The 72,089-nt window shown below is 40.2% G+C and overlaps 1 protein-coding gene and 1 long non-coding RNA gene across 2 annotated transcripts; one reads left to right on the top strand and one right to left on the bottom strand.

Moving 5' to 3' along the window:
- The first annotated feature begins 35,285 nt into the window (after nt 1-35,285).
- Nucleotides 35,286-37,644, top strand: LOC107781642 (xyloglucan endotransglucosylase protein 7). The gene is made up of 4 exons (XM_016602378.2): nt 35,286-35,333; nt 36,355-36,642; nt 36,738-36,931; nt 37,052-37,644. Exons 1-4 carry the CDS (start codon nt 35,286-35,288, stop codon nt 37,467-37,469), a joined length of 948 nt encoding a protein of 315 aa, XP_016457864.2. The 3' UTR covers nt 37,470-37,644.
- Nucleotides 37,645-41,148: 3,504 nt separating this feature from the next.
- LOC107781646 (uncharacterized) lies at nt 41,149-42,831 on the bottom strand. The gene is made up of 2 exons (XR_001647046.2): nt 42,693-42,831; nt 41,149-41,404 (listed from the first exon to the last, which is right to left on the bottom strand). It is a non-coding gene; the product is annotated as an uncharacterized LOC107781646 (long non-coding RNA).
- Between the last annotated feature and the right edge of the window lie 29,258 nt (nt 42,832-72,089).

Here is a 72,089-nt window from a genome sequence, read left to right as displayed (position 1 = left end):
AAGGGCTTCATTCGGCCCAGTGTGTCACCTTAGGGTGCCCCTATCTTATTTGTAAAGAAGAATGATGGTTCTATGCGGATGTGTATTGATTACCGCCAGTTGAACAAAGTTACAGTGAAGAACATGTATCCATTGCCTCGTATTGATGATTTATTTGATCAGCTACAGGGTGCTAGGGTTTTTTCTAAGATTTATTTATATTCCGGCTATCATCAGTTGAAGATCTGGAAACCAGATAACCCAAAGATTGCTTTCAGGACTCGGTATGGTCACTACGAGTTCCTTGTGATGTCATTTGGGCTGACCAATGCCCCAACAGCTTTTATACACTTGATGCACAGTGTGTTCCGGTCCTATCTTGACTCATTCGTCGTTGTGTTTATTGATGACATTCTGGTGTACTCCCGGACTCGGGAGGATCTTGAGCAGCACCTGATGACTGTGCTTCAGACCTTGAGAGAAAAGAAGTTATATGCAAAATTTTCAAAGTGTGAGTTTTGGCTAGACTGAGTGGCATTCTTAGGTCATGTAGTATCGAGTGATGGGATCCAGGTGGATCCGAAGAAGGTGGAAACGGTGCAGAGTTGGCCTAGACCGTCATTAGCTACAGAGGTTCGGAATTTTCTTGGTTTGGCGGGGTATTACCGTCCTTTTGTAGAGGGATTCTCATCTATTGCAGCACCTATGACCGGGCTGACCCAGAAGGGTGCTCCGTTCAGGTGGACAGAGGAGTGTAAGGAGAGCTTTCAGAAACTCAAGACAGCTTTGACTACAGCCCCAGTATTGGTATAGCCTACAGGTTCGGGGTCTTATACTATATATTATGATGCATCACGGATTGGTCTCGGTGCGGTGTTGATACATGATGGTAGGGTGATTGCCTACGCGTCCAGACAGCTGAAGATGCATGAAAAGAACTATCCTGTCCACGACCTTGAGTTAGCAACTATTGTTCATGCCTTGAAGATTTGGTGGAACTATTTGTACGGTGTCCTTTGTGAGGTTTACACCGATCACCGGAGTTTGCAGCATCTGTTCAACCAAAACGATCTTAATTTGCGTTAGAGGAGGTGGTTAGAGCTGCTTAAAGATTATGATATCACCAGTTTGTACCATCCGGGTAAGGCCAATATGGTGGCCGATGCTTTGAGTCATCAGGCAGAGAGTTTGGAGAGTTTAGCATATCTACTAGCAGCAGAGAGGCCATTGGCATTGGATGTTCAGGCCTTAGCCAGCCAGTTTGTAAAATTGGATATTTCTGAGCCGAGTCGAGTATTGTCTTGTGTGATCTCTTGGTCTTCTCTTTATGATCGTATCAGGGAGCGTCAGTATGATGACCCCCATCTATTTGTCCTTAAGGACACTGTTTAGCACGGTGATGCTAAGGAGGTCACTATTGGAGATGATGGCGCATTGAGGATGCAGGGCAGGCTATGTGTGCCCAATGTAGATGGGTTGCGAGAGTTGATTCTCCAAGAGGCTCACAGCTCACGGGACTCCATTCATCCTGGTTCTGCGAAGATGTATCAGGACTTGAGGCAGCATTACTGGTGGAGGAGAATGAAGAAGGACATAGTGGAGTATGTAGCTCGGTGCCTAAATTGCCAGCAGGTGAAGTATGAGCATCAGCGACCGGGTGGGTTGCTTCAGAAGTTAGAGATTCCGGAGTGGAAATGGGAGTGGATCAATATGGATTTCGTTGTTGGACTCCCACGGACTCAGCGGAGGTTTGATGCGGTTTGGGTGATTGTGGATAGGCTGACTAAGTCAACTCATTTCATTCCTATGATAACTACCCAATCTTCCGAGCAGTTGGCTCGAATTTATATCCGTGAGATCGTCAGGCTTCATGGCATACCGGTATCTATTATCTCTGACTAGGGTACGCAGTTTACATCATGGTTCTGGAGAGTCGTACAGCATGAGCTGGGTACTAGAGTGGAGCTGAGCATAACATTTCACCCTCAGACGGACGGACAGTCCGAGCGCACTATTCAGATATTAGAGGATATGCTTTGTGCGTGCGTGATGGAGTTTGGAGGTTCATGGGACCAGTTCTTGCCACTTGCAGAATTTGCCTACAACAACAGCTATCAGTCGAGCATCCAGATGGCACCGTATGAGGCTTTTTATGGTAGGCGGTGTCAGTCCCCATGGGTTGGTTTGAACCGGGGGAGGCCAGATTATTGGGTACAGACTTGGTCTAGGATGCCCTGGATAAGGTGAAGGTGATTCAGGATCGACTTCGCACAGCCCGGTCCAGACAAATAAGTTATGCGGACCAGAAGGTTCACGATGTAGCATTCATGGTTTGAGAGCGGGTCTTGCTCCGGGTATCGCCTATGAAGGGTGTTATGAGGTTTGGAAAGAAGGGCAAGCTGAGCCCAAGGTTCATTCGTCCTTTTGAGGTGTTGCGGCGTGTTGGGGAGGTTGCTTATAAGGTTTCCTTACCTCCCAGCCTTAGAGGGGTTCATCCGGTATTCCATGTTTCTATGCTCCGGAAGTATCACGGTGTTCCGGCTCAGGTATTGGATTTCAGCTCAGTCCAGTTAGACAAGAATCTATCTTATGTTGAGGAGACAGTGGCTATTTTTGACAGGCAGGTCAGAAAGCTAAGGTCAAAGAGCATTTCTTCAGTAAAGGTTCAGTGGAGGGGTCAGCCGGTCGAGGAATCAACTTGGGAGACCTAGCAGGATATGGCAGTCGTTATCCTCATCTTTTCACAGATTCAAGTATATCTCTACACTCCTTCGAGGACGAACGATTGTTTTAAGAGGAACAGGATGGGATCGAATTCTGATTCTGGAAGTTGGAATAGGTCTGTAGGGTTGAATACGACTTGTGTGCAAAATTTGGGATCAATCAGACGTGGTTTGGTTGGTTTCGGCATCGGTTGTCGAATTTAGAAGTTTCAAGTTCTTTAAGTTTGAATCGAAAGATGATTTGTGATTTTAGCATTGTTTGATGTGGTTTGAGGGCTCGACTAAGTTCGTATGGTGTTTTAGGATTGGTTGGTATATTTGGTTGGGGTCCCGGGGGCCTCGGGTGTGTTTCAGATGATTAACGAAAGAAATATTGGACTTAGGAAATTGTTGAAGCCTTCAGGCATCTGGTGTCTTCGCACCTGCGGTGGGGAGAACGCAGGTGCGGGGCTGCACGTACAGATGATTAAGAATAAAAGCGGTTTTGGAAGGAATGGTCAGGGGTCGTAGGTGCGAGGTGAGTTCCGTATCTGGATGCCCGCAAATGCGCTGGAGAGATCCTAGGAGCGGTGGGGGACCACAGAAGCGGACATAGGTCCGCAGGTGCGACCTTTTGACAGTAGAAGAGGGTGATGAGTTTTAAGTGAAATCCGCACTTGCAATGGAAATTCCGCAGGTGTGGGACCGCAAATGCGGTTGAAGGCTCACAGAAGCGAGATCTCTAGCCGAAAAAGGGCTAAGTTCGAGGGTTTGATTTCATTCTTCATTTTTGGACTTGAGAGCTCGGAATTGGGCAATTTTTCGAGGCATTTTGGAAGCTTTGGGGTAATGATTTCTAACTCATTTTTGGTTGTATTCCCTTAATCTATAGTTGTTTTCTCTATTTAATTTCGGATTTGGGGTTGAAAATTTGGGGGAAAGTTGAGAAAGGTTCTTAGGCCGAATTTTGGAATTTTGAACGAGATTTTGGTATTGGATTTGAGTAATTTTGGTATAAGTAAACTCGTGAGTCAATGGGTGTTCATATTTTGTGACTTTTACCCGATTCTGAGATGTGGACCCGGGGAGGCCTTTTAGGGTGATTTTTCAATTTCTTGCTTTAGCTTTGATTTCATTGCTAGATTAGTTCCTTGTAGTTATATTTATCTTATGTAATTGAATTTGGCTAGATTTAGGCCATTCGGAGTCGGATATTCGTGGAAAAGGCATTGTCACCGATTGATTGAGCTTGGTTCGAGGTAAGTGGCTTGCCTAACCTTGTGTGAGAGAAATCCCCTTAGGATTTGGTACTGTCATGATATGTGAGCGCCATGTACGTGAGGTGACGAGTACGTACACAGGCTATTTGTTGAAAAACCTGATTTAGTTTACTAAGTAGTAACATGTTTTTCCTTTAATTTGTGTTATACCGTCTAAATGAGTATTAATCTGTTTTCATTCTTAATTGAGTTATTCCAACATGTGTAGTTATCCTGATTAGCCTGATATCACATGTCTACGTGCTTTAACTTCTTATTTGAACCTTGTGAAGCATGCCTAGTTGATTTTTCTATTTTTTCTTGTTCTTTATTAGTCTTAACTGTAGAATTCTTGTTGTTAACTATGGTATTTATCAGTTGAGCTGTGTGTTTACTTTTGAGACTACGAGGCGGTTCATCGGGAGTTCTCCCTGCATATTTACTTTTGAGACTACAAGGCAGTTCTTCAGGAGTTCTCCCTGCATATTTACCTTTGAGACTACGAGGCGGTTCCTCAAGAGTTCTCCCTGCATATTTACTTTTGAGACTACGAGGCGGTTCCTCGGGAGATATCCCTGCACATTTACTTTTGAGGCTACAAGGCGGTTCCTCGGGAGTTCTCCCTGTATATTTACTTTTGGGACTATGAGGCGGTACCTCGATAGTTCTCCCTGCATATTTATTTTGGGACTACGAGACGGTGTCTTGGGAGATCCCCCTGTTGTTTATCCCTGTGTGTTGAATTGTTATATCGATGTGTTTTCTTTTTGTTAAATTCCTGTCTCTTATTATACTGTTATATTTTCCTGCTTTATTTATTATATACCAGTGGGCCTGACCTAACTTTGTCACTACTCTACCGAGGTTAGACTTGGCACTTACTGGGTACCATTGTGGTGTACTCATACTACTCTTCTGCACATGGTTTTGTGTGCAGATCCAGGTGCTTGTTATGAGCCCCGCTACGAGCTGAGAGTGCTTGCTGTTGTACGGAAACTTCAAGGTACATCTATCGCGTCCGCAGACCTCAAAGTCCCCCTCTATTCTCTCTTATGTCATTTACCTTCCATACTTCTTTTGTTAGACTCTAGTGTATAGAGATACTAGCTTCCTTCTGTAGCCTGTGACTTATGACATTCCGGGTTTTGGGAATACTGCGTATTATAGAGTATTGGTTATTTCACATGCCGAGCGACATTGTTATTAGTTATTTAATTATTCACTGTTGTTAGTTGCCAAGTTTTACTTTCGTTTTTGTTATATTCCGCAATTTGTTAGGCTTACCTAGTCGTAGAGACTAGGTGCCGTCACGACGTTACACGGAGGAAGTTTGGGTCGTGACAGTCATTCATAATTGTTTATATGACTTTATGACTTGTAAAAAAAATTATTATGTAAATTAATTTGATTATTTATGATAGTTTTTACTATGTCGAATTGATCAAAAAATAAATTTATGGCTACACAGAATTATGTTACATTCCTTAAAATGAATGAAATAACTTGCGGTATATATTATATGAGGGTAAGACGGTGGGTTTAAGTCCCAGCACTCCATGGGGGTAAGACACTAGGTTCAAGTCCTGGTGCACCATGATAATAAGACATTTGGTTTAAATCCCAATATATGATATTGATGGCATAATTATGTTTGAGGCAAAATAATATCTTATTAATGAAAAATCATAAAGCCCGTCCCACAGGATCAGCTCCATTCCCGAAGCGAAGGTGGTAGAGATAGATCAAAAGTCTAAAAGAAGACAAAATAATAATTATTGTGGCCGTATGAATATATGTGGACGTGGCAACGGACGAAATAATAATCGCCATGGTGATGGTCGTTATAAGCAAGAGAATAATAAGGGTTCTCAGAATAATCCTTCAAAAGGCAAAGGCAATATTTGCCACCAATGTAGTATGAAAAATCATTGGGCATGAATTTGTTGTATGCCTGAACATTTTGTCAAGCTTTATTAAGTCTCTATAAGAGGGAAACAAAATAATGTTGAGACTCACTTGACCTTTCAAAATGATGTTGAGGCGGGCCTTATGAATAATAATGATAAAGTTGAAGCAAACCTTGCCGATAAAGATGATATTTTTGAAGGCCTTACAGATATTACTCATTTAGAAGTTGGGGACTTCTTTGAACATCATAACTAAAAACTTATTATTGGGAAAAATTATAAGAATAAATAATTTTTTTAATGCAGTTCATATTTTGAATAAAACTTCTTATGTTGTCAGTATTTATTTTACTAAATATAGTTTGTTTTGTTCTTAAATTTTTTAGTATTACTTATGATGTATTTTTTTTTTCTTCATGAAGAATATGAGATTTTCACTGTCTTCAGTAGACCGTATGAATAATAAAGAAGAAATATGCCTTCTTGATAGTGCTACGATGCACACCATATAAAAAGATAAGAGATATTTCTCTTATTTACTTATGAAAGAAGCCAATATCAAAACAATATCCGTTAGAACAAAATTAATTGAGAGCTTTGGAAGAGCGACTGTATTACTACTAAGAGGAACTATATTGGTTGTTAATGATGCATTATATTGTAGTTGGTCTCAAAGAAACTTTTTGAGTTTCAAAAATATTCGCCAAAATGACTATCATATTGAGACCACTAACGAGCGCAAAACACACACTTAAATTGTGCTCGCTATCCAAAGATAGTATAGTATAATATCGTATCCACATGGATTGGAGTAAAATAGTATTTTCGTAGTTTGTACCTAGATTGCTATCAAATATGATCAACAATTTAGATTTATGTGGTTAATACTAAAATTAATTAAGAATCTAGAGCTAATTGACTAATGACAATCGAAGCAAAGGAAGATATCAATGGGAGAAAATAGGGTTTTGATAGGATAGGTGCAACATAATTATCTGGGATTTAACTCTAGATAATTCACTTCTAATGTTCAAGTGAGTCTCTCGAATTCACTTAATTATGAGTACAATTATTTAGTAGAAACTCCTCTCTCGATTAAGTCTCAACCTCTCAATATGAACCAATTTAAGTACTGTGAAGATATGCAAGAATTCATAGTGGACTCAGTCTTTAGGAAAACCTCTTTCGATTATTCTCCTAACTAGGTTTTATCAATGATTCAACTAGCCTCTTTCAATTACTTAGAAGAATCTATGAACTCAATCAACAATATAATGCAAAGATATCACAAGTTATGCCTCTTTCGATTATAAGAACAAGTGAATATAGATGCAACTATTAAATCTTCTAAAAACAATTCAACTACATAAAAATAGAGTTATAATCCACAAACAATCATCAATACACAAAATCCATCAAACCCCAAAAGGATCTACTCCATAGACATGGAGAAGTTCTTCACAAATGTAATTAAAGTATCTAAAACAGATTCAATCCAAATCCGGATCTTGAGTGAGGAAGGAATGATGAAATCCTTGTGCTTGTATTCTTCCAACTCCTCCTTAGCCTCCTTAGGACGGAAATCTATCAAAAGTCCCGAAAATAGTGTTTTCCTGTATATTTAAGCCATCCCCCAATAATCCCCGGATGAAATTACCTTTTTTAGTGGAATTGGGAAGTCACTCTAATATTTTTGGGGTACCGCGCCGCATGCCGCGCCGACCTATGCGGCGCGCATGTAGGAAATTCTAGAACGTGCCAAAATATGATTTCTGGCCACTTTTTACACTAGCGCCCCGCGGGGCAGTAGTGCAAATTGTGGCCAGAAATGAGTTTTTCAAATTTTTGACATCCAGACTTTGTTTTCGACCCCGAACGTGATCCCGGCTTAATTTATTGGGCTTTTACTCAGACTTCAAAGCTTCAAATAGCTCGAATTAGCTCCACAACATCTACATAACTCGGAATCACTCCTATAAGGCATAAAGCACACAATAAGTGCAAAAACACTACCAATTAAAGCTCAACACAAGTAAAGTGCAGTGAATTAGAGTGTAATAAGTGATTAAAATACGGGATTATAGTCTACCATCAACACCCCACACTTAAACCATTGCTCGTACTCGAGCAATTAAACTACACTTCACATAGACACGACTTTTTTAAGCAACTTTCCTAACTCATCACACCAAGAATAATCGAAACAGATTAAGCACAATACCGTAACATCCTCGCCTCAAGATTTGACTCAAAAGCACCACGTATTTTTCACAACCTGCTCACTTACTCTAACACAGAGGTCAACGACATTACCTTTCTTTCGTAAATCAAGTGCCCTCACACAACAATAGTGAATAGTTCCAAAAATAATAAGGTTTAAGAACAATTAAGAACTCAAGATAGAAAGAATTCACTCACTCTCAGAAGTAATACTCATGGGCTACAAAAGACATAGCATAAGCTTGCCTGTAATGTATTACTCTACTAATTGATCTCATTTAGTCAAGTATCAAGTAGGACTTTATTTGGTTGTAATGTAGGCTGCAGGACGGGTAGGATACATTTGGATATATTGACTACACCTCCCTAAGAACTTTAATACATATAAGTGACCGTTCAAAATCCCACACTTTTGTCAACTCCCTACTTTTTTAAGCACAAATACATTAAGAATTACCACAAAATTTTGAATGGCTCTTGCTTTTTCAAAACAATGTACATTTCTCCTTAATTCGATAGCTCCACTCAAAAGCCAAACCAACACCCCCACACTTTAACTTTTACAAAGTTCATAACAATTTCAAGTGCTCGTGAGAGGTAAGAAGGTTCAAATTGATGGTCAATTCAAACAATTGGGTAAGGCTTGTAATGTGGTTGCCAAAGAAAAAGGATTACGGGCTCAAAGGGGTCAACTAAGATACATAACAATTAGGTGAGTACAATATATAACTGTCTCAACAAAGAAATGCCTATACCACTTCCAATATTGAATAAAACTACTATTTCGCTTTGCAAAAATGCGGGGCAAGTTCTAGACATCAAATGCAATGCACAAAATACACAAATCCCCCCACACACATGACACATAACTCACTTAGGATTGGACTCGTCGAGACACTCTAGTCAAAGCAGTTAAGCAAAGTTAAGATCGTACCATTTAAGGTGCTCATACAAAAGTCAAAAAAAATTGAGCCTAAGCATCACAACTAAGGCACTTACTATTGTCAAGGCATAATACACTCAAGAGATATTGCTTTCATTTCAAATCACAGCACAAGGTTTCCTACTCCTAAAAAAAATATAAAAAACTAACTACAACCGGTTCAAACAAAACCCTTAGAAAAGAACCGCGGCAGAAAGAAAGATCAAGGGGGAATTATAATACTACCTTAAGAAAATAATTTTTATTTTTTCGACTTTAAAAAATTCAATCAAAAGAAACGAAAACACACACAAGAAACGAAAACAAACAGTTATTTACATATATACATTTCCCCACCCCAAACTTTAAGTTGTGGCATGTCCCCATGACACACAAATAAAAAGCAAGAGGTAAAGAAAATGTCCCTGATCGTTTTCCGTTTTCGAGAACTGGTGAACTCCACCCTAATTCTGAATGCATTTTTCACTTTCGCTCCTCGGGATTTTTTATGGAGCTCATCAGGACAAAGCCCTTTAAGGATATTTGCAAGACCCGCTCTTTTCTTTCTTTCTTGGCCTCATTTTGAGCAGTGGATTATTCTTGTAGGATCATCCTCAACTTGTTTCTGCATTCTTTCACAAGATTAATCCATGTATATTCCTATAAATCCCCTAAAATAAAATCCACATGATCAAGGTTAGAATAAGAAAATGAAGAAGAAAGGTCAGGTGAGTACTCCTCTGGTAAGTCCAAGACCATTTGTTCCTCATTCTCTTCTACTAAAAATTGCAATTGTGGATAGGTGGATGGGGGTTTGAACTGTTCTTCTATTGCTTTATAATCAACCAAAGCCTCATTTTCAATTATTTCAGTTGAAACAGAGTCCTCTTGCAGAGTGGAAAACTCTCTTTTTAGATGTTCATCATCTCGGGTAGGCTCATTTTCATAAGGTATCTCTTCCATATATTCACCATCACAATGCAACGAGCTAAGTGTATTTACTAATTGATTCACTTGCATTGTTAGGTTGTTAGTGGCTTCATCGTCTTGTACAAATTTCTCTTCCACCTTATTTATGAACTTATACATAAGCTCTTCTAAACTACCATTCTCCTCTTGAGGTGGTTGTCTCACTTCATTTTCACTCCAGTCAAAATAAGGGTATTCATCCCAACCAGAGTCAGAATTGTACCCATATGATCCTCATACCTGTACGGATTAGAGACAAAGTGAGAGTGTTCAAAAGATGAGCCATAGGAAGAATACCTACCTGCTTGACAATCAACCCATAGATGATTTCCACCGTATTTAAAACACGTAGCACACCACTGATCATATTCAGTTACTAACTCTTCAACCGTTTTCTCAGGTTGGTTGTACTCCATCTTCACATCTTTTAGAGTTCAATATCAAGAATATGCTCTTCAAGATTTCTTCAACAAAAGAAATCTTGAAGAGAAGTTCAGCAAACAAAGCTAAAAATAAAGGAAAAAATTAGAAGCTAATTCCTGAATTAGCACTACAAACTATTTCAAACACTAATGATTGCCAATCTCCGGCAATGACGCCAAAATTTGACGAGCGCAAAACACACACTTAAATTGTGCTAGCTAGCCAAAGATAGTATAGTATCATATCTGTAAGGACCCAACTGGTCGTTTTGAGCTCTAGCGCATCGTTCGGCGGTTGGAGGCCATGAGCAGCTTCACTTTAGGTATTACTACTTGTATGCGTGCTCGGGATTGATTTTTGGGAAGTTCAGAGTTGAATTAGAAAGAAATATTCTCATTTCGAAAGCTTTTAAGTTGGAAGAATTGACTAATATTGGATTTTAGAGTAAACGACCTCAAAATCGGGATTTGAAGGTTCCAGCAGGTTCGTATGATGATTTCGGACTTGGGCGTATGTTCGGATCGGGTTTTGGATACCCTGGGAGCGTTTCGGCACCTATTATGGAAGTTAGCATTTTGGAAGAATTTCCATAAATTTGGGTTGAAGTGCATTTCAATGTTATCAATGTCCGTTTGGAATTCAGAGTTTGAGAATAGCTCCGTATGGTGATTCCGGTAATAGCAGCGCGTCTGGAAGTGGATTTGGAGGTCCGTAGGTCATTTTGGAGTCGTTTGGCGAAAGTTAGAAATTTGAAGGTTTTTGAGAAGTTTGACTGGAAGTGGAATTTTTGATATCGGGGTTGGATTCCGATTCTGAAAGTTGGAGTAGGTCCGTAATGTCAAATGTGACTTGTGTGCAAAATTCGAGGTTAATCGGCCATGATTTGATAGGTTTCGGCATCGAATGTAGAAGTTTAAAATTCTAAAGTTCACTAAGCTTGGAATGGGGTGCGATTCAGGAATTCGACGTTGTTTGATGTGATTTAAAGGCTCGACTAAGTTTGTAATGCGTTTTGTGACGTGTTGGTATAATTGGTTGAGGTCCCGAGGGCCTCGGGTGGATTCCGGATGGTTAACGGATCGAGTTTGGACTTGGAAGAAAAGATAAGGCAGCTGATATCTGGTGTGATCGCACCAGTGCAATAAGGGTCACAAGTGTGAGCCAGTGGTCGCAGGTACGGTTTTGGCGAAGCTAGGCAGTGGCGCAGGTGAGAAGGTGCGTCGCAGGTGCGAGAGTGAGATAAGCATCTGGGAGCACAGGTGCGAGGATATGTCCGCACCTGCGAAGGCGCAGATGCGGAAGGAAAGGCACATGTACGGAGTCGAGCTAGGCAGATGGAATGCGCAGGTGTGAGGTTTTGGCCGCACCTGCAAGACCGCAGGTGCAACGAAGAGGCCGCAGGTGAGGAAGTCGGGGCTGGGCAGTATCTCCTTTAAAGCGAGGGTTTGGCTCTATCTCATTTCATTTTCGCCAATGGGAGCCGATTTTGGAGCACATTGGAGTGCCATCTTCATCAATCATAATGGGGTAAGTGCTTTCTTCACAATTTTGAGTTAAATACATGAGCTTATATGGATTTGAACATGAAAATTAGTATAAATTGTGGGAGTTTTGGTATAAATCCGGGCACGTGGGCCCGAGGGTGATTTTTATCGACTTTTCGATCGGGGTTAGAAATTGCTATAACTTGGATTATAATGAGTATTAGAGTATATATTTATGGATTTGCTTACTTATTGACTAGTTTTGGAGCGTTGGGCATCGATTTAAGTTGATTGAAGGGCTTGGGAGCCGGTTATGGAATTTCAAAGCGAGGTAAGTCTCTTTTCTAACCTAGTAACAGGGAATTAACCCCATAGGTGAGTTAAATAAATGTTTGTACCTAATTGTGGGAGTTATGTACATACAAGGTGACGAGAGTCCGTACGTAGCTACTATTATGCTATTGTCCGGGTAGTTTAGGACCTATATCATGCTATACTTGGGATGTTTGTGCCCTTACTTGCTAATATAATCACTTAGTCATGATAGAAATGGATATAAGAATTTTGTGAGATTAAATTCACTTACTTGAAGGTTTGTATGAGATACTTGACTGTAAATGAGAAACTTGTATTTTCTTGAAAAAAATTATTATTTGTGGATCGGGCCGAGCGCCTCGGTAGTAAATAGATGGATCTATGGTTCGCGCCATTCGGCCCTCTGGCAGTGCACAATTTACATAATTGTTGGATCGGGACGTACGACCTCGGCATGATTTGCGCATGATTTAATTGATTGATTTGGAAATTGTAATAATTTATATTGCCTTCTCGGCCTGAGATAAATTGGTAAATAATGGGAAATCAATTTGAAGAGTTCTTAATTATAAAAGAACTGTTTACTTACTTCAGAATAATGGGCTTGCAATCGTATTAATTATTCCATATCTAATTTAATGATATTATTCTATTTAGTTATAGCCCATAGTAAGTGTCGAAGTCGACCCCTCGTCACTACTTCTTCGAGGTTAGGCAGGATACTTACTGGGTACACGTTGATTTATGTATTTGTACTACACTTGCTGCACGTTTTGTGCAAGTACATATATGATTAATGGCCTTGTGGGCGTAGAGGCACGATTATTACGGGGATTTAGGTGAGCTGCATCGTATATACGATCCGCAGCCAGCAGAGTCTCCTTCATAGTATTGTATTTTCTTTCCTGTCCAAATTTGTATTTCGGATAGTTATTGTATTTTATTTGAAATTTTTAGAAAATGCTCATGCACTTGTGACACCGGGTTCTGGGATGATTATGGGATATTCAGTATTGAAATTGGAAAACATTGTACCTATTCTGCAAATTCATCTTTTACTAGTTGAATTTAATTAAATTTACGATTTCAAAAATATTAAAATGAGAATTTAATCAACTATTTAGTGTTGGCTTGCCATCACGACCTTTAACGGATTTTGGGTCGTGATAACATGATATCAGAGCACTAGGTTCACTTAGGTCTCACGAATCATGAGCGAGTCTAGTAGAGTCTTGCGGATCGGTACGCAGATGTCTGTACTTATCTTCGAGAGGATACATGGCTGTTAGGAGAACTTCCCTTCTTGATTCTCATCGTGCGATTTGATTCTTTTGAGGCTTATGCCTTTGTTTCCTTCCCATTCAATCTTATGCGACGTGAAACGCTTGCTATCGATTGAGAATTGAGGAATTGTAATGGTACTACAGATGTGGTGCGGGATGTTTCTCCCTGCATAGTTGATTGGGCTATTGTCGTCGCTTTGTGGAAGGATATTCTATCATTTCAGCTCAGTAGTTGTACTTCTACGAGCTTTGAGGCTATGCACAGTTTGCTATGAGGCTCATGATTTGTTATTGCACAGTATTGATGTGATGGTAGGATGCTTGCCTATGTCTCGGGGTAATGAATGACTTGAAAGGAGGTTTACCCAATGCATGATTCAAAGATTCAGTATTTTACTTCCGACGAAGGAAAGGCAATCGGACTATGAATGTTCAGGTTTGGGTTGATGGAGTAGCGGGATTCAATATTTTTGAGCGTGGTGGAATCTTCGCCTGTGATGTGGCGTCATCATCCTTGATTGGTTATAATGTGGTAAGTTCGCTGGTGTTATGGTTTCCTTCAATTCGCCTTGGGGAAGATTATTATAAATGGTGCCGAGAAAACAGTTATCAGAGGTCGCAGTGTGCAGTGGTTCAGGATAGAATCAGCATTCCCGGTATTGATGGCTCGAGAAAGATGATTTCCGGAAGGGTTTAAAGTTGGTAGCGATCTATCGGTTCAAATGCTACAGAGGTAGATTTTGATTTAAGGCAACAACTGGGCAACGAAGGATGAGGAAGGACATGTGGAAGGTGTCTTGTGGTGGGTAAGTTCCTAGAAGGCCAAGTGTGAGAAACAGAAGTCGAGTAGTTGCTTAAAGGAGAGGGTTTGACCAAAGTGGGAGAGTGGCAGAGTAGCATGTGGGTTCTGTGATAGGATAGCTACACGCCTTGAGGAAAGTTTGGAGTGATTTGGGATTCATGGTGGTCAGTGACTAGGTCTACGGACTTAATTTGAAATATTGGCTATTATGCGGCGAGAGATTGGATACAACAGAAAGGAGTTGCATGATATGAAGAAGGATACCACATGACTTAGGATTGGAATGTATTGTGGCACCTTTAGTTGACGTCCATGAGGAGTGAACGGACTGGTGCAGCTGGTGAATGAGCTCGGACTCAAAATGATCTACTGATTTCGTAGTAATTATACCAGTGCAACGACGTTGAAATATGTCGGCATGTAATTTCCACAGGTGGGTCATCTCGTGTGACCGGGTTAGTGGTTGTGTGGTGTTGACGAAGCTCTTACGGAGAATTTCTACTGACTATCTAGGAAGAGGTCGAATATGTGCATGTGGCTAGTGATTCATAGTATTCATGAAATGTTTAACAGAAAGGATTTCGAGGAATTTGGCGGGTTGATTTTGCTAGATCATGTCGATGATGGAAGAATCTTGGTGGGTTTCAGGTTTATGCAATAGTAGCTTCAAGCTAAGTGGGAGAGTCCCACCGCCCACAGTTGGATTGCATGGTCGTCTATTTGTAAGATTTCTGGTTATCGGCATATTGATGGGTTATTACGACTAAGGAAAGAGAACATCAGTGGTAATTTGAGCAAGCGATTTGAGGAATGTGTGCTATAGTTGGCCTTATCGATTCATGCTCAGGCTTTGGGAAGACTCAGGATTTATGCTTCGTGTAGAGGAGAGTTACAAGGAAGATGATTCGACCAGGTGCTTCTTTGAGAGGGTGCTCATGTGCTAGCAGGGCCTTGGAGTTGATTACATTCGGGGCCAAGTCAGAGTGGGTGAGTCTCAATAACGGTCCTAGTAGATTCAAAAGTTAAGGTGTGGTGTCTAAGGATTTCGAGTCCATAGTATGGTTGAACTCGAGCTTTTGCAGCGGATTACGATAAAGGATCTTGGAGTGTCCCGTATTATCTTTGGTCTACGGGGTATCATGAGAGGAAGGGGAGCATGTAACTTTGGATTTATAGAAAAATCATCAGAATGGGTATATCAGTTGAAGACGTGATTATGCGCACAAGGAGGGTATGAAATGGCTCGTGGGTTTTGAGACAATGTGGTCTCGTGAAATGGGGTCACTTGGGATCAGTACGGATTGAGTTTGTTATATTGATAAAGGAGTTGTCGTTATTTCTAAGGAAGATCCAGAGTAAATTAGGATAAATCGGGTTTGGTTAGGAATGGTTGAATTGGCATGATGATGGGAATGATCAGCTCCTTCAATGTGTTGAGTTATGCATGTGATTTGTGGCAGTACGTGCGAGGTTTGACGGCCGCCGTAATTGATTTTATTTGGGGGCATTCGAGCATTATAGCATGTTATGTGTAGACGGATCCCGGAAGGATTATGGTGGTTTGAACCACTACTCGAGGTTTGTATTTTCTGTGGTCATCGGAATTTGGCTGCGTGTTGCAATGGTTCTCTTGAATGAGCTAAGTAAAATATTTCTATATGATAAAGTGTTTACCCTATTAGTGGTTCTGGAGTTATGATGAAATTTTTGGTGCTCATACGCATTGGCACGATTAAGTGCGGTGATTAGCATGGGATTTGGAAGTTGAGGATCAAGGTTGCGGTTCGGTGTTGACAAGAATGTCACGAGCTCAGATGAGCGAGAAAGGACTCAGATGGTTAGAGTCAGTTGGCATTATTTTTGGCGTCACCTGGGATCGGTGCCTGGTGTGAAGAGGCTTTGCATACTGAATGCGGATTCTTGAATTGCCTTACAGTGTTGGTGTGGCAGGTAGTATGAATGTATAGACTTGATACCTGGTGCGGAAGGTCATAGGAGCATATCCCGTAGGAAGATTGTATAAGTGTGACGTGTAGTCACTTGATTGATTAAAGAATGGAAACCAAGTATGAAGATTGTGATAATATCGCTAATTGGGAATTCGTTCCTGGAGGACGCTCGGTTCGTCTGGTAGTGGACTGTGGAAGCTTGTTCCGATTATGATGGTTGTTCTTATGTGTTATGGGAAAAAGGGGTTATTATGGACCCATGAAAGGTTATTAGACTAGTACGGTGCGATCTGAATCAGCTTGAGGTCCGTGGATGGATCTAGATATGAATGAGGGCTTCAGGTCAGGCCGGAGGTGTTCATTTCAGCATAGCGCTCCTTGTAGAGGAGTATTCGGACATTGGATGTTAATTCGTCGCCGGCTATTTCATGTAATACTATATTGTGTTGTGTGAGTTGTGAAACGGCTTGATGATTTCATATGTGTTGAGGTTCCGCGTAGCGATGGGGTTATGTGGGCAGGATGGCTCTCGAGAGTTAGATCATATATCGCACCTTAGTTGTGCTTGAGTTTTGTAGAGTATGGTGCTATCTGTTTACCCAGGGATGGTATTATGCACTTGGCGTGGTTGTGGTTGATATTCGGGTATTTTGCAAGTTTGAGCATTTTAGCTCGGTAACTAATTCCTTACAGGTTATTTGTATGTGAATCAGGTGGCATGCCGCCACGGGTATCTTGTTTGGATCGGGTTGCACGCCGCAACAGTGTGATGTTGAGTATAGTTCCCTATATCCATTCTTGTGTGTTTTGTTTCTCATTTTCTGAGGAAGGTTCATAACGTCTTTTCAGTTGTTTAATTAGTTACGTGGGTTTAGTAGTTCTTTCCAGAGTTCGTTTTCCTCATGTATCACATTCAAGTTTGTAGCTTATTGGCACATTGTGGCATCACATGAGACTTTTGGCAGAGTCTGAGGTGGCTTATTGTCTGGGCAGCTTATACTAGGAGAGATGGGATTATTGGACCTGGGGTCAGTGTGATCAGATCGGTATGAGGCATAGTTAAAGAGTAAATATCGGTATTCAGTCTAGAATGAGGTAATGGTTCTTGTAAAGGGGAGAAACTCAATGAATGGTTGACTCGGCTATTGGTTGTAAATTTCTACGCATCGTTTTTGTTGCGGCAGCATTACAAGAGTTGGAGCAGGACATGTGTGTGGTATGAGGTGTGTTGTGGACATCAAGTTCGTGGAATTTCGGCTATTTTTATCAGATAATGTTATTATGGTCATGTGAATTCAGCAAAGGTATGCAATCATGTTTTGGTACATCGTGTGGTGATTGATATGGTGTTCGTATGTTGGAAACAGGCCTGGTAGAAAATTCTGGATGTTGGAATTTGGATCTAAGGCTAATTTGACTAAACAAAAGGAGTATATTCAGATTTACTCGAGCCAGTGTGCTCAACTGAGTTGTGGTAGCACGGGTAGGTGCGCGAGGTGCTAAACAGTGATTTCGGACAACTCCAGTGCAGTTCTTAGCACGTTCGAGGACGAACATATGTTTAAGTAGGAGAGAATGTAACGACCCGACCGGTCGTTTTGAGCTCTAGCGTGTCGTTCGGCGGTTGGAGGCCATGAGTATCTTCACTTCAGGTATTATGACTTGTACACGTGGTCGGTATTGAATTTCGGGAAGTTCGGAGTTGAATTGGAAAGAAAAATTCTCATTTCGAAAGCTTTAAGTTGGAAGAATTGACTAAGATTGGATTTTAGAGTAAACAGCCTCAGAATCGGGATTTGAAGGTTCCAGCAGGTTCGTATGATGATTTCGGACTTGGGTGTATGTTCGGATCGGCTTTTGGATACCTCGGGAGCGTTTCAGCACCTATTGTGGAAGTTAGCATTTTGGAAGAATTTCCATAAATTTGGGTTGAAGTGCATTTCAATGTTATCAATGTCTGTTTGGAATTCCGAGTTTGAGAATAGCTCTGTATGGTGATTCCGGTATTGGGAGCACGTCCGTAAGTGGATTTGGAGGTCCGTAGACCATTTTGGAGTCATTTGGCGAAAGTTAGAAATTTGAAGGTTTTTGAGAAGTTTGACTAAAAGTGGACTTTTTGATATCGGGGTCGGATTCCGATTCCGGAAGTTGGAGTAGGTCTGTAATGTCAAATGTGACTTGTGTGCAAAATTTGAGGTCAATCAGACGTGATTTGATAGGTTTCGGCATCGAATGTAGAAGTTTAAAATTCTAAAGTTCACTAAGCTTGGAATGGGATGCGATTCATGAATTCAACGTTGTTTGATGTGATTTAAAGGCTCGACTAAGTTCATAATGTGTTTTCTGACGTGTTGGTATAATTGGTTGAGGTCCCGAGGGCCTCGGGTGGATTCCGGATAGTTAACGGATCGAGTTTGGACTTGGAAGAAAAAATGAAGCAGTTGATCTAGTGTGATCGCACCTGCACAATAAGGGCCGCAGGTGCGAGGTCGTAGGTGCGAGCCAGTGGTCGCAGGTGCGGTTTGGGCGAAGCTGGGCAGTGACGCAGGTGCGAAAGGTTGTCCGCACCTGCGAGATCGCAAATGCGGAGGTGCGTCGCTGTTGCGAGAGTGGGAGAAGAATCTGGGAGCGTAGGTGCAAGGGTATGTACACACCTGCGAAGGCGCATGTGCGAAGTCGAGCTAGGCAGAGGAAATGTGCAGGTGCGAGGTTTTGGCCGCACCTGCGAAACCCCAGATGCGATGAAGAGGCCGCAGGTGCTGAAGTCGGGGCTGGGCAGTTTCTCCTTTAAAGTGAGGGTTTGGCTCTATCTTATTTCATTTTCGCCCATGGGAGCCGATTTTGGAGCATATTGGAGTGTCATCTTCATCAATCATAATGGGGTAAGTGCTTTCTTCACAATTTTGAGTTAAATACATGAGCTTATATGGATTTGAACATGGAAATTAGTATAAATTGTGGGGGTTTTGGTAGAAAACCTAGAATTTAGTATTTTTAATTTTGACCACGAATTTGGGCATGGAATTGGAAATAAATCAAATATTTGAGTTCATAAGGTTATGGGTAATGATTATCTTAGAATATTTTCGGAATCCGGGCACGTGGGCCCAAGGGTGATTTTTATCGACTTTTCGATCAGGGTTAGAAATTGTTATAACTTGGATTATAATGAGTATTAGAGTATATATTTATGGATTTGCTTAGTTATTGACTAGTTTTTGGAGCGTTGGGCATCGATTTGAGTTGATTGAAGGGCTTGGGAGACGGTTATGGAACTTCGGAGCGAGATAAGTCTCCTTTATAACCTTGTAACAGGGAATTAACCCCATAGGTGAGTTAAATAAATGTTTGTACCTAAGTGTGGGGCTACGTACGTATGAGGTGACGAGAGTCCGTACGTAGCTACTATTATGCTATTGTTCGGGTAGTTTGGGACTCGTATCATGCTATACTTAGGATGTTTGTGCCCTTACTTGCTAATATAATCACTTAGTCATGATAGAAATTGATAAAAGAATTTTGTGAGATTAAATTCACTTACTTGAAGGTTTGTATGAGATACTTGACTGTAAATAAGAAACTTGTATTTTCTTGAAAAAACTTGCTATTTATGGATCGGGCCGAGCGCCTCGGTAGTAAATAGATGCATCTATGGTTTGCGTCATTCGATCCTCTGGCAGTGCACAATTTAAATAATTGTTGGATAGGGCCGTACGACCTCGGCATAATTTTCGCATGATTTAATTGATTGATTTGGAAATTGTAATAATTAATATAGCGTTCTCGGCCTGAGATAAATTGTTAAATAATGGGAAATCAATTTGGAGAGTTCTTAATTATAAAAGAACTGTTGACTTACTTCAGAATAATGGGCTTGCAACCATATTAATTAATCCATGTCTAATTAATGATATTATTCTATTTACTTATAGCCCATAGTAAGTGTCGAAGTCGACCCCTTGTCACTACTTCTTCAAGGTTAGGCGGGATACTTACTGGAAACGCGTTGATTTACGTACTCATACTACAATTGCTGCATGTTTTGTATGGCCTTGTGGGCGTAGAGGCGCGGTTATTACGGGGACTTAGGTGAGCTGCATCTTATATACGATCCGCAGCCAGCAAAGTCTCCTTCAGAGTATTGTATTTTCTTTCCTGTTCAAATTTGTATTCCGGACAATTATTGTATTTTATTTGAAATTCCTAGAAAATGCTCATGCACTTGTGACACCGGGTTCTGGGATGATTATGGGATGTTCAGTATTGAAATTGGAAAATATTGTACCTATTCTGTAAATTCATCTTTTACTAGATTAATTGAATGAAATTTAAGATTTCAAAAATATTAAAATGAGAATTTAATCAACTATTTAGTATTGGCTTGCCTGACAGTGGTGTCCGACGCCATCGCGAACTTTAATGGATTTGGGTCATGACAGTATCCACAGAGATTGGAGTTAAATAGTATTATCATAGTTTGTAGCTAGAATTCTATCCAAGATGATCAACAATTTAGATTTATGTGATTAATACTAAAATTAATTAAGAATCTAAATCTAATTGACTAATGACAATCGAAGCAAAGGAAGATATCAATGGGAGAAAATAGGGTTTTGATAGGATAGGTGCAACATAATTGTCTGGGAATTAACTCTAGATAATTCACTTCTAATGTTCAAGTGAGTCTCTCGAATTCACTTAATTATGAGTACAATTGTTTAGTAGAAACTCCTCTCTCGATTAAGTCTCAACCTCTCAATATGAACCAATTTAAGTACTGTGAAGATATGCAAGAATTCATAGTGGACTCAGTCTTTAGGAAAACCTCTTTCGATTATTCTCCTAACTAGGTTTAATCAATGATTCAACTAGCCGCTTTCGATTACTTAGAAGAATTTATGAATTCAACCAACAATATAATGCAAAGATATCACAAGTTATGCCTCTTTCGATTACATGAACAAGTGAATATAGATGCAATAATTAAATCTTACAAAAACGATTCAACTACATAAAAATAGAGTTATAATCCACAAACAATTATCAATACACCAAATCCATCAAAACCCAAAAGGATCTACTCCATATACATGGAGAAATTCTTCACAAATGTAATTAAAGTATAGGAAAACATAAATTCAATACAAACCCGGATCTTGAGTGAGGAAGGAAGGATGAAATCCTTGTGCTTGTGTTCTTCCAACTCCTCCTTAGCCTTCGTGGCCTCCTTAGGTCGAATATCTATCAAAAGTCTGGAAAATGTGGTTTCCCGTGTATTTAAGTCATCCCTCAATAATCTTCGAACGAAATTACCCCTTTTAACAGAATTGGGAAGTCACTCTAATATTTTTGGGCTACCGCGCCTCATGCCGCGCCGACCCATGAGACGCGCATATAGAAAATTCCAGAACGTGCCAAAATATGATTTCTAGCCACTTTTTTCACTAGCGTCCCGCGGGGCATGCCGCGGGGCGGTAGTGCAAATTGTGGCCAGAAATGAGTTTTTCAAATTTTTGACATCCAGACTTAGTTTTCGACCCCCGAACGTGATTCCGGCTTAATTGCTTGTGCTTCTACTCAGACTTCAAAGCTCCAAATAGCTTGAATTAGCTCCAAAACATCTACATAACTCGGAATCACTCCTACAAGGTATAAAACACATAATAAGTGCAAAAACACTACCAATTAAAGCTCAACACAAGTGAAGTGCAGTGAATTAGAGTGTAATAAGGGACTAAAACGCAGAAGTATAGTCTACCATCAACCACCAATAAAGGAAAGGTTGAATACCTTTATATTATTACAATAAAAGCGAAAAAGAAGTATGCCTGAAAAGCTTCCCGTATTTTCCTCCAAATTATACTACACTAGTATTACTGTGGTTGAATCACATGCCATAGTAAACAAAGGATATATTAATGATTTTATTATTTGGCATGATCGGTTCAGCCACCCCGGTTATAATATGATGCGCAAAATAATTAAGAATTAACATGTTTATTTATTGAAGAACCAGAAGATTCTTCAAACTAAAGTATTCTCGTGTGCTGCATATTCTCGAGGCAAACTGATTATTAGACCATCAGTAATTAAAGTTGGAGTTGAATCTCTTGCATTTTTAGAACATATACAAAGTGATATATGTGGGCCCATCCACTCTCTATGTGGACCATTCAAATATTATATGATTTTGATAGATGCATCTACAAGATGGTCACATGTGTTCTTGTTATCAACCTGCAATTTGGCATTTGCGAGGTTACTAACTCAATTAATAAGATTAAGAGCACAGTTTTAAGATTATGCAATTAAGAAACTTCGTCTTGATAATGCTGGTGAATTTATGTCCCAGGCCTTTAATGATTATTGCATATCAAGTGGAATAACAATTGAGGATCCAGTTGCTCATGTTCATACTCAAAATGGTCTAGCGAAATCATTGATCGTTCCACTACAACACACAAAGATGGGTCCCTAACGAAGATTGGGGATATATGTTGGGTATGAATCTCCTTCTATTATAAACTACTTGGAACCTATGACTAGAGATTTATTTACGACAAGATTTTCTTATTGCCATTTTGATGAATCAGTATACCCAACATTAGGGGCAGAAAATAAGTAGTTGGAAAAAGAGATAGATTGTAATACATTATCACTATTTCATTTAAATCCTCGAACAAATCAATGTGAACATGAGGCTCAAAATATAATTTATTTATAAAATATTACAAATCAATTGCCAGATGTATTCACTAACCTACCAAGGGTGACTAAGTCACATATTCTAGTTGCTAATGCTCCAATTCGAATTGATGTCTCGGCTGGACAGTCTATAAATGCAAATGAGTCTAAGCCACGCTTGAAACGTGGTAGACCAAGTGATTCCTAAGATAAAAATCCCTGAAAAGGAAAAGGAGCAAATGATATAGGAAATCATAATATGAAGGCAATTGCTCAAAAAGAGTCATGCGACATAACAAATGATAAGACCTCAAAGGAGGTCCAGGTATCTGAAAAAAATAAGAATGAAGAGATCTCAATAAGTTATGTCTCTACAAAAAAAAGTGAAACCGAAATAATATTATTGTCGACAACGTTTTTGCTTATAATATTATTGTTGAAATAATGCAACAAGATGAGGATCTTGAACCAAGATCTGTCGATGAATGTAGACAGAGAAATAATTTGCCAAAATAAAAAGATGCTATACAGGCAAAATTAACTTCACTTGAAAAACGTGAAGTATTTGAATGTATAGTTTGAACACCTGAAGAAATAAAGCAAGTAGGATACAAATAGATTTTTGTGCGAAAATGAAATAATAAAAATGAGGTCATTATCAAGCACAATTTGTGGCACAGGAATTTTTGCAAAGGCATGACATTGATTATATGGAGACATATTCTCATGTGCTTGATGCAATAACCTTCAGGTATCTTTTAAACCTGCCAGTCCATGAAAAACTTGATATGCGTCTGATAGATATTGTCACAGCCTATTTGTATGGAACATTAGACAACAAAATTTATATAAAAATTCCTAAAGGGTTTAAAGTGATTGAAGCTTATAAAGGTTTACGGGAAAATTGTTCAATAAAGTTTCAAAAATCCTTATATGGATTGAAACAATCAGGATAAATGTGGTATAATTGCTTGAGTGAGTACTTGCTGAAAAATGGGTATAACAATGATCCTGTTTGTCTTTGTGTCTTTATAAAAAGGTCTGGATCTGAATTTGTTATAATCGTTGTGTATGTTGATGATCTAAATATCATTGGAACTCCTGGGGAACTTTCAAAAGCAATAGACTATTTGAAGAAAGAGTTTGAAATGAAACATCTTGGAAAGATAAAAATTTATCTTGGTCTCCAAACTGAGTATCTAAAAGATGGATTTTTTGTCAATCAATAAACTTATTCCGAAAAAATCCTAAAGCATTTTTATATGGATAAAGCACATCCATTGAGTACCCCGATGGTTGTGAGATCACACGGTATAAATAAAGATCCATTCTGACCTCATGAAAATGATGAAGAGCTTCTTAGTGATGAAACTCTATATCTTAGTTCAATTGGGGCACTAATATATCTTGAAAATAATATTCGACCAGATATAACTTTTGCAGTAAGCTTATTAGCAAGATTTAGTTCCTTTCCTACAACAAGACACTAGAATGGTGTTAAGCATATTTTCAGATACCTCTGAGGGACTATTGATATAGGATTTTTTTATTCTTATGAATCCGATTCACAAATGATTGCTTATGCAGATGCAGGTTATTTGTATGATATGCATAAAGGTCGATCTCAAACAGGCTATCTATTTACTTGTGGAGGTACATCTATTTCAAGCATGTGTATGGTTGAGATCGGTGACTCAACACATTCAACAACTGTGTGGTCTTTCTTTAAAAACGAAGATTCCAACTATATTGTACGAAGATAATGCTTCTTGCATAGCTCAACTAAAAGGAAGATATATCAAAGGAGAAGCTGATATGTAAGATTGGAATGCATCGTCTCCGAGATATCAAATAAAATTTTCATCATGGGGAGTACAATACGCGTTGTACTCTTTTTTCCTCAACCAAGATTTTGTCCCAATTGGGTTTTTCTGGTAAGATTTTTACTAAGGCAGTACTCAATGCGTATTACAAGATATGTGTACTCTTTTTCATTCACTGGGATATTTGTAACGATTCGGTCGGTCATTTTGAGTATTATATCCCTATTCCCCAATTTAATGCTCAATTTATGCTTTACAGTTGTCATGTGACTTGCCGGGGTGATTGGTTCGTGTCCGGTGAGGTTTTGGAATGAATTGGAACACTTAGTTTCAAGGTTAAAATAGTGACCAGATGTCGACTTATGTGTAAACGATCCCGGAATAAAGTTTTGATGAGTCCAATAGCTCTATATGGTGATTTGGGACTTAAGAGCGTGTCCGAAAAATTATTTGAAAACCTGTAGCTAAATCAGGCTTGAAATGGCTAAAATAGAAATTTAAGTTTGGATGTTTGACCGGGGAGTTGACTTTTTGATATCGGAATCGGAATCCAATTCTGAAAATTTTCATAGCTCTATTATGTCATTTATGACTTGTGTGCGAAATTTAAGGTCAATCGGACTTGATTTGATAGGTTTAGACGTTGAATGTAGAAGCTGGAAATTTTTAGTTTTATTAAGCTTGAATTGGGGTATGATTCATGGTTTTAGCGTTGCTTGAGGTGATTTGAGGGTTTGACTAAGTTCGTATGATGTTTTGGGACTTGATGGTATGTTTGGTTGAGGTCCCGGGGGCCTCGGGTGAGTTTCGGATGGTTAACGAATCGATTTTTGAATTTTAAAGACTGCTGAAGCTGAAGCCTTCTAGTGCAATCGCACATGCAGAACATTGGTTGCAGGTGCGAGCTGGGATGCGCAGAAGTGGAGATAGCACAGATACGGAAGGAATTTTGCAGGTGTGGACTCGCACCTGCGCGTGGAGGATCGCAGAAGCGGCATTTGGCTTGGGAGCTGCTGGTCCGCAGAAGCGGATGTTTTCGCGTAGATGCGCACCCGCAAAAGTGGGATTTTGACCACACAAGCAGTGCCGCAAAAGGGCTAAGTGTCTGCAGAAGAGAAAATCTTGGACAAAATGTTAAAAACAGAGGAGTACGAGATTTTTGTCATTTCTAACATTTCCAACACGGGTTGAGGCGAGTTTTGAGCAAGAAATCACGGGAAATCTTGAGGTAAGTCACTTGTGATCATTTCTACTCCATAATATTGAAGTATCATCGAATAATCCGATAGATTACGTGTTTTTGAGGTGTAAATCGGGAATTTGAACCTAGGAATTTGAAAATAAGATTTGAGGATTTGGAGGTCGAGTTGATGTCGGAATTTGGTAAAATTAGTATGGTTAGACTCGTGGTTGAGTGAGCTTTTGGATTTTGTAACTTTTGTCGGGTTCCGAGATGTGGGCCCCACTGACAATTTTCGGGTGAAATTGCGGACTTTGATGGAAAAATTATATTTTCATATGAAATTAATTCCTATAATTTGTTTTGACTCAATCAAATTATTTATGACTAGATTTGAGATGTCTGTAGGCCGATTCACGAGGGAAAGGCATTGCAGAGTAAAGAATTGCATGGCTTGAGGTAAGTAACACTTCTAAACTTGGTTCTGAGGGTATGAATCCCCAAATTTGGTGTTATATAAATTGTTTGGAGGTGATGCACATGATAGTTGACGAGCGTGTGGGCATGCACCATTGAAATTGTGACTTGAGTAAGTTCTGTGAAGTTGTAAAAATTAAAGAATCATGTTATTATCTGAACATTTTTCACGTGTTAGAGAAATTGAGCTGAGGCTCTTATTAAAGATCATGTTTAGCCTACTTGCCGATATTTTGGGACCCATGGGGTCTTGTTGCTATTAAATTAATTGTTTTAAAAATGTACATTTCACACTCAGTCATTTTCATGCATTGTGAGGATATTTATGGGATCGAGTTGTGCGTCACAGCAGGCCATATTGGTTTTATATATATTATTATTAAATGGATCTGGGTTGCCCGTCTGCAGCAGGCCTTATAGGCTTTACTATTATATGGATCGGGGTTGCATGCCTACAGCAGGCCTTATAAGTTTTACTATTATATGGATTGGGGTTGCCCGCCTGCAGCAGGCCTTATAGGCTTTATTATTATACGGATCGGGACTACCCGCCTGCAGTAGGCCATATCGGCTTTATATCACGCTTGGGCTGAAGGCCCCTCCGGAGTCTGTACACACCCCTAGTGAGCATAGATGATTATATATTCGAGATGGACTTCCCAGGGCATGGACTTGCCTTACTTATTTATATAGCGATGAATTTTCCTGCACATGGATCTTGTCCGTATTATTTATATTTGGGGATAATTTTTTTCAGGGCTGGATTGGCCTTATACGGTACTGAGTGACTGAGTGTTAGTCGATGTGTATATATATACAGGATGCAATATCCCTGGGCTAGATTGGCCATAAATAATACCGAGTGACCGAATGATTTGTGACCAGTATTACATGACATCTTTCCACTGAGATGACATATTTCTCATATCATACAATATTGATCTATTGCACTTGTACTATGTTTAACTGCTGAACTTGAAAGCATGCCTACATTTCTGTACCATTATTTATACTGGACTGTACCTGCGGAGCTCGTCACTACTTTCAGCCCAGCGGTTAGTCATGTTACTTATTGAGTTGGTTGTACTCATACTACACTCTGCACCTCGTGTGCAGATTCAGGTGCTTTCGGACATGACGACTGTTAGATCTCAGAGTGCTATCAGTTAGAGACTATCTAGGTGCTTCCTGGAGTCCGCTGACCTTGACTTTCTTTCTCTCAGTTATTGTACTGTTCTATACTTTCAGACAATGTTCTATCAGTCAGACTTTGTATTCATATTAGATGCTCATGTACTCAGTGACACCGGGTTTTGGGAATGTTTATATCTGTATTTTGTGAGTGATTTTCCGCTAAATTTAAATATTATATTTTCAAACTTCAAAGATATGGTGGTTTATTGAGATTGTTGGCTTGCCTAGTATTGAGATAGGCGCCATCACGACAGGTGAGATTTTGGGTCGTGACAAGTTAGTATCAGAGCTCTAGGTTACATAGGTCTCACGAGTCATGAGCAGGTTTAGTAAGGTCTTGTGGATCGGTACGGAGACGTCTGTACTTATCTTCGAGAGGTTGCCTAACTCTTAGGAAAATTTCACTTTTTTTTGTATTCCATCATACAGAATTGATTCAACTTGAAACATAACTCTTTGAATTCCTTCCACGTATTCGTGTGCGCATGTGAGCGATCCGTATCAGTTGTGCATCACCGACTTGTGATTCCATGAACGAGATTCGTGATATGTATTTTGTGCTTTGGTGATGGGCCAGTCTGGAGGACTTGAGGCCAGGGTTAGACCGCAGCTTAAGCTCGATAGCTTAAGTTATGTGAACTTGTACATTTGGACTCATATGTCCGGTAGTGTCCCTATAAGTGGAATTTATGGCTCGATGAGCGGTTGAATGGCTATATGATAAGTATGATGTGATTGCGGGATGTGTTCAGATGGGTTGAATGTGACGAATAAAGTTTACTTGTGACTCAAAAGTTTGCTATTGGGTACTCGATTCTGTCTTGATTTGATATATAGTTTTGAGTTGTGAGTGTATTGAAGGATCTTTCATGTTGTTAAATTGTACGACAAATTAAATTCTCATGTCTTGTTAATGAGTTTGGACTCAAAAAGATTAAGTGATTGCATAGTAATTGTGGCTGCAAAAGGGTATAAAAAATGCCAATTTAAGGCTAAGCATGTGGGTTATCTCCTGTAGAGTAATCTACATACGTGTGTTCCTTACAATGTTGAGTGGAGACTTTCTTTTCTACCAACGGAGTGTATATGTTGAAATTTGAATTTGAATCTGGTTAAGGAAGTTGACTTGACTGTCACGAGAATGAAGGCGAGCTTAGAAGATGAATTGAGGTATTTTATGATTTGTGTTACCTAAGCCTGTGAAGAATTTTTGTTGAACTGACTGCAGTATTATGGCAGTAATAGAGTATGGATATTGTGAGTTATAGAATGTTTTGTTCTATATCTTTGAGCCAAGTGGAGGAGCCTACTATTGACGATTTGATTTCATGGTTATGTGTTGTACTGGTTTCAGTTTGAGGCATACATGTGAATCGGTTATGACTTGCAGAGATTGAGATCAAGGATGACTTGAGTAAAGAAATTCTTGAATACATGTTATATTGCACTTTATGAGTATATGAAAATCATGGGATGATCGAGTTGTTATTGTTGGATGTAGTACGCACGAAGTATGAATTTGATTGGTGATGTTAAGGCAGGGTTACTTCTTTAAGTGTTGTTAAGCTAAGGGAGCACGTGTCTTTCGGCCTGTTTGGGCTGTGCAATTTAGATTTGAGCAGAGTGGATGACTCTCTAGAAGGTTCTAATGGGTTCGAGATTTATATATAGCAATCAAGAATTTTTTTCGGATTTGTGTATGGATAGAACCTGAGATTTACATTTAATGGTGCCGGGATTTGCGGTAATTCTCTATGATTATGGATTCTACATTTTAGTATAAGAAAGGTAAGAAGAACAATTTTAAATTACATAAGGTATTTTCAGAGTAAGTGTTACGGTTGTGATATTTATGGAGGTGCTTAAGAAGAATACAATGGCTTATGGGCCTTAGGACGGTGTGGTTTTATGTTAGGATATATTGTAGTGAGCTTTCGGTAATGATCGTAGAGTTCTGACAAGGAGAAGTATCAACTTAAGGATAATTCAGAAGAAACTCGAAGTAAATAGACAACTGGGTAGTATGCTAGACCAATATGGTAATGGCATGCTCGGTTCTTTTGGGTAGTTATGATATGGTGACTTTACAGATGTTTTGGTGGCAATATTCTTGGGTTTGGGGACCTGCATGGCTTGGTCAAGTTAGAGGAATTCAGTTCTGATAGCTTGGTTATGTGCAAATGGATTTCAAAGTATTCTTGATGGTCTATACCATGGTTTGAGCCGGATATTTTCTATCGGTGTGGGGAACGTGTTGTGTATTGTGATTTCCTCCTACATAGAAGCAAGAGAAAGGTTTCTAACTAATATGGTATGTAATTTACTGGTGACTCAGAGTTTATAATGAGATTCTCGTACTTTTCACATGATATATGTAGTGTGTTGTGTGGGATTTAGATTTACATGTACAAGGTGGCAGCTCATTCTTGAAAGGAAGATCACGAATTTTGGACAAAATGGTCAATTTCAGATATTTAGATAAATGTTATAACTGCTTGGTAATCTCTGAGAAGGGTGCACATTTCAAAAGGCGCATTGTGTTTTGACTTATGAATATTCATTGGTATCGCGGTACTCACTTGGTTGATAGACTACTGGCATTCAAATTTTTGCTATGTGGCACAGAAGAATTATAGAAGTATTCCTCGCGAGGTGATCATGTGTGAAAGATGTGTTAGTCATTCGAATGCTGAAGTTGGGATCGGTTATGGTGATTTGTGTATTCTATGAATGTGGAGACTGGGAGTTCTCAAAAGCATATTATTTCAGGGTTGTGGCCTATTTGGGGCGAGTATTTTATTTAAACTCAGTGGAGGCACTAGTTGCGTAAATTATTTGTGATAGTTGGCGCTACGAGTGCGTATATATGTGAGGTTTTGAGCCTATGTGTGGGTGTCGGAGCAAGTATTCATACTCAAAAGAATTCCTAGGCTATGATATGCCTAGAGTTGACTATTAAGTGTAAAGTTATAACATTTCTCGTATTCGTACCTTTGTCGAGAACTATCTGGACTACACTTGAGGTTACAAAGAGGCTAATTCCCTGAATAAATTGGGTAGTTACTATTTCTGTGTTATTTTACCGATTTGAGTGGTGATAGCACACTTTTCACCTGCCTACTCTATGGCGTGTTATTTATACCAGTCCAGGAGCATGAGAATCTTAATTCATTTACCATATACATGTGTACTTATTTGATTGCTCATGTATAATATGCTTGGACTGGAGGCCTGTGACAATGCTAGGCGGATTATATTATTGACATGTGAGTTATCCGTACAGATCCATATACTGATATTATTGGCACGTGAGTTGTCCGTGCGGGTCTAGATATTGATACTATAGCACGTGAGTTGTCCGTGCGAGTGATGTTAATGTGAGCTCTAGAAGAGCTGGTTACTGTTATTAAATTCGTGTGTCTTGTTTTTTATGATGAGCTTATAGCATTGTAGTTGGGGTGGTGCTTGTTGAACTTGCAATACGGTTCTTTTCTTTGAGACATTTTCCATTTTTGGGTACACGGATTGCACATTTTGTGGCTTGAGTTATATCGGTGGGGCGTGTCTGTGAAATAGTTGTGTTTGATAATATAATGTCATCGGACCTAGAATGGGTACTATCAGGTTTGATTACGGTATATTCAGGAGGATAATATTGGAAATCGGCTTAGAAAGTGCTTATGGTTCTCGTTGGGGCGAGAGAGCTCCATGACTTGTTGATCTAATAAGTGGTTATAAGATTCCACATATTTTTTTAAATATCAGCAGTGTACGAAAGTTTTGCAATGAGGTTTGGCTTTATATGGGGTTTAATACTATTACCGAGTTAGTTTGGAGTAGTTACTGTGATCGAAAATGGTGCTGCGAGCATGCGAGTTGTGTAGTATGTTACGTGATTATATCTGGGATTATGGTTATGGCTTGATACAGCTTGTTCAGACTCATACAATATGTAGATGTGAGATTCGATTCTTGAAAAGAAACTCTGAATGTTTGAAATTGAATTCCAAGGTTGATGGGCTAAGGTTGAAGTAATGATCTTCCATTACGTGGTATTGTCACACCTATATGGAATAGGGTGGCATGGGATCACCCCCGGGTATGTGCATGGTAAGATGGAATAGTGATGTGATGGCTTGGAAACAACTCTTGGCACGTTCGAAGACGAACGTATGCTTAAGTAGGGGAGAATGTAACGACCCGGCCGGTCGTTTTGAGTATTTCAGCCCTGTTCCCCTATTTACTGCTCAATTTATGCTTTACAATTGTTATGTGACTTGTCGGGGTGATTGGTTCGGGTCCGGTAAGATTTTGGAATGAATTGGAATACTTAGTTCCAAGGTTTAAAGCTTAAGTTAAAATAGTGACCGGATATCGACTTATGTGTAAACGACCCCGGAATAAAGTTTTGATGATTTCAATAGCTCTGTATGGTGATTTTGGACTTAGGAGCGTGTCCGAAAAATTATTTGGAAGCCCGTAGCTAAATCAGGCTTGAAATGGCTAAAATAAAAATTAAAGTCGGGAAGTTTGACCGGTGGGTTGACTTTTTGATATCGGAGTCGCAATCTAGTTCTGAAAATTTTCATAGCTCTGTTATGTCATTTATGACTTTTGTGAGAAATTTGAGGTCAATTGGACTTGATTTGATAGGTTTTGGCGTTGAATGTAGAAGTTGGAAATTTTTAGTTTTATTAAGCTTGAATTGGGGTATGATTTGTAGTTTTAGCGTTGTTTGATATGCTTTGAGAGTTCGACTAAGTTTGTATGATGTTTTGGGACTTGATGGTATGTTTGGTTGAGGTTCCGGGGGCCTCGGGTGAGTTTCGAATGGTTAACGGCTCGATTTTTGAATTTGGAAGACTGTTGAAGCTGAAGCCTTCTGGTGCAATCGCACCTACGGAACATTGGTTACAGGTGCGAGCTGGGATGCGCAGGAGCAGAGATAGCGCAGATGCGAAAGGAATTTCGCAGGTGCGGACTCGCACCTGCGCGTGGAGGATCGCAGAAACGACATTTGGCTTGGGAACCGTTGGTCCGCAGAAGCGGATGTTTTTGCGCAGATGCGCACCCGCAGAAGTGGGATTTTGACCGCAGAAGCGGTGCCGCAAAAGCGGCTAAGTGTCCGCAGAAGCGAAAATCCTGGACATAATGTTAAAAACAGAGGAGTCCGAGATTTTTGTCATTTCTAATATTTCCAACACGGGTTGAGGCGATTTTTGAGCGAGAAATCATGGGAAATCTTGAGGTAAGTCACTTGTGATCATTTATACTCCATAATATTGAAGTATCATCGAATAATCCGACTAGATTACGTATTTTTTAGGTGTAAATCGGGAATTTGAACCTAGGGATTTGAAAATAAGATTTGAGGATTTGGAGGTCGAGTTGATGTCGGAATTTGGTAAAATTGATATGGTTAGACTCGTGGTTGAGTGGGCTTTCGGAATTTATAACTTTTGTCGGGTTCCGAGACGTGGGCCCCACGGGGGATTTTTGGGTGAATTTTCGGATTTTGATGGAAAAATTGTATTTTCATATGTAATTAATTCCTATAATTTGTTTTGACTCAATCGAATTATTTATGACTAGATTTGAGACGTTTGGAGGCCGATTCACGAGGGAAAGGCATTGCAGAGTAAAGAATTGCACGGTTTGAGGTAAGTAACACTTCTAAACTTGGTTCTGAGGGTATGAAGCCCCGAATTAAGTGTTATATAAATTGTTTGGATATGACGCATATGATAGTTGACGAGCGTATGGACGTGCACCATTGAAATTGTGACTTGAGTAAGTTCTCTGAAGTTGTAAAAATTAAAGAATCTTGTTATTATCCGAATATTTTCCATGTGCTAGAGAAATTGAGTTGAGGCTCTTATTAAAGATCATGTTTAGGTTACGTGCCGATATTTTGGGACCCATGAGGTCGTGTTGCTATTAAATTAATTATTTTAAAAATGTATATTTCACGCTCAGTCATATTCATCTATTTTGAGGATATTTATGGGATCGAGTTGTGCGTCACAGCAAGCCATATTGGCTTTATATATATTATTATTAAATGGATCGGGGCTGCCCGCCTGCAACAGGCCTTATAGGCTTTACTATTATATGAATGGGGGATGCCCGCCTGCAGCAGGCTTTATAGGCTTTACTATTATATGGATCGGGGCTGCCCACCTACAGCATGCCTTATAGGCTTTACTATTATATGGATTGGGGCTGCCCACCTACAGCAGGCCTTATAGGCTTTATTATTATACAGACCGGGACTGCCCGCCTGCAGTCGGCTTTATATCACGCTTGGGCTGAAGGAGCCTCTCCGGAGTCTGTACACAGTCTAGTGAGCGTAAATAATTATATATTAGGGATGGACTTCCCAGGGCATGGACTTGCATTACTTATTTATATTGTAATGAATTTCTCTGGACATGGATCTTGTCCGTAACATTTATATTTGGGGATAAATTTTTTCAGGGTTGGATTGGCCTTATACAGTACTGAGTGACTGAGTGTTAGTCGATGTGTATATATATACGGGATGCAATATCCCTGGGCTAGATTGGCCATAAACAGTACCGAGTGACCGAATGATTTGTGACCAGTATTACATGAGATCTTTCCACTGAGATGACATATTTCTCATATCATACAATATTGATCTATTGCACTTGTACTATGTTTAACTGCTGAACTTGAAAATATGCCTACATTTCTGTACCATTATTTATGCTGGACTGTACCTGCGGAACTCGTCACTACTTTCAGCCCGGCGGTTAGTCATGTTACTTATTGAGTTGGTTGTACTCATACTACACTCTGCACCTCGTGTGCAGATTCAGGTGCTTTCGGACACGGCGACTGTTAGATCTCAGAGTGCTATCAGTTAGAGACTATCAAGGTGCTGCCTGGAGTCCGCTGACCTTGACTTTCTTTCTCTCAGTTATTGTACTGTTCTATACTTTCAGACAGTGTTCTATCAGTCAGACTTTGTATTCATATTAGATGCTCATGTACTCAGTGACACCGGGTTTTGGGAATGTTTATATCTGTATTTTGTGAGTGATTTTCCGCTGAATTTAGTTATTATATTTTCAAACTTCAAAGATATGGTGGTTTATTGAGATTGTCGGCTTGCCTAGTATTGAGATAGGCGCCATCACAACAGGTGAGATTTTGGGTCGTGATACTTTTTCCCACTGGATATTTCCTAATAAAGTTTTAACGAGGCACATTATCTTTTAAATAGACATCCAAAGGGGAGTGTTATGAATTCAATGAATTTGTGTGGATGTCCATTCATTCTTCTATGGATCCCATTCAATGAACCCATATACTTATTGAATATTTCATTAAAATATTGTAACTTTCAGACGATTTTACACCCTATAAACGGGACTTTACCTTCTGTATTATGAGATACTTAAATGAGAAATATTTATATTCTCTTCTTTTCATTTCTTCTTTTATCTCTTCTTATTTTATAACATTACTCTATTTTTTATGTAATAATTCTTCTTCAATATGTTGCAAGTTTATTCTTTATAATGTTGGTACGTGACATTATGGAACGACAATAAATAATATAATATATCCAAAAATTATAAGCATCAAACAATATAATACATTATAATACAATACGATACATTATTAAACAACATCTAATAACAATTCAAACAAGCTGTAAAGGAATAAAGTGAAAAACTCTTAGAAATGGGTAAAGAAAAAAGGCTTTGGGGGACAATTGGGGTGGCTGAGATGGTGGGCCAACTCGAAAGGAAGAACAAATAATAACATTACAAAGAATCTTGTAGTATTTGACTATATTGCCGCCCTTTCTTCTTTCCGTTTGCCGTAGTCCCGCTGTAACGCTCTTTCTATTCTAAATTCTAATTTTGATATACACCGATGACCGATATACAATAGGTTTTTTGGGAAAAGAAAAGGAGGTGAAAAGAGAAGAAAAGAAAAAGTTCTATATCACCGACATTTTGGTCAACGAAACTTTAGAGAAATTAATTTAAAAAATCAATGAATTAGTGCACCAAAATTTTAAAATCAAAGTACATAACATTTAACTAAATAATAAAAAGGCTTGTAATAGAATTATGATTTTATAAATCAAAACTAACATAAAAAAATAACAATTTTTTTACTAAACATTATGCAAGTAATTTCTTAATATTTTCCACATTTTACTTTATTTATTGTAGTTTGACTTGACACGATTTAATAAAGATATGAAGACATTTAAAATTTATAGTCTTGACTATAAAAATTTTCAAACAACTGTTTAAATATGTATTTTTTTTTTTGAACCAACTAATAAAAAAATAATATCAAATAAAACAAAGAGAAATATTTAATATGCTTGAACAGTTCGTAAAAGTACACCTGAAACTAGAAAGCAAATATGAGGATGATAGAAAAGAAGAAAAGTACAGAAACATTAGCGCGTTAGGTAGAAATATTAATGCCAATCTTTCCTGTGGGCAATTGGTGAAGAACCTATTCATTCACCAACCCATACTTCCCTATACTTTTTCATCCGAAACCGCAGCCTCTGTTATCTCCATACAAACGCGTTATTTAAACGTCATTTTCCATCCTCTCAATTCCCAGCTAATTGCTTTCTTCAATTCCCTTCTTCGATCCTTCTTCCTTCCCTCTCTCAAACTCTACTTTCCACAACTATATATATATATATATGTGTGTGTCCCAACCCAACACAACCCTAACCGGGATGTCACAAGTCACAAACATCTCTAAACCATAATACTAGTCTGCTAAAGTCATAAACTACTACAAGTGTTTGAAAGGAAACAGAAATGATGTTCTTGCAGTTTTCCTCCTATGCACTGCTTGTGCTGATAATTTCTACCAAGACGCGACTGTCACCTGGGGTGACCAGCGGGCTCACATACAAGAAGGTGGCCGTCTTCTAACCTTGTCTCTCGATAAAATTTCAGGCTCTGGCTTTCAATCCAAGAGTGAGTTTTTATTCGGAAGGTTCGACATGCAGCTCAAGTTAATACCTGGAAATTCTGCTGGCACTGTCACCACTTTCTACGTAAGCCACCTTCATTTAACTGTTATATATATAGGACATACATATTTGACACAATTTATTAACCTGGGGTGACTATTTGTTTTTGTAATCTGCAGTTGTCGTCTCAAGGAGCAGGGCACGACGAAATTGATTTTGAATTTCTGGGAAATTCATCAGGCCAGCCTTACACAGTTCACACCAACGTTTATTCTCAGGGAAAAGGCAACAAAGAACAACAATTTCACCTCTGGTTCGATCCCACCACATCGTTTCACACCTACTCTATCATTTGGAACGCTCAACGCATCATGTACGTTACAAATTAATTAACATCTTTGTAATCTAGTATATACAAAACATACTTCACTAGAAAACAATTTTTACTTGGAACAATTCATGTCTGACATTTTGGGGTTTTGTCTATTTCCAGATTTTTGGTGGATAACATACCAATAAGAGTGTACAACAATCACGAAGCACTTGGGGTTGCATTTCCAAAGAATCAAGCAATGAGAGTGTACGCTAGCCTATGGAATGCTGATGACTGGGCAACACAAGGCGGGCGAGTGAAAACGGACTGGTCCATGGCTCCATTCACAGCTTCTTACAGGAATTTCAATACAAATGCTTGTGTTTGGTCAGCGGCATCATCTACTTCATCTTGTGGAGGCTCTAAATCCACTGATTCAGCGAATAATGATCAGACATGGCAAACTCAAGAACTGGACGCTAATGGCAGAAATAGGCTTAGATGGGTGCAGCAGAAATACATGACATACAATTACTGTACAGATGCTCAAAGGTTCAATCAAGTCATTCCTCCTGAATGCAAGCGTTCAAGGTTTTAAGACCATCATGTGTTGCTGTCTAAAATTTCTCGTCTTTCTTTCTATTGCTTATTTAATTTGTTGTAAGTTATTAGGATAAAAAAGAACAGTGTAATTATTTGTGTAAGCAACTTAAATTCTTTATTCTTTTTGTAATCATGAAATAGAAATTACAATAATGAATCATTTTCAGCCAGAGGTACGTGTGGTGCTCGTACTATTTTCTAGGACCTTGTCACTGCATTGATTATTGATATTGCTTTTCCGGGTATATTTTCTGACTCGTGGCTCGCTGGTACTATCTTTCTGATTATGTTGTTGTTACTATTCTATTGTTGCATTTCATCTTCTTGTGCCGGAGGGTCTATTCGGAAATAGCCTCCCTACCCCAGGCTAGGGTTAAGGTATGCGTACATACTACCCTCTTCAGACTCCACTTGTGGGATTATACTGAGTTGTTGTTGTTGTTGTTGAATCATTTTCAGCCAGGGCTGCAAATCTATGTGTTTTAGTTTCCTACTTCGGGTCAGTTAAAGCCTTATTGTCTTTCGCTTATTTGTTCTACAAATGATCATAAATTTACCCTAGCTATTAGGCTACAGGGATGGACGAAAGAAAGAAATTCACGTTGTTGCTACAACTACTATTATTACATAGCCATTCATTTTAATACCAAAGACTGCAAGGGTCATTCTTGATGTTTAGAATGTCGCCAAAGAATGCATTTAAGGCCATAGCTTTTCCAGTTTTTGAATTGAATTTGGAGACAAACCCTTTAGATTAGGATCAAGATAGAATACTTGGAGTGCAAGTTTAGTGACGAGACCAGTGAAGCAGACGAAGATGTGAGACTTGATACACAAGTTATCCCTAAGAGAGATAGTTTCAAGTACCTTGGATCCAAGGAAATGGGGAGATAGACGAGGATGTTACACATCGTATTGGAGGGAGGGAGGTGAGTGGAGGCTAGCATCCGGTGTTTTATGTGATAAGAATGCGCCACCTAAACTTAATGGCAAGTTTTACAGAGTGATGGTTAGACCGACAATGTTGTATGGGGCTGAGTGTTGGCTAATCAAGAACTCGCATGTCCAGAAGATTAAAATAGCAAAGATGAGGATGTTGAGGTGGAGATTAGAAATAAAGATATTCGGGTCAGAATGGGAATGTCTCTAATGGAGGACAAGATGCGGGAAGCTACCTTAAATGGTTTGGGCATGTGAAGAGGAGAAACACAGATGCCCCAGTAAAGAGGTGTAAGATATTGGCGTTGGAGGGGCTGAGAAGAGGTAAAGGTAGACCGAAGAAGTATTAAGGAGAGGTGATTAGGCAGGATTATTTCATCTTAACGAGGACATGACCCTTGAGAGTGAGGTGTCGAGAATTAAGGTAGACGGCTAGTAGATAGTCGTGAGTATTAGAGTTAGTCTTGTATTCTATTATTGATAGATTTTTTAAGTATTACTTGTTCCTTTCATTTCGTTTTCTTACTATCTTGTTGGTGTTATTGCTTGGTGCTATTGCTTTTGTTCTCGTCTTTCGTGAGCCAATGGTCTATCGTAAACAGCAGTTCTACCTTCAAGATGAGACACACTACTCTCCCCATACTCCACTCGTAGGAAATGGGTTTGTTGTTATTGCAATAACAGATTAGAAACCTACATCCAAATTGTGCATCAGATATCTCAAGAAGGGGACAAGAAAGAAAAGAGAAACCTACAAAATAGACCAATAAGACCATCAGAAATGGATAAACAACGTCCACTAGTCACCGATAATAACCACCAGCCAATAGTCACCAATGACTACTTTCACGAAGTAAACAAAGATTTGAAAAAACAGATCAACTTTTCTATGACATGTCATTAGAGGGATCAGTTTCTTAAGAAGTGAAGTATACATAATTAACGCATTCCTACAAGGTATAAATTTCTCTGAAGAAATGTAGTAAAAGGTTAGTTTTCTTTGTTAAGGATCAAAATCAGAAGGTGTCATGCGGAAGCTAGTTAAAAAAATCTTCAACGACGATAAATCGACAACAAAAGAGAAATATAATAAAAGAGACACAAATATTTAACGTGGTTCGGTCAATTGAACTACATCCACGGGCGGAGATGAACAATCCACTGTATAAAAGAGAATACAAAATATCGAGAGAACAACCTCACAAAGAGGAACACACAAGTGGTAGGCTAACACGTGTCCCGAAATTCTCCTCCTAAACAAGACTCTCAAACCCATATATAGCTACATTGTGATGCCACTGAATGAGAAGGAAGTATCCTCAATTTATAAAAGTCTTTAACTTTTTCCTACAAGAAAAAGGACTAGCCAAATATGAGAGATTTATAATTTCCTTCTACAAGAAGGAAAACCCAATTATGCTAAATATGTTGTCCTTTCATTCAAGAGATACGAAAACCAAAAATGGTAAGAAAATCGAGACAAACAGCTAACATTTTTAACTTTGAAAGAAATAAAGCTTCCAACTAGAAAAAGAATCACTTTGCCAACTGCATTAAACCACTTCAATCATTTTCCAAGAGCTTAACTTAGCAACAATCAACAATAAGATGCAACCCTTGAAATTCAGTTTAGCGCCACAAACCCACCTCTAAGTACTCCGAACATCATAGCTGAAACCAAAGATGTTAGCCTCGTGTACTTACAACGTTTATTTGAAGATTTTCCTTCTCTTGCCCTTCTATTGAGCTGGAAATATTCACCAAGAAATTGATCTCACTTGGACTACAAAAAGTCAGGTTTCCAGGAGGAGATCAACAATTACAGCAGCCCTGGACAAGTACTCTGGATCTAGAAACAAACTTGAATGGAACAAGTAGCTCAAACTTTCGTGGCATTTGTACTGCCACAGTGACTTCTTACTATGTCAAACTACATTCTAATAACTTCGCTAGCAACACAATCACTAGTTAAAAGAGCTATTCATTCTTCCTACTTCTAAGTCAAGGCAACTATGACTTTCTCACGGTTATCATCTCAAGGTGCAAAACATGAGGACATTGATTTTGAGCTTTATGAAACTAATCAGCAACCAATGTTAACAGGGATGTCAAAGGTTGATGGTTAATTCAAGAAAAGGCTTCCCCGCCTAAGGATTTGCTCTTTACCACTACTAGATGTCATCCAGCAAATATAGAACAATTTGACACCCTTCTCCAACTTTGAATAATCAAAAACTCTAGCACAGACATCAGTATACTTTTCCTCCAAATTTTTAGCCTGAAAAGCTTTTATCTAGCGATGTCCAGCTCATATGTCAAACATCCTTACAAACTCACAAACTTAAGATTAACTGATCTTCACATAAAAGAGTTTAACAACAACAATAAATCAAATTTTGAAACAAATCCTAAAATCTTAATCAGAAAGTACATCATGCCCCTCAAACAACAACTTTTAATGATAACCATCAACCTTCACATATTTGCTGCCTTGCTTCATAGAGCATATATCTGTTTTAGAATCTGTATTTTAATAGTTGATGATGCTCTTCAATTTCAGTCATATTTCTGGCATGAGATACCAATGCTAGAATGAATTGAAGAGCAAAAACTACTCAGACAGTACGCCAGTTGAAAGTAATAAACCAAATTATCCTTTTGCAGTATCACACACCGGCAAGCTAATTGAGCGTTGATTCTCCACTGAATTAAATACATAGGTCAAAATTCAGAAAAGATAAAAAAGAGTAGCTTTAATATGCAAAAGAAAGTTTCTGCTTTATATCCCACCATGGGTATTTTCAACATATTACAAAGATTGGCAAGCTTTGCGGACCAGTGGCTTCATTCCCTACTTAAGTAACAATGTACTTACAAGATCAGGGTTCACATGTTCCAGGGAAAGTAAAGGAACAGTAAATTCAACCAGGTTTAGCTGTTGAACACCTCAAAATGTTTGAAGCAAGCTTTAATCCTACATATCTACTTGGCCTGCAGAAGTAGAAACCAAATAAAGGAACAGGGCATCAGGTCAAAACACTAGGAATTTGACAGTTGAGAAAGGAACACATTATTTTCAAAACACAGAGATACATTTGATCAAGTATCCAGAATGTACTGGCCTCCAATCTAGTGCAGGATGAACTATCAGCGGTATAACTAGTGCATAGCCTCATATTTAACTAGGTCAAAATCACTCCCCAGTTTTCCAGGTTCCTCCTACTGAAAAGCCAACAATAATCTTACATGATATTTGAGACCAAACAAAAATATGAAATGCTGCAATTTTCCTTTGGTTTAGGTTCTATCTAAGACACCTAGGACCTAGCACCATTTCCCAGTAGATCATCATTTTCCTATGAAATAAGTGGAGATAAAGTTAACTTTGTGAAGATTTGGACAATTTCTTTTTGCTAAAAAGTAATCTTGGCTAGAATATTTAAAATGTCGAATTGTTTATGGAGTAAATTTCCTTTTTGGGAAGTGGGGAAGATTCTATACAGAATAGAAACAAGTTAAGTTAATTTGGAATAAACAGACTACTTCTTCTAGTCCAACACATGACTGCAGTTTCGCCTCTACATTTGCCTCGTTAGTTCACTATTACCTTGGCTTAACATCTATACTTGCACCGGATTTTAATCAGGCCGCGCAACTCCCGTTTTTCCCATTTTACTACCTCTGATTGGTAAAAATACACATAATAAGCACCTCTACAAGATTGACCTAAGCACCTGAATCTCAGTTAACACATGACACATATCAAACCTTCTCTGCCTACATGCTAGTGGCTTCAAGTATACACAGTAGATAATGGGTTAAATAAGGAATTCTAATTGGAAAAGCGCACAGAACATGAGAAAATCCATGTTGAAACATGACAGAAGATCATCAAATTTCCATTCAGAAAAATACTTTCAAGAAATCAGCAAGATGAACAAAGGAAAACAAATTTTGAACCGTTTGTTATGGAGGAAAATGTTTTCCATTGGAAAATATATACAGTACCATTTTCTCCATATTGTACAAGTAGAATAATGTAAAGATACTGTTTTTAGCTCTGATTCTGTGGACTAAATTAAAACAAGTAAGCGATATAAAGAAGGAATTGGAATACATGTAAAAGAAAACAACTTTCAATTTTCCATTTTGGTGGAAAATACATATGCTTAACTGACTCTGTCCATTTTCAGAAGCTTAAGAAAGAACAAATAGAAGAGACCCAAATGAAAGCTTGCTAAGTATAATTACAAGAAAAGCACACTAGTAGTTTTGTTACCTTAAGGGAAGGAAAAACCACCTACGGAGAAAATGTAGTAGCAATGCCATGGCCATAAACTTGACTAGGTAAGAACCCTAATTAGTCTCAATAGTTTTCCACAGTGAAGGAGAAAAGACAGAGTAAAAAACTTGCATTCAAAAGGATTTTCTGACGCAACCCCTTTTATATAACACACATACACACACACCATCAGAGGAGAAAGCTCTGTTTCTTGTCTTTATTTTTTGTCTTCTTCTTTTAGAGGCAGTCCCAAGACTGCTCTATATTTCTGATGTTTCTGTGGGTTTAAGAAGGGGTTTCACACAGGCGCACGAATTACGATGAAGACAAAGCTAGGTTGATGGGCACGGGTTCGCGCGGTACAAAAAATATAAATAAATTTCTATAAAGATTAGCAGATTAATAACAAAGTTATATATTATCTTTTGTTTTTGTTGGTGTGAGAAGGAAACGCTTATAAATAACATGTATTTGATTTAATTCATTAATAAGGTTTTTTTTTAAAGTCCTTTTCAATTACCAATATAATTTTAAATATTCTTATGGGAACAAAAAGGTTATTTTGTTGTAATTATTATTAGATTAATTTATTGTGAAAGAAAGAAAAATTATAATGAAATTGTTTTATTCTAGTTTAAGTAATTTTATTTTTTAGAACTCCATTAAATTTAATGTTGAAAATTTTGAATGGTTAAAATATCTTAATATATTTGGTTAATATAGATTAATTGAGATAAATAGTTCTTTATTTTCGGTATATGTATATATAAATATGTCTTGAATAATTATCTCCCCTGTAGAAATTTTAAAAATAGAAAGGAAAAAGGTTTATCAAAATAGAAAGGAATAAAAGAAGAACGCAATACCAAATTGCTTTCTTCAATGAATCAGTTGTCAAAATTTTCTATTTTAGTTTTAATTTCTTTTTCTGTCACGACCCTATTTTTCGTACGATGTCGTGATGGCAGCTAGTCTCTAAGACTAGATAAGCCTAATATTTTTCGGAATCAATGAATAATAAACTGAACTCCCATCTCAACACATGATATATAAATATAAAACTGTCATTCAATAATTACAACTCCCAAAATCCGGTGGAAACAAGTCACAAGCTTCTAAGAGTAAATACTAAGTGTCTCTATACATCAGAGTCTAAAGAAAAATAAGAAAAATAACATAGTAAGGATAGGGGGGACTCTGAGGTCTGCGGACGCTGGCAGATATACCTTGAAGTCACCACGAGCGATCCAACTCACTGATATATGGGCTGGTGGGAAGAACCTGAATCTGCACAAAAGATGTGCAGAGTGTAGTATGAGTACGCCACAACGGTACCCAGTAAGTGTCAAGCCTAACCTTGGTAGAGTAATGACGAGGTCAGGTTAAGGCCCTATTGGTTTAAAAGAAAAATAAGGCAGAAGATATAATAATATTTTGAAATGGCTGAGAATTTAAACAATAATAAGTTTTAGAAAATATCAGCACAATAATTAGAGGTACACAGCAGGGGCACTCCCGAGGTACCGCCTCGTAGTCCCAAATGTAAAGATGCAGTACAAGGGAATCTCCCGAGGAACCGCCTCGTAGTCCCAAAGTAAATATGTAGTACAAGGCGATCTCCCGAGGACCGCCTCGTAGTCTCAAAGTAAATATGCAGTACAGGGGGGGTCGCCCGAGTAAACGTCTTGTAGTCCCAAAGTAAATATGCAGTACATGGGGATCTTCCGAGTAAACGCCTCGCAGTCCCAAAGTAATTATGGAACAAGTAATTGAAGGAAACACGAATTTTCAGCAAGAATCTTACAATTAAAGATTTAATTCAAATCAAGTAAAGCAGGTAATTCAACTAAGCATGTTGCACATATTGCAAGTAAGAGTTAAGGCACGTAGACATGTGATACTAAGCTAAACATGATCACTACATATGCTAAGGCAACTCAGTTAATGTATTTTAAAAGAAGACAACTCCGTTAATGAAATTCAAAAGATGACAAATCAGCAAGAACCGAATTTTCCATATTCAGCCCATGTATGCACTCGTCACCTCGCGCACGCGGCGCTCACATATCACAAATGGTTACAACATTTCCAAAACCTAAGGGGATTCCCCTCCCCCACAAGGTTAGACAAGTCACTTACCTCTAATGTCACTCAATCAATCGGTAAGAATGCCTTTCCCTCGACTTTTCAACTCTGAATGACCCAAATCTAGCCAGAAGCAATTTCATAACATGAATACAATTACAAGAAACTAATTTAAATCATAAATCTTAAAAATCGTCCCAAAATGTCGTCCCGGTCCCACGTCTCGGAATCGGGTAAAAGTCACAAAATACAAACACCCATTCCACTACGAGTTCACCCATACCAAAATTATCAAAATCCGACACCAAGTCACTACTCAAATCCCTAAATTACACTTTTCAAATCCCTAGCCTCAAACTCTCACATTCCACCTTAAACACACATAATCTAGATGGGAAAATCAACGAAGAAACAAGATTATTGATCAAAAATAAGCACAAGGGACTTACCTCAAGAAATCCCTCAAACATTCTCTCAAAAATCGCCAAACCCGAGCTCAAATGTCCAACAAATGATAAAAATACCGAGCCCTTGAATTAATAGAATTTGCCCAGGTTTTCCGCTTTTGCGGACCAAATTCTGCTTCTGCGGTGAAGTCTCCGCATCTGCGGTGTTCACTTAAATCCCTAGGTTCCGCACCTGTGCGCAAATCTCCGCATCTGTGGATGCGCTTCTGCGATCCCTCGTTCGCTTCTGCGGAAGCCTCCCCAAGCACTCGCCCGCTTCTGCGATCGATCCCCCGCTGAAGCGACTTCGCTTCTGCGGCCCTCACACCGCACCTACGACCACTGGCCAATTCCCTTAGCCCAGCACCTGCTCCCCATTGCTCGCACCTGCGGTCAGCCTTGCGCAGGTGTGATTACACCAGAATCAGCCCAGCACCAGAAAATCTTCTAAGTCCAAAAATGATCCGTTAACCATTTCAAACTCACCCGAGACCCCCGGAACCTCAACCAAATATACCAACTAGTCCTGAAACATCACACGAACTTAGTCGAGCCTTTAAATCACCATCAAACAATGCCTAAAAATATGAATTACACATCGATTCAAGTATAATAAACTTTAAAACTTCAAACTTTTACATCCGATGCCGAAACCTATCAAACCAAGTCCGATTGACCTCAAATTTTGCACACACGTCATAATTGACATTACGGACCTACTCTATCTTTTGGAATCGGAATCCAACCTCGATATCAAAAAGTCCACTCCCAATCAAACTTCTCAAAAATCATCTTTTTTCCAGCTTTCGCCAATTAGCACTCAAATGACCTACGGGCCTCCAGTTCAACATTTGAACACGCTCCTAAGACCAAAATCACCCTACGAAGCTATTGGAACCGTCAAAACTCTATTCCGGGGTCGTCTTCACACTGTTCAAACTAAAATCAATTCCTATGACTTAAACCTCTATTTTAGGGACTATGTGTTCCATTTCGCTCTGAAACCAAAACAAATCCTCCCGGTAAGTCACAAAACCCAAAAATGAATTAGAGGGGGTAGTAAATAGGGGTTCAGGGCTAATTTCCTCAAAATGACCACCCGGGTCGTTACATCTTCCCCCTCTTAAAATATACGTTCGTCCTCGAACGAGTATTGAGACATACTTGAAGTGGTGAAAAGATGAGGATAACTGATGCGCATATCATGCTCGGTCTCCCAAGACACCTCCTCAATCAGATGACCCCTCTACTGAACCTTCACCGAAGCGATGTTCTTCGACCTCAACTTTCAAACCTGCCTGTCCAAAATGGCCACTAGCTCCTCAACATAAGATAGGTCCTTATCCAACTAGACTGAGCTGAAGTCTAACACATGAGACAGATCGTCGTGATACTTCCGGAGCAAGAAAACATGGAATACTGGATGAACTGCAGAGAGACTATGTGGTAGTGCAAGTCTGTAAGCCACCTCTCCAACCCTCTCATGGATCTCAAAAGGTCTGATATACCTACGGCTCAACTTGCCCTTCTTTCCGAGCCTCATGACACCCTTCATGGGCGAAACCCGGAGTAAGACCCGCTCCCTAACCATGAATGCAACGTCGCAAACCTTCCGATCCGCATAACTCTTCTACCTGGACTGGGCTATATAAAGTCGATCCTGAATCAATTTAACTTTCTCCAAGGCATCCTGAACCAAGTCTGTACCCAATAGCCTTGCCTAGCCCGGCTCGAACCAACCCACTGGAGACCGGCACCATCTACCATACAAAGCCTCATACGGTGCCATCTGATTGCTCGACTGATAACTGTTGTTGTAGGCAAACTCCGCAAGTGACAAGAACTTATCCCAAGCACCCCCAAAATCAATCACACACGCACGAAGCATATCCTCCAATATCTAAATAGTGCGCTCCGACTGTCCGTCCGTCTGAGGGTGAAATGATGTACTCAACTCCACATGAGTACCCAAATCACGTTGTGCGGTTCTCCATAAGCGTGATGTAAACTGCGTACCCCGGTCAGAGGTGATAGATACTGGTACGCCATAAAGCCTGACAATTTTGCGGATGTAAACCTGAGCAAGCTGCTCTGAAGAATAAGTAGTAACCACAGGAATGAAATGAGCTGACTTGGTCAATCTATCCACAATCACCAAAACTGCATCGAACTTTTTTCGAGTACGTGGGAGCCCAACAACAAAATCCATAGTGATCTGATCCTATTTCCACTCTGGAATCTCTATCTTCTAAAGCAATCCACTCGGCTATTGATGCTCACACTTTACCTGCTGACAATTTAGGCAACGAGCTACATATTTCACTATGCCCTTCTTCATCCGCCTCTATCAATAGTGCTGCCTCAAATCCTGATACATCTTCACGGCACCTGGGTGATTGGAGTACCGCGAACTGTGAGCCTCCTGGAGGATCAACTCATGCAAACCATCTACATTAGGCACACATAGCTTGCCCCGTATCCGTATTACACCGTTATCTCAAATAGTGACTTCCTTGGCATCACCGTGCTGAACCGTGTCCTTAAGGACAAGCAGATGGGGGTTATCATATTAACGTTCCCTGATACGATCAGTAAGAGAAGACTGAGAAACCACACAATCCAGAACTCTGTTCGGCTCGAAAACATCCAATCTGACAAACTGGTTGGCCAAGGCCTGGACATTCAAGACTAAAGGCCTCTCTGCTATTGGTAGATATGCTAAACTGCCCAAACTCTCCTCCTTGCGACTCAAGGCATCGGCCACCACATTGGCCTTCCCGGGATGATAGAGAATGGTGATGTCATAATCCTTAAGCAACTCCAACCATCTCCGCTGCCGCAATTTAAGATCCTTCTATTTAAACATGTGTTGTAGGTTCCCGTGATCGGTGAAAACCTCACAAGGAACACCATACAAATAGTGCCGCCAGATCTTCAAGGCATGAACAATAGCTGCTAACTCAAGGTCGTGGACAGGATAATTCTTCTCATGCACCTTCATCTGTCTAGACGTGTAGGCAATCACCCTACCGTCCTGCATCAACACTGCACCGAGACCAATGCGCGACGTATCACAATACACCATATAGGACCCAGATCCAGTAGGCAACACTAACACTGGGGCTGTAGTCAAAGCAGTCTTGAGCTTTTGAAAGCTTTCCTCATAATCCTCGGTCCACCTGAACGGAGCACCTTTCTAGGTCAATCCAGTCATAGGTGATGCAATAGATGAGAAACCCTCTGCAAATTGACGGTAATACCCCGCCAAGCCAAGAAAACTCCGGATCTCCATAGCTGAGGATGGTCTGGGCCAACACTGCACTGCTTCAATCTTCTTCGGGTCTACCTTGATCCCCTCATTCAATACTACATGACCCAAAAATTTCACAGAATCTAGCTAGATATCACACTTCAAAATTTTTGTATATAACTTCTTTTCTCTCAAGGTCTGAAGCACAGTCCTCGGGTGCTGCTCATGATCCTCCCGACTCCGGGAGTACACCAAAATGTCATCAATAAACATAATGATGAAGGAGTTGAGATAGGGATGAAATACATTGTTCATCAAGTGCATGAATGATGTTGGGGCGTTGGTCACCCCAAAGGACATCACAAGGAACTCGTAATGACCATACCGAGTCCTGAAAGCAGTCTTCGGGATATTTGGCTCCCGAATCTTCAACTGATGGTTGCCTGAATGCAAGTTGATCTTAGAGAACACTCTGGCACTCTGAAGCTGATCAAATAGGTCATCAATACGTGGCAATGGATACTTGTTCTTCACTGTAACCTTGTTCAACTGGTGATAATCAATACACATTCGCATAGAACCATCCTTCTTCTTCACAAACAAGACAAGAGCCCCAAGGTGACACACTGGGCCGAATGAAGCCCTTATCGAGCAACTCTTGCAACTGTTCCTTTAACTCCTTCAACTCTGTTAGGGTCATACGATAAGGTAGAATAGAAATAGGTTGAGTGCCCCATAACAAATCAATGCCAAAGTCAATATCTCTGTCAGGCAGCATGCCTGGAAGGTTCGCTGGAAATACGTCTGCAAAATCCCTCACTACCGGAATTGACTCGACAGTAGGAGTACCAACACTAACATCTCTCACATAGGCCAGATACGCATCACACCCCTTCTCAACCATTCACTGAGCTTTAAGAAATGAAATAACCCTTCTAGGAACATGATCCAAGGTACCTCTCCACTCTAGCCACGGTAGACCTGGCATAGCCAACGTCACTGTCTTGGAATGACAATCAAGGATTGCGTGATAGGGCGACAACCAGTTCATGCCCAAAATAATATCAAAATCCACCATACTGAGCAATAATAGATCAGCTCTGGTCTCAAAATGACTAAGAACAATCAAACACGGCCGATATATATGTTCAACAACAATGGAATCACCCACATGTGTAGATACGTAGACAGGCAAACTCAGAGAATCACGGGATACACCCAAATATAAAGCAAAATAAGATGACACATAGGAATAAGTGGAGCCTAGATCAAATAAGACTGATGCATCTCTATGACAGACCGGAACAGTACCTGTGATAACAGAATCTGATACAACTGCCTCGGTCCTAGTAGGAAGGGCATAATATCTGGCTTGTCCTCCCCCTCTAGGGCGACCTCTACCTGTTCGACCTCCACCTCTAGCTGGTTGTGCAGGTGGGGTGGTAGTTGGTGCTGCAATCATAGCCTGAGGATCCGATGGAGCACGTGGTGCCTGAGAAATCTATGGAGGTGCACCCCTCCTGAATTTGGGGCAATCCCTTACCAAATGACGGGTGTCGCCACACTCAAAACAAGCTCTTGGAGGACATGGCTGCTGTGACTGGCTCGGGCCTGATCGACTGGACTGAACACTGGAAGCACCCGGTACAGGAGGCACACTAGACAGTGGCGGTGCATCGCTGGTGACTGCAAGTGCTGAATGAACAGGGAGACCCATATAACCCCTGCCATGACGAGCTGCCGCTGGGGCACGAGTACCATTGTAAGTGCAAGACTCTCGAGATCTCTTGGCCTCTCTCTCCTCTCTTTCCCAAGTCACCATACCCTCCAACCTCCTAGCAATCCCTACTACTTGCTAGTACGCAATATCTATCTCAAACTCTCGGGCCATGCTCAATCTGATGTTGGGGTTGAGCCCCTCAATAAACTGATGAACCCGCTCCCGAACAGTAGCAACCAAGGCTGGTGCATGCTTTGCCAAATCACTGAGTCGGACCACATATTCTAACATGTACATAGCACCCTGGCGCAACTGCTCAAACTCTGCGCGCCAAGCATTTTTGAGACTCTGGGGAACATACTCCCTCAAGAACATATCTGAAAATTGAGTCCAAGTGAGTGAAGCTGCCTCAGCCGGACTATTCAACTCATATGTGCGCCACCACTGATAGGCCGCTCCTCTAAGCTGGAACGTAGTGAAAAAAACCCCACTAGTCTCTGCAACACCCATAGTACGGAGGATACAGTGGCACTCCTCAAAAAAACACTGGGCATCCTCCGATGCCAGGCCACTGAAAGTAGGTGAGTGGTACTTCTTATACCTCTTGAGCCTGAGCTACTCTACCTCAGAAGTTATTGCCCTAACCTCGGGCTGAACTGGAGCTACCGGCTGTATCGGTATAATCTCTGGATCCTAGTCGACTGGAACCCGCTGCTCTAGGGTACCGACGACAGGAGTCTATGCTCCTCCCCCGGCCTAAGATGTGGAAGGAGTAAGGGGTATCAATCCTACCTGAGCCAAGATGTTGAACATGCTCAGAAACTAGGCTAGAGTCTCCTGGAGGGCTGGTGCAGTAACAGGCATCTCAGGTGCCTGCCCTCCAACTGGAGCTACTGGTGGCTCCTCTATAGCAGCCCGTACGGGTGCTCTGGCTACACCACATGGACATCCTCGGCCTCTACCCCGACCCTCGGCCTCTCGTGGCTCTAGCAGGGGGTGGGTGTCTGGTCATCTGATCCAGTTGTATGTGTCCTCACTATCTATGAGAGAATAGAAAGATAGAAATTTAGAATTCGAAGACAAAATCTTGCACGATAAGGAATTAAAGAAGTGAATCTTTTCCTAACAGTTCCATAGCCTCCCGAAGATAAGTATAGATGTCTCCGTACCGATCCACGAGACTCTACTAAACCTGCTTGTGACTCATAACACCTATGAACCTAGTGCTCTGATACCAACTTGTCACGACCCAATTTTTCCCTCCGTAGGATGTCATGATGGCACCTAGTCTCTAAGACTAGGTAAGCCTAACATTTTTGCGGCATCATTGAATAATAAACTGAACTCCCATCTCAACACACGATATATAAATATAAACCTGTCATTCAATAATTACAACTCCCAAAACATGGTGGAAACTAGTCACAAGCTTCTAAAGGCAAATACTAAGTGTCTCTATATATCAGAGTCTGCAGAAAAATAAGGAAAACAACATAGTAAGGATAGAGGGGGACTCCAGGTCTGCGGGCACTAGCAGATATACCTTGAAGTCTCAACGAGTGGTCCAACTCACTGGTATCTGGGCTGATGGGGAGAACCTAGATCTACACAAAAGATGTGCAGGGTGTAGTATGAGTACGCCACAATGGTACCCAATAAGTGCCAAGCCTAACCTCGGTAGAGTAGTGACGAGGTCAGGTCAGGGCCCTACTGGTTTAAAAGAAAAATAAAGTAGAATATATAATAATATTTTGAAATGACTGAGAATTTAAACAATAAGAAGTTTCAGAAAATATCAGCACAATAAATAGAGGTACACAACAAGAGCACTCCCGAGGTACCGCCTCGTAGTCCCCAATGTAAAGATACAATAAAGGGGGATCTCCCGAGGAACCGCCTCGTAGTCCCTAAGTAAATATGCAGTACAGGAGAATCTCCCGAGAAACCGCCTCGTAGTCCCAAAGTAAATATGCAGTACACGGGGGATCTCCCGAGTAAACACCTCATAGTTCCAAAGTAAATATGCAGTATAGGGGAGATCTCCCGAGTAAATGCATGATAGTCCCAAAGTAATTATGCTGCAGGTAATTAAAGGAAACCCAAAATTTCAACAAGAATCTTAGAGTTAAAGATTTATTTCAAATCAAGTAAAGCAGGTAATTCAACTAAGCATGTTACACATATTGCAAGTAAGAGTTAAGGCATGTAGAAATGCGATACTAGGCTAAACATGATAACTATATATGCTAAGGCAACTCAGTTAATGTATTTTAAAAGAAGACAACTCCGTTAATGAAAATCAAAAGATGACAAATCGGCAAGAACCGAATTTTCCATATTCAGCCCGTGTACGCACTCGTCACCTCGCGTACATGGCACTCGCATATCACAAATGGTTAGAACAGTTCTAAAATCTAAGGGGATTTTTTCCACATAAGGTTAGACAAATCACTTACCTCAAATGTCGCTCAATCAATCGGTAAGAATGCCTTTCCCTCAACTTTCTGACTCTAAATCGCCCAAATCTAGCCAAAAGCAATTTCATAACATGAATACAATTATAAGAGACTAATTTAAATCATAAACCTACGACTTTAGCAAAGAATAGAAAAATTGCCCCAAAAGGTCGACCCGGTCCCACGTCTCGGAATCGAGTAAAAGTCACAAAATATGAACACACATTCAACCACGAGTTAACCCATACCAAAATTACCAAAATCCGACACCAAGTCGACACTCAAATCCCCAAATTACACTTTCCAAATCCCTAGCCTCAAACTCCCACATTCCACCTTAAACACACATAATCTAGGTGGGAAAATCAACGGGGAAATAAGATTATTAATCAAAAATAAGCACAAGGGATATATCCCCCGCGTTCGCTTCTGTGGAAGCCTCCCCAAGCACTCGCTCGATTCTGCGATCGATCCCCCGCAGAAGCGACTTCGCTTTTGTGGCCCTCACATCGCACCTGCGACCACTGGCCAATTCCCTTAGTCCTGCACCTGCGCCCCATTGCTCGCACCTGCGGTCAGCCTTGCGCAGGTGCGATTACCCCAGAACCAGCCCAGCACCAGAAAATCTTCTAAGTCCAAAAATGATCCATTAACTATCTGAAACTCACCCGAGGCCCCCGGGACCTCAACCAAATATACCAACTAGTCCTGAAACATCACACGAACTTAGTCGAGTCTTTAAATCACATCAAACAATGCTAAAAACACTAATTACATATCAATTTAAGCCTAATGAACTTTAAAACTTCAAACTTCTACATCTGACGCTGAAACCTATCAAATCAAGTCCGATTGACAATAAAGTTTTGCACACAAGTCATAATTGATATTACGGACCTACTCCAACTTTTGGAATCGGAATCCGACCTCGATATCAAAAAGTTCACTCCCGGTCAAACTTCTCAAAAATCATCTTTTTCCAACTTTCACCAATTAGCTCTAAAATGACCTATGGACCTCCAGTTCAATATCCGAACACGCTCCTTAGACCAAAATCATCCTACGGAGCTATAGGAACCGTCAAAACTCTATTCTGGAGTCGTCTTCACACAGTTCGAACTACGGTCAATTCCTGTGACTTAAACCTTTATTTTAGGGACTATGTGTCCCATTTCATTCCAAAACCAAAACAAATCCTCTCGACAAGTCACAAAACCTAAAAATAAATTAGAGGGGATAGTAAATAGGGGTTCGGGGCTAATTTCCTCAAAACGACCGACCGAGTCGTTACATCCCCCTCTTAAAACATACGTTAGTCCTCGAATGAGTATAGAGACATACCTGAAGTGGTGAAAAGATGAGGATAACTGCTGTGCATATCATGCTCGGTCTCCCAAGTCGCCTCCTCGACCGGATGACCCCTCCACTAAACCTTCACCGAAGCGATGATCTTCGACCTCAACTTTCGAACTTGCCTGTCCAAAATGGCCATTGGCTCCTCAACATAAGATAGGTCCTTGTCCAACGGGATTGAGCTGAAGTCTAACACATGAGACGGATTGCCATGATACTTCCAATCCGCATAACTTTTCTGCCTGGACTGGGCTGTACGAAGTCGATTCTGAATCAATTTAACTTTCTCCAAGGCATCCTGAACCAAGCCTGTACCCAATAGCCTTGCCTCGCCTGGCTCGAACTAACCCACTAAAAATGAAAGTATTGCTTGGAGATGGTGTGCTCGATGAAAATTTTACGTGACTAGATAGAGAAGAAAATCTAGAAAGAGAAGAAATGAGAAAAGAGGCAATCAAATTGGTTAATGGGACCCACATACATGTGCTTATTAAGTAATAAGGTCTCACACAACTTTTGTTGATTGAGTGAGACTCAGAATAAAATTTCTCATAAAACTCCCTACCAGTCTTCTCTAGAGTCCGAAACCAAATTGTGGTTTTTTGGACTTAATCAACACAAATAGGTAAAAAAAACAATTGAGTACCATTTTATATATAGCACGGTTATTCACCGCACTATACCTTAATGGCACTTTTGTCCATTAAGGTATAGCGCGGTGAATAATCGCGCTATATTTGAACTCAAAATGGGGGGGAGGTATAGCGCATATATAGAAGGCGCTATGTTATAGCGCCTTCTATATGTGCTCTATACATATATAAAAAAAATGTGTCATCTCCTTCCCCCAACAGAACGTGAACCAGCAGACCAAAATCGCCCCCCCCCCCCCCACCCCTAATATTTTAAGGCAAAAAACTCCATTGGAGCCCACCTGTCCCAGTGTATCTTCTCCGTATTGTAGCACCGTATCCAAGGCGTTGTCGTATAGTGGATCTCGTCGATTTCTCGTTTCGGCCCCCAAATCATCAAATTTTAAGATTTTAAAAAAATTTAAATCGAGGTATTCCGACTTACTTTTTGGTAAAATTCATGTATATAAAATGCTTATTAGTTGTTTTTGCTGTGGGCTATGCTTTTTGGTTATCGTTGTCACGATCCAAAATCCATTAATGGTCGTGATGGCGCCTAACACTGCTTCCAGGTAAGCCAAAAATAGTTGATTAACTCGATTATTTATTTTAGTATTTTAAAAATCGAAATTTTCCTTCAATTAAATAATCAAAAAATAAAATTTACAGAGTAAATGATAATATTTTCCCAACTACAATACTGAACAACTCATAAGTACCCCCAAAATCCGGTGTCACAAGTGCATGAGCATCAACTAGGAAGTAAAATAAAATACAGCATCTGTCCGGAATACAAATTAGACAGGAAAAATACAAATAACCTTGGAGGAGACTCTGCTAGCTGTGGATCGTAACCTGAAATGCAGCTCGCGGCAAGTCCCCGCATCATCCATGCCTCCGTGCCCAAAGGACCACCGGACATAAAAGTACTTTCACAAAAATGTGCAGCAAGTGTAGTATGAGTACATAAATCCACATGTATCTAGTAAGTATCTAGCCTAACCCCGGAGGAGTAGTGACGAGGGGTCGACATCGACACTCACTAGTGGTCCAATAATATCAGGTACAGTAAGGAGGGGAACAAATATGAGGCAAAGTAAATAAATGAAATAAACAAGTGTAAATATGTGGTATAATTATCCTCCTTACAATAAACTCAAACACACACACACACACACACACACACACACACACACACACACACACACACACACACACACACACACACACACACACACACACACACACACACACACACACACACACATATATATATATATATATATATATATATATATATATATATATATATATATATATATATATATTGTTATGATTCGAATCAGGGAAAGACTCACAGATACTCTGGCTTCTTGCCAAATATTACAAACGATTCCATGAGGATATATTTATAGAAATGCCGAGGCGTACAGCCCGATCCAACATAAATATTAAACTGTGCACTTTCGAGGGTCGAACGGCATGAACCATAGATGCATCTATTAAACTGCCGAGGCGAACGGCCCGCTCCCATGAGGGTGTGGTACATAAATCCTGCCGAGGCGAATGACATGATCCCATTTGAATAAGAAGTTTAAATGGGTCCTTGACCCCCACTCACGAATGACCATGTGAGTTATAATTTTTAAGGAAACTTATTCGATGACAACGCATAACGGGCGAGAAATCCGTAAGAGGAACACCATTATTCCGGGGCAAATCATAAAACACGCGAAAACTCTATAATAGCAAGTCTATCACTCTACGCATGTCTAGTCTCAAGTCATAATGCGAAAAAAAGAATTAGACGAGCAAGGATAATCCCTATAGTACAAGTATAACATGATGTAAACCTAAGTCTACCCAGACAATAACATGAATCTAACTGCGTACGGACTCTCGTCACCTCGTGCGTATGTAGTCCCCGCAACAAGTTACACATATTAAATATAAAACCTAAGGGTAGTTTCCCCCTCAAAGAGTTAGACATGAGACTTACCTTGCTCCCATGTTCCGCAACTGGCTCCAACGCCGCTCTAACACCTCAAACTGATGCCCGTCGCTCCAAAACTAGTCAAACAATGTGCAAACCAATAAGAATATACTCTAATACTCATAACAAATCAATTTAGACAAATTCCCAACTCCACTCGAAAAGTCGATAAAAATCACCCTTGGGCAGACATACCCGGATTTTGAAAATTTTCGAAGATAACCATTACCCATAACCTCACGAACTCAAATATATAATTTATTTCCAATTCCATTCCTAAATTCGTGGTCAAAATCCAAAAATACCAATTCTAGGTTTTCTACCAAAAATCTCACAATTTCTACCAATTTCCATGCTTGAATCCATATAAAACCATGCATTTAACTCAAAATAGGTGAGAATAACTTACCTTGCCATTGATGATAAAAACCTCCTCTTGAACCTCTCCAAGAATCGCCCAAACCAAGAGAGAATGAAAGAAAATAGGCCAAATCCCGTTCTTAAAAGAGCACACTACCCAGCGACCTCTCGCACCCGCGGTCCCGCAGGTGCGGCCGAAATACCGCTTCTGCAGTCCTCCTTCAGGCCCCTCAACTCCGCATCTGCGGCCCCATACGCGCTTTTGCGCCTTTACTTCTGCAGCTCCACGTGCACAGGTGCGGTCCCGCTTCTGTGAAACTCGACCGCATCTGCGGTCCCAGCCTTCTCCAGCCAGAACCGCTTCTGCGACCCTCTTGGCCGCTTCTGCGGCTCCGCACCTGCGGCCAAAACCTCGCAGGTGCGGTTACCCCAGAAGACAGATGCTTCAGCTTTCCTTCCAAGTCCAAACTCGATCCATTAATCATTCGGAATCCACCTGAGGCCCTCAGGACCTCAACCAAATATACCAACACGTCTCAAAATACATTACGAACTTAGTCGAGGCCTCAAATCACGCCAAACAACATTGAAACTACGAATCACCCTCCAATTCAAACTTAATGAACTTTGCAACTTCAAACTTCTACAATCGATGCCGAAACCTATTAAATCACATCCGATTGACCTCAAATTTCGCACACAAGTCACATTCGACATTACGGACCTACTCCAACTTCAGGAATCGGAATCCGACCCCGATATCAAAAAGATCACTCCCGGTCAAACTTCCCAAAAACCTTCATTTCGCCAAAAGACCCCAAAATGACCTACGAACCTCCAAATCCGCATCCGGACGCGCTCCTAAGACTAGGATCACCATGCGGAGCTATTCCCAGACTCGGAATCCCAAATAGACATAGATAACATTAAAATACACTTCAACCCAAATTTATGAAATCCTTCCAAAATACCAGTTTTCCACAAATAGGTGTTGAAACGCTCCTGGTCATCCAAAACCCGATCTGGATATACGCCCAAGTCCAAAATTATCATACAAACTTGTAGGAACTTTCAAATCCCGATTCCGAGGTCATTTACTCAAAAGTTAAATCTTAGTCAATTCTTCCAACTTAAAGCTTCCGAAATTAGAATTTTCTCTCCAAATCAACTCCAAATTTTCCAAATTTCAATTTTGACCACACGTACAAGTCATAATACCCGAAGTGAATCTACTCATGGCCTCAAACCGCCGAATGACGCGCTAGAGCTCAAAACGACCAGTCGGGTTGTTACATTCTCTCCCACTTAAACATATGTTCGTCCTCAAACTTGCTAAGAACTGCTCTGGAGTTGTCTGAAATCACTGGTCAATACCTCGTGCACCTACCCGTGCTACCACAACCTAGTTGAGCTCATTAGCTTGAGCAAATCTGAAGATTCTCCCTTTTATTCAGTCAAGTTAGCCTTAGAGCCAAATTCCAACATCTGAAATTCTCTACCAGGTCCGTTCCCAACATACGAACACTGTATCCATCACTACACGATGTACCAATACCTGATTGTATACCCTTACTGAATTTACACCATGCACCACATAATTCACATGACCATAATAACATCCTCTGATGACAATAGCCAAAATTCCACAAATCTAATGCCCACAACGCACCTCATAACACATATAAGTCATGTTCCAACTCTTGCGATGCCGCCACGATGGAAGAGATGTGTAGAAATTCATAACCAACTGCCAAGTCAACAAATCACCGAGTCTCTCCTCTTGACAAGAACCATCACCTCATTATGAACCAAATAATGATATTTGCTCTTTAATATGCTTCATATAAATCTGATCGAACTGATCCCAGGTCCAATAATCTCGTCTTCCCCAGTACAAGTTGCTCACGCAATAAGCCACCTCAGACACTGCCAAAAGTCTCGTATGATGCCACAAGGTGCCAACAAACTACAAACTCGAATGTGATACATAAGGAAACGAACTCTAGAAAGAGCTAATCTACCTATGTAACTAGTTAAACAACCGAAAGGATGTTATGAACCTTCCTCTGAAAGTGAGAAACATAGCACACAAGAATAGATATGGGGAACTGTACTCAATATAACGATGTTGCGGCGTACAACCCGATCCAACCATGATACCCGTGGCGGCGTGCCACCTGATCAAAATAATATCTCCATTGTCGCGTGTCACCCGATCCACACATAATAATAAATAGGGAAATACCCATCAATCTAGAAATGTCTATACCTACGAAATACCTGAATATCAACCACAAGCACACGAAGTGCATAATACAAATCCTGGGGAGACAGATAGCGCCATAAGCTACAAAACTCAAGCACGACTAAGGTGCGATGAATGACCTGCATCTCATGAGCCATCCTGGTCATATAACACCGCAAGCTACACAGGATCATAACGCATGTGTGAATAATCAAGCCATCTCACAACCCACACGGCACAATCGAGTATTACATGAAATAGCTGACGACGAAAATAACATCCAACGTCCAAACGCTCCCCCACAAGGAATGCTATGCTGAATGAACACACCCAGGCTAGTGTAGAGTACACATTCATATCGGACCCGTGAACGGACCTCAAACTGATTCTGATCATACCATTCTTGGGCAAATAACCTCTCAAGAATCCACAACAACCTCTTTCCCGTGACACACAAGAACAACCGTCGAATCTGGAACAAACTCCCACAATTCACAGCCAACTGAAGAGAGCGCCTTTCAAGCCTAAACTATCACATTAGCGATAGTACCAAAATCTCCATACTTGGTTTCAATCTTTAATCAATGAAGTGACTATATGTCGCACTTATACAATCTTCCCGTGGGATACGCTCCCCCGACATTCCGTACCAGGTAACAAGTCTGCACATCCATTCCACCGGACACACTAATATTGTAAAGCAAATCAAGAGTCTGCAATCAGTACACAAAGCCTCTTACACAGGACGCCAATCTCAAGTGATGCTAAAGACAATACCAGCTTACTCTAACTAACTGGATCCTTTCCTACTCGCCCGAGCTCGTGACATTCTTATTAACACCGAACCGCAACCTTGATCCTCAGCTTCCAATTTTCCATGCTGCTCACTGCACCTAAAATGCCAATACGTGAGAGTACCAGAATTCCATAATAACCCCTGATCCACTAATAGAATAAACACTTCATCATATAGAAACCTTTTACTTAGCTCTTTTCAGAAAGACCAATGCAACATGCAACTAAATTCTCAAACCGCAGAAAATACAACCCCAAGTAGTGGTCTAAACCACCATGACCCTTCCGGGATCCATCTACACATAACAGGCCATAATAACTCGAATGCCTCCAAGTAAAATCAATTACGGTGGCCGTCAAGCCTCGCACGTACCGCCACAACCACCTGTAAAACTTAACATGTTGAAGGAACTGATCATTGCCACATCATGTCGATTCAACCATTGCTAATCGATCCGACTTCTTCTAATTTACTCCAGACATGCCTTAGGAATAATAATAGCTCCATTCAAAACATGACGAACCCAATTAGCACTCATCTAGAAGGACCCTATTTCACAAGACCACGTTGTCTCAAAACCCACAAACCATCTCATACCCTCCTTGTGCGCACATTCGCGTCTTCAATTGGTACACCCATTCTGATATTTCCTTTATGAATCCAAAGTCATTTTCTTCCATTCCTCCAATGCTACACCGCAGACCAAAGATAACATAGAACACTCTAAGCCCCTTTTCCTAATCCTCTGCAAAACCTCAGTACTTAACCATACTACGGACTCGAAATCCTTAGACACCGCACTTTAAATTTTTGAATCCACTAGGACCGTTGTTGAGAGTCATCCACTCTGACTTGTTCCCAAATATGATCAAACTCCAAGGCTCTGCTAGCACATGAACGCCCTCTCGAAGAAGCACCCGGCTGAATCACCTTTCTTGTACATCACATCTACACGAAGCATAAACTCTGAGTCTTCCCTAAGCCTGAACATGAATCGATAAGGCCAATTGTAGCACACATTCCTCAAATCCTTTGCTCAAATCACCACTGATGTTCTCTTTCCTTAGTCGTAATAACCCACCAATATGCCGATAACCAGAAACCTCACAAGTAGACAACCATGCAATCCAATTGTAGGCGATGGGGCTCTCCCACTTAGCTTGAAGCTACCATTACATGACCCTGGAACCTACCAAGATTCGCTCTTCCTAACTGACATGACCTCGCGCAATCGACCATTTCATGAACGCTCTTAATCCCTAGCCACATTCACATGTTCGACCTCTTACCGGGTAGCCAGTAGAATTCTTTGCAGAAGCTTCGTCAACACCACGCAACCGCTAACTTGCTCACAGAAGATAACCTACTTGTGAAAATTTCCATGCCGACCTCTTCCAACGACGCTTCTCTGGGTACAATTACTACGAAATCAATAAACCATTCTGAGTCGGTGCCCCTCCACCAACTGTGCAAGTCTATTCACTCCCCATTGACATCAACTACAGGTGTGATGATACATTCCAATCCGAAGTCACGTTGCATCTCTCTTCATATCAAGCAACTCCTTCCTGTTGTATCCAATCTTCCTCAGTATAGTAGCCAATATTCCAAATTAGTCCGTAGACCTAGTCACTGTCCACCATAAATCCCAAATCTCTCTAAACTTTCCCCAAGGCGTACAGCTATCCTACCATAGAAACCATATGCTACTCTGCCACTCTCCCACTTTGGTCAAACCCTCTCCTTTAAGCAACTACCCGACTCATGTTTCTTACACCTGGCCTTCTAGAAATTTAACCACTGCAAGATGCCTCCCACATGTCCTTCCTCATCCTTCGCTGTCCAGTTGTTGCCTTAAATCAAAAATCCATCTCTGTAGCACTTGGATTGCTAGATCGCTACCAACTTTAAACCTCCCCGAAGATCATCTTCCTCGAGCCATCAATACTAGGAACACCGATTCGATTCTGAACCACTGCACACCGCGATCTCTGACAGCCGCTTTCCCGACACCATTTCACAATACCCCGCCCCAAAGGAGAATTGAAGAAAACCATAATACCGACAAACTTAGCACATTCAACAAGGATAACGGCACCACATCACATATGAAAATTCCACCACGCTCGAAAATACCAAGTCTCGTTATTCCATCAACCCAAATTTGAACATTCTTAGTCCGTTTGCCTTTCCTCCGCCGAAAATAAAATACTGAATCTCTGAATCATGCACTGAGTAAAACCTCCTTTTAGGTCATTCACTGCCTCGGCACCTAGACAAGCATCCTACCATTACATCATTATTGTGCGATAACAACTTACGAAGATCATGGCAACCTGCGCATAGCCTCAAAACCATCAGAAATACAGCTACTGAGCCAAAATGACATAACACCCTTCCGTAAGAAGAGAATAATAACTTGCTCGAATGCACAGGGAGAAACATCCCGCACCACCTTTGCAGTACCATTAAATTTCTTCGATTCCCAATTGATAACAAGCGCTTCACGTCGCATAAGATTGAATAGGAAAGAAATAAAGGCATAAGCCTCAAAGGAATCAAATCGCACGATGAGGAATCAAGAAGGGAAGTGCTCCTAACAGTCTTGTAGCCTCTTGAAGATAAGTATAGACGTCTCTGTACCGATCTGCAAGACTCTACTAGACTTTCTCATGACTCGTGAGACCTATGTGAACCTAACACTCTGATTTCATGTTGTCACGCCCCAAAATCCATTAATGGTCGTGATGGCGCCTAACACCGCTATCAAGCAAGCCAACAATTGTTGATTAACTCGATTATTCATTTTAGTATTTTGAAATCGAAATTTTCCTTCAATTAATAAATTAGAAATAAAATTTACAGAGTAAATGATAATATTTTCCTAACTACAATACTTAACAACTCATAAGTATCCCCAAAACCCGGTGTCACAAGCGCATGAGTATCAACTAGGAAGTAAAATAAAATACAACATATGTCCGAAATACAAATTAGACAGGAAAAATACTACTAACCCTGGAGGAGACTCTTCTGGCTGCGGATCATAACCTGAAATGCAGCTCGCGGCAAGTCCCCGCATCATCCGTGCCTCCGTGCCCAAAGGAACACCGGACATAAAAGTACAGCAAGTGTAGTATGAGTACGTAAATTCACGTGTACCCAGTAAGTATCTAGCCTAACCCCGGAGGAGTAGTGACGAGGGGTCGACATCGACACTCACTAGTGGTCCAATAATATCAGGTATAGTAAGGAGGGGAACAAATATGAGGCAAAGTAAATAAATGAAATAAACAAGTGTAAATTTATGATACAATTATCCTCCTTACAATAAACTCATGCTCTTAATTAGCAATTTCCTCCTCAACCGGACCATATATATACATATATATACATACACACACACACACACACACACACATATATATATATATATATATATATATATATATATAATATATATATATATATATATATATATATATATATATATATATATATATAATAGACTAAGTTAAAATTGATCTTCTAATCAGGGAAAAACTCACAGATACTCTGGCCTCTTGCCAAATATTACGCACGATTCCATGAGGATACTTTTATAGAAATGTTGAGGCGTATGACCCGTTCCAACATAAATATTAAACTGTGCACTGCCGAGGGTCGAACGGCACGAACCATAGATGCATCTATTAAACTGCCGAGGCGAATGGCCCCCTCCCATGACAGTATGGTACATAAGTCCTGCCGAGGCGAACGACCCGATCCCATTAGAATAAGAAGTTTAAACGGTTCCTTGAGCACCACTAACAAATGAACATGTGAGCTATAATTTTTAAGGAAAATTATTCGATGACAACGTATAACGCGCGAGAAATTCGTAAGAGGAACATCATTATTCCATGGCAAATAATAAAACTCGCGAAAATGCTGCAATAGCAAGTCCATCACTCTACGTATGTCTAGTCTCAAGTCATAATTTGAAATAAAAGAATTAGATGAGCAAGGATAATCCCTATAGTACAAGTACAACATGATATAAACCGAAGTTTACCCGGACAATAACATGAATCTAAATACTTATGGACTCTTGTCACCTCATACGTACGTAGTCCCTGCAACAAGTTACACATATTAAATATATCACCTAGGGGTATTTTCCCCCTCACAGAGTTAGAAAAGAGACATACCTCACTCTGAAGTTTCGCAACTGGCTCCAACGCCGCTCTAACATCTCAAATCGGTGCCCGTCGCTCCAAAACTAGTCAAACAATGTGCAAACCAATAAGAATTTACTCTAATACTCATAACAAATCAATTTAGACAAATTCCCAACTCCGCTCGAAAAGTCGATAAAAATCACCCTCGGGCCCACGTGCCTAGATTCCAAAAATTTTCGAAGATAACCATTACCCATATCCTCACGAACTCAAAATATACAATTTATTTCCAATTCCATGCCCAAATTCATGGTCAAATCCAAAAATACCACTTCTAGGTTTTCTACCAAAAATCCCATAATTTCTACCAATTTTCATGATTGAATCCATATAAAAACCATGTATTTAACACAAAATAGGTGGGGATAACTTACCTTGCTATTGATGATAAAAAACTCCACTTGAACCTCTCAAAGAATTGCCCAAACCAAGAGAGAATGATAGAAAATGGGCCAAATCCCGTTCATAAAAGAGCACACTGCCCAACGACCTTTCGCACTTGCGGTCACTTCACTGCTTCTGCAGTCCCGCATGTGCGGCCGCGGTCCTCCTTCAGGCCCTCAATTCCGCATCTGCGGCCCCATACGTGCTTCTGCGCCTTCGCTTCTGCGGCTCCACGTGCGCAAGTGCGGTCCTGCTTCTTCGGAACTCGACCGCATCTGCGGTCTTAGCATTCCCCAGCCAGAACTGTTTCTACGACCCTCTTATCCGCTTTTGCTGCTCCGCACCTGTGACCAAAACCTCGCAGGTACGGTTACACCAGAAGACAGATGCTTCAGCTTTCCTTCCAAGTCCAAACTCGATCCGTTAACCATTCGGAATCCACCCGAGGCCCTCGGGACCTCAACCAAATATATCAACACGTCCCAAAACACATTACGAACTTAGTTGAGGCCTCAAATCATGCCAAACAACATCGAAACTATGAATCACCTTACAATTCAAACTTAATGAACTTTGAAACTTCAAACTTCTACAATCGATGCCAAAACCTAACAAATCACGTCCGATTGACCTCAAATTTCGCACACAAGTCACATTCGACATTACGGACCCACTCCAACTTCCAAAATTGGAATCCGACCCCAATATCAAAAAGTCCACTCCCGATCAAACTTCCCAAAAACCTTCAAATTCCAACTTTGGCCAAAAGACCCCAAAATGACCTACGGACCTCCAAATCCACATCCGGGTGCGCTCCTAAGACCATGATCACCATGCGAAGCTATTCCCAGACTCGGAATCCCAACGGACATCGATCACATTAAAATACATTTCAACCCAAATATATGAAATCCTTCCAAAATACCAACTTTCCACAATAGGTGTCAAAACGCTCTCGGGTCATCCAAAACCCGATCCGGATATACCCCAAGTCCAAAATCATCATACGAACCTGTTGGAACTTTCAAATTCCGATTCCGAGGTCGTTTACTCAAAAGTTAAACCTTAGTCAATTTTTCCAACTTAAAGCTTCCGAAATTAGAGTTGTCTCTCAAAATTAACTCTGAATTTCCCGAATTTCAATTCCGACCACACGTACAAGTCATAATACCCGAAGTGAAGCTACTCATGGCCTCAAACCGCCGAATGACATGTTAGAGCTCAGAACGACCGGTCGGGTCGTTACAATCATTTTGTGATTTAATTGATTTATTATTTCTTATCCAGATTAGATTATTTATGTGCTAATAAATTAGTAAAAATGATATATTTTTATTTTATGAATAATTATTGTTATATGTGATTTTATTGTTGTACGCATATTAATATGTGACTTTATTGTTTTTTAGTGCCCTTTAGTGTTATGTTGTGCTCTAAATTGTAATGTAGTGCCCTTTAGCGTAGTAAAGCTGATAATAAATTTTATCTTATGGTAGTTGACTTTGTTTATGGCCATTTAGAGTAGTGTTACTTTGGTGCTCTTTAGGATTCCATCGTGTTGAATAAAAACTATGTGATCTCCTTAACAAACTCAGATAGAGTACTCAATTATAGATTTAATGTGTTAGTAGAAAATTATCAAATATTAGATAGGAAACATAAAATAATCATTTGCCGGGAAATTTGAGCAAAATATGAAAGTTAACAAATAAATCGTTACGAAAGAAATAAATTCAATAGCATTTACTATTAGTCAACAATTTTAAGAAAATAACATAAAAACAACAATATAGAAAATTTATCACGCTTAAGGACGTGGAGGTTCTTTTCGGGCTGCTTGTCGATGAATTACCTGTAGCTTACCCGCGTGCTCTTAGAGAATATAAGGGAGTGGATTACCTGCATATGTTTGCAGCGGCTCATCGATTTTCAGCCAACGGAGCCGACTGCATTGAGTGGGGCTAGTCGATTGCAGCTAACGCCCATCCGGCAGCATCTAGAGGCGACGTATGCGGAGATTACAGATGATTCATCGCCGGAGGATATCGACTGACACATGAAATTGTTGTTGCTGTTGATGTTTGGTGGTGTACTGTTCTCGAACACTTTGGGAAATCTAGTCAGTTTGAGATTTCTACATCATCTGGAGTGGCTAGATTATTTACCTGGTTACAGCTGGGCTGCAACTATTCTAGGTTAGCTGTATTGGCAGATGTGTCGGGCGTGCATGGTCACCCAGAGAGACGTTGCCAGATTTTTACCGTTGATGCAGGTGAAAACATAGTCAATTCTTTTCATAATTAAAATAGACATAGTAAAAACATACCTTAAATTTTACGTCCACAATCTATATTAGGTTTGGGCCTGGGAGCGATTCCTGCAGTTCCAGCCACCTCTACCACAGATCGCACCGAATGTACCACCTCCACCGTTTCTCCCTTTAGCTTGGAGGTGGGTTGATAGGCGAGGTTACGGATGCGATGTCGAGGCTCGACATCATCTCCCCTATTACAGGGATTTGTTGGATTTAATTAAAGGCGCGCAGGTACATATATACTTAAGTTTATTTGGCCTGGCTTTATATGTGTTGCGTTTACTCACGGTTTCTGTGTTTAGTAAATAGTTCATATAGAGGCCATACAGCGACGCGCTCATAGCTGGTTTGCCCGATTATTATTCCCGTGGTCGAGCTATGTGGAGCTCTTCCATCCCATTGATATGTCTCGATATAGTCGAGCATCATGCCACCGAGCGAGTCCTTTGCCAGTTTGGTCGACCACAGCTTGTGCCGATTCCGCCCACTTGGCTTAGGACACATTACCAAAGGGATGATCGTTGCAGGGTTGACCAGACATACTTAGCCTAGCTAGAGACCCAAATTGAGGTTTGGGACCAGAGGTATGAATTGTTTCTGCCACATCCTCCACCTAAGCGTATGGATGGTGAGCATGAGTATACGGGTTAGTATCGCAGCGTTGCGCGACTTCTCATCGGGAATCCCGTTCATCGCGCTAGTGGTCGGTACATTCCATATGCCGTGAGGCATGAGGCACTGGTATGTTATTTGTTATACTTACTTATAATGTTACATTATCCTTCAGTAATTAATATTTTACATGTTATGCAGACTATTGACTTACATTAGTTCTACCTGTTAGGACTGCAGATGTTGTAGCTTACCGGCGAGGGAGCGATAGCTTTGCACGTATTTGGCCATCGGGTTACTGATCTTGCTGCCGAGATATTGAGACGTGCCCAAGATAATGAGTGCTTAGGATACGAGGCTGCTTATGTACCGCCAGAGGAGTACCATCATGGGCCACCAGTGGAGCATGAACGTGGTAGACGTGGCAGGCATGACCAGAGAGGAAGGGGTGTCCCACGAGTTCGTGGTGGTCGGTGAGGACGGGGTCCCCGGCAAGGGGGCGTTAAGGAACTCGTGGAGGATATTAGAGATGACTAGCCGGGTGAACACCCTGAGCCACACGATGCTCCTGATGATATGTCATCATTCAACCTTCAGCTATCGCTAGGGACTTCGTAGGTGACCCCGTCTGCTCCATTGTTGATTGCGGGCATGACCATTACGCGGCAGAAGTGGGATCAGTATTTTCCTAATCCCCTAGAGCCATCAACGGTTGCTGCTGATTGGCCGATACAAGAGGTGCATAGTGGGCGACGACTGAGTTATGGCTCATCACCGATGGATGCTGAGGATCTTTCACATTCTTCATCTACTTCAGTGCACCTCGATGTTCCGACAGAGCATAGTGGCACTACTCAGGCGTATGTTTATTTGTATTACTATTATTTCAATTTGTTTTTATGTCATTGATTAGTCAGTAATATCTAAAGTGTTTTTATTTTTTAAAAGATTTCGTCATCGCCCGTCACAGACTCCGCTCAGTGTGATACTGACTTGCCGGAGACTGATGATGTTATGCAGGAGCCCGATGAGACCATGGTATGACCCTTAATTATTTTTTTGCTAACACGTACGTTAGTATTTTCTATTTTATATACTAAAATATCTTATTATTCTGTAGGTTACTGCTGGCCCGACGGTCTCTTCTACCGAATCTACCAGCCTTACTGACGATTATGCTGCAGCGCATCCTCCGATAAAGAGGCGACGTGATGAGGATGATCCTGATAGCGTAGCCGGGCGGGATGGGATGCGCCTCAGGCCAGCCAATGCTTTAAAGCATACTAACTATGGGACTTAATGATATGTATTATTAGTTGTATATATGACATTAAATATATAATATCAACATTATTTATGTTTTACACAATTTGCACATGTGTTTTTATTTCTCGGTTTAGTTATTACTTTAACACTAGAACACACAAAAAAAAGCGACAGCTTAACATAAATTTAAATTCATTACCAATTAAAGATAATACATGACACGTATAACATAAAAATAAAATACTACACTAAACACATCCATGCGTTTGTTTAATCACTATCGCCCATTATTCTATGCTTCAACCACTTAAATTTCTCTTCCAACCTATTTTTTTCTTCATCTGCCTCTTTTAGTTTCTCCTTCACTGCAGCAAGTTGTTCTTGTAGTTTCAAGATCTGCAGTTCGTATTCACCGGTCAGATTCCAAATGTTTAGCAAACATGATTTGTAGTATTCCTGGTTAATGGGTTCATCATACCATTCTTCAAAACCACATTGATTTTCATCCTATCAATGTGATGATAACACAAGACTATTAATTAACATGTTATTTAAAAACTAATAACAAACATTTTTAAAAAATAATAATAACTTACAACTTGTTTACACATCCAACGTTTGCGCCCCAGATTGCAATTTGACCAACATGGCTTCAAAATCACACGTTTGCCACAACAACACCTTGGTACGCCATTGTGTCCAGTCATGTCGTAATGCTCGAAAAAGAAAACTTAATGAAAAGTTTTTTTATTCGTTTCATTATAATGCAACTAATAACTAAAATGTGCGAGGTTTTTATAGGCAGCTAAGAGTGATTTTAGGTTACATAACGCATGTTGGTGAGGCGCAATGTTTTGCGCGATAATGATTCTTTAGGGTACACGTGGGTCCAGTTTTTTTGGGTCGACCGCTTTTTCAGATCGACATGATAATAATATAGCGCATATTGGTGAGGCGCTATCGATCCCTACCTTGAAAAAAGTATGCTAGGTTGCTATACAGATTTAGTTGATGACAAGTGGTATGGTGTTCTACATCCCTTGGAAAATAAGCCTATCAATATACACATTGATCTCAAAGTTGCAGGGCACATTATTGAGGGCGAAGCGCATTCTACAAAGCCTGAAGGTATGTAAATTTGGGGCGAAAAACTACAATAGGTTCCCCTTTACTCAAAACGATGTGATTATGAATTACTATGTCATTAGCATGGGCTTGTTGTACCACAAGCACTGTTTTCAACCTTCCAAACAAACACACATAAAGATAAACTAGAAGTGATTCGGCATTTGATGAAGGAGATTCTAGAGATGGAAAAGGCACTAGCCGTTCATCATGCAATGGATGATCTTAACTGCTTTGAAGGAATGGAGGATCAGTATTGGGATTTATTAGAAAATAAAAAAATTGCATAGAGACAATGATTATCCTATTTTCCCAACAGTTGTTGAGTGGGAGGGACTACCTAAGTTTCTACCATAGACGTTGGACGTAGGAGTCCCATATTATTGAAGAAATCAAGCAAGTGGTCTTATTGATGATAGCGATGAAATACGAGAAATATATGTTAACTGGGGCCTAGATTACAATGCCCTCGGTCTGGAAGGGTGCGTACAAGATGTTGACGAAGAAGATGAAGACAGTGACAATGAAATAGTGCCAGACAGTCACGATACTGGGGAATGAAAATTGCTATTTATTTCTTGGGGTGTATGTTAAATCGTTGTATTGAATCTTTAATGCTAAATATCAACAAGATTTAACCCCATTGGAAACATAATTTTATTTCATAAATTTTGCAAACTGAAAATTTACAAGCATTTAGTACAACAAAAATACTACAAAAAACACTATGTTTATCCTTGATAATGGGGCATATTTGATGAACTTCAACCTGGAGCTGAATTATTACCGCTTCCCAAACCAGTTGAAGGACATTTACGGCAGTCGTGTCTTGTTTGGGAACATATGCCATATTTACACGAATAAACGGTATCACCAATATCCATTTGGTTCCGTATCCACGTTATTGTTTGCACATAATCCTTGTTACACACCATTTTAAATGGTTCCGACGGCCAATAATGCTCAGAACCCACTGGCTGCTATTGTCCACTATAGGTTTTTAAGTATGCAGCAACACTATATTCTTTATCAACGTACCTCATCACCGCAAAACCTGTATGTTGAAAGCACTTCATGGCATGCGAGCATGGAAAGTGATAGATTGACCATTTTCCACATGAGCATAATCTTCTGGCTTCATTGACGGTGTGTGTATTATACCCGCGGTTGTGATGCAGACCAGTGCAAACTTCAAAAATATTTCGCTCGCTGCAATACTGCAAAAATGAATGTCACTGTTCTTGCTTCCTATATTTCTCAAATTATTTCATTGGTTGGGGCATAAATTCAATACCCTTTTCCATCAATGACGATGTACCTCTAGATCTTTCAATAAACCTCTCTGCCATCTGCTTGAAAGACATCCGCACCATGGCAGTGACAGTCAATCCACGTGCAGACTTCAATAACACGTTGAAAGACTCTGACACATTTGTTTCCCATCTTCTACCACCATCCTTATGCAAAGTCCACTTGTCAAGCTCATGTCGCATCAACCAACGATAGGCTTTTGGGTCTTCTTGCCTAATCAATTCCATTTGCCTCCTGAATTTACACTCTTGGTGTTCTGTTGCAGCCATCCATATTAAATCATGTAAGTCCTTGTTCGGATAAGCCCTATGGAAGTTGTCCTTCTAGTGCCTAACACGGTAACGGTGGTAGGCATACGGTTCCATCGATTCACGCAAATTCTTTATAGAACTTAAAATATCCCTATGCCGATCAGATATTAGATAAATACCTAAACGTTGTTTGACCACGTGCTCCTTCAAGTGGTTAAAAAATAATGTCCATGTCTCTCGGCTTTCTTTGGCACAAATAGCAAATGCTAGGGGGAATATACTTCCATTAGCATCTACTGCAAGGACGATCAACATTTTAATAACATACTTTCCATAGACATGAGTGTCGTTTATGGATATTACCGGCCGACAATGCACAAAACCATCATGGCTGGTTTAAATGCCCATAACACATATCTGAATATGTATTCTGGTATTCCTGGACTCTGATCAAGCTTCCATTCAACAACAGTCTCGAGGTTAAAGTGTTGCAATACAACCATGTACTTGGATAGACCGGCAAAAGACTTATCCCAGTTACCATAAACAATTTCAAACGCATATTTACGCTCGAG

Source organism: Nicotiana tabacum, chromosome 2, assembly GCF_000715075.1.
Source record: "Nicotiana tabacum cultivar K326 chromosome 2, ASM71507v2, whole genome shotgun sequence".
Taxonomy (NCBI): Eukaryota; Viridiplantae; Streptophyta; class Magnoliopsida; order Solanales; family Solanaceae; genus Nicotiana; species Nicotiana tabacum.
This window is presented reverse-complemented; position numbering and strand designations above follow the sequence as displayed.

Coding starts and splice junctions, on each gene's coding strand:
- LOC107781642 (XM_016602378.2), top strand. CDS start 35,286: ATGGGTAAAGAAAAAAGGCTTTGGGGGACAATTGGGGTGGCTGAGATG. Junction 35,334..36,354: donor CAATTGGGGTGGCTGAGATG/GTGGGCCAACTC, acceptor CCATAATACTAG/TCTGCTAAAGTCATAAACTA. Junction 36,932..37,051: donor TGGAACGCTCAACGCATCAT/GTACGTTACAAA, acceptor GTCTATTTCCAG/ATTTTTGGTGGATAACATAC.